This window comes from Desmodus rotundus, chromosome 7 (genome assembly GCF_022682495.2).
Source record: "Desmodus rotundus isolate HL8 chromosome 7, HLdesRot8A.1, whole genome shotgun sequence".
NCBI classification, from domain to species: Eukaryota; Metazoa; Chordata; class Mammalia; order Chiroptera; family Phyllostomidae; genus Desmodus; species Desmodus rotundus.
The window spans coordinates 49,000,481-49,072,569 of record NC_071393.1 but is presented as its reverse complement, the minus strand read 5'-3'; positions in this window follow the sequence as shown (position 1 = coordinate 49,072,569).

Here is a 72,089-nt window from a genome sequence, read left to right as displayed (position 1 = left end):
GGCAGACAGGGATGAACTTAAGGGTCTAGTATCACAGCTGCCAGCTGGAGGAGCTGGAGAACAGGGTTTTCCCTGACAGAAAGGTGGGCAGAGGCCATGGTCCCTTTTCTGAACCTACTCCCTACAGAGTTAAAGAGCCAGCAGGTGGGTACCATAACTGAGACTCCATCAACCAGGCTAACACTTTTTGCCCTGACCTGGAGATCCCCTGAGACTCTATCCTCCAACTTACAGACCCACCCAAACAATTAATCATGACTTTCCTATATGAATGGCTGGTCTTGGCTCATGTTTCACAACTTCCTAAATCCTATCAAACAAGCAACAGCCAGCCTTAGTAGGCCCCAAGCCCCCATACCTCATGCTAACTGGCCCCAGGACCAGCACTAGCAGCATCCAGCCTAGATTCACAGCTTGGCTTCATCTGGGAATCTCCAAGACTAGCACAAGGAGCAGCATCTCAAATTGCTTTATAACTCAGGTAGGGTGGCCCTAGGCAAAACACCAAATGGGGGCTGACCTTGGCCTGCACCACCCAGGAAAACCCAGAGCCTGCACACCCAGTGGAAGCTATAGACCACATTGGAGCACCACAGCCCTGCACCTGCACAACTTATTCTCCATGGAGGGTGGAGGGTGGTGGTCAGTGGTCACAGCCAATCCTTGCAGCTGACTGGCCTGGGTAAATCCCTCCCATTGACCTGCCAACAGCAACGAAGGCTCAACTGCAAGAGGAGGATGTGCTAAGATCACACAAAGGGTGCACCTCAACTACCTACATTGGGTGACAGGGCAGGTTATGTCACTGGGACCTACAGGACACCTACTGCATTAGGCCACACCAAACAAGACACTGAGTCATAGCAGCCCTACCTCATACATAGAAACAAACCCAGGGAGACTGCCAAAACAAGGAGACAAACATGGCCCAAAGGAAAGAACAGATCAAAACTCCAGAAGAAGAGATAAAATGGAGAGAAGCAATCTATCGGATGCAGAGTTCAAAACACTGGTTATAAGGATGCTCAAGAACTTAGTGAGGACCTCAACAGCATTAAAAAGATCCCATCAGAAATGAAGGATACACTAATTTAAAAAAGAACAACTTACAGGAAAACAACTATAGATTGGATAAAGCTGAGAATCAAATCAATGATATGGAACACAAGGAAGCAAAAAAACAACCCATCAGAAAAACAAGAACAAGAAAGAATCCAAAAAAATGAGGATAGTGTAAGCTACCCATGGGACCTCTTCAAGCATTCCAACATTCACATGATAGGGGTGCCAGAAGGAGAAGAAAAAGAACAAGAAATTAGATATCAATTTGAAAAAATAATGAAAGAAAACTCCCCTAATTGGGTGAAGAAAATAGACATGCAAGTCCAGGAAGCACAGAGAGTACCAAACAAGATGGGTGCAAAGAGAACCACTCCAAGACACATCATAATTAAAATGCCAAAGGTTAAAGATAAAGAGAGAATCTTAAAAGCAGCAAGAGAAAATAAGTTAGTTGCCTACAGGGGAGATCCCATAAGACTGTCAGCTGATTTTTCAAAAGACACTTTGCAGGCTAGATGGGATTAGCAGGAAATATTCAAAGTCATGAAAAACAGGAACCTACACCCAAAATTGCTCTACCCAGTAAAGGTATCATTTAGAATCAAAGGTCAGATACAGACCTTCCCAGGCAAGAAAAAACTAAAGGAGTCCATTATCACCAATCCATTATTATATGAAATGTTAAAGGGACTTAATTAAGAAAAAGATGATCAAAACTACGAACAATAAAATGGCAATAATACATATCGATCAACAACTGAATCTAAAAAACAAACTAAGCAAACAAGAAGAACAGAGACAGAATCATGGATACAAAGAATGTTTTGATGGTTGCCAGGTGGGAGGGGGTCGGGGAGAATGGGTGAAGAGGTGAGGGAATAAAGAAGTAGTAGTTACAGAATAACCATGAGGGTATGAAGTGCAGTACAGGAAATGGAGTAACCAAAGAACTTGCACACATGACCCATGAACATGAACAATGGTGTTGGGATTGCCTCAGGGATGAGGAGTGCTGGGTGGAGGGGAGCAAAGGGGGGAAAATTGAGACAACAGTAATAGCATAATCAAAAACATTACTTTAACAAAAGAACAGGCAGACATGTATACACTTCCCATGTGATGGTGAACAGAACACTGCAAAACCGAAGCAGAAGAGGAGTCAGAGCGATTTTCCCAAAGTAGGTGACAGTCGAGCCCAATCTCATCAGACAGACGGGAGCTTTCTAGGTGAGTGTGAGTGGAAAGTGCTTTCAAACCAATGAGACAGCACATTGCATTTGGAGAACTAGGTGTGGCTAGAACAAAGATGTGGCAGCAGGTCAGGCTGAAAAGGTAAGCAGAGGTCAGATCACAAAGAGCTTTGTATTCATTACTAAAGATAAATTTGAGTTTTCGTCTGCAGAATCGCATAATCAATTTGAGTATGGAGCCAGAGTATAAAATCAGGAGTCTTTGATTTATGGGTTGAATTTGAAAATGGAAGACACTCTATAGACAGAGCTGTGAGTCAGAAGAGAAGCTGAGACGCTAACCCTTTGCAGTGCCATCATTTAAGAAGCAGGGAGGGAAATGGGTTCACAGAGGAGTTTTTACATCAGGATTCAGAGGTAAGAGGAAAACTTAAAATGAGGAAGAACGCACAAAAAAGGAATTTTGAGAAGCACATGTCTAACAATGCAGCAAAGAGGTTAAGTAATATAGAGTAAGTCACATAGAGAATGAGAGTTCAGTGGATTCAGCAGTCAGATCATTGGTAGAATAAGAGGGAAGTCTGATTGTAGGAGGCTGAGGAATAGATAAGAGATGAGGGCATGGAGACAATCCACCATGTGTCGTGAAGACCATGTGGCTAGAGGGGAACAGAGGGTCATGAGGTTTGTTTTAAGATGAACAAACCTTAAGCACAGCATTTGAAGAGAGGGAGAGGTTCAAAATGCAGGACACTTACAAGAGATCACTGCAGGGCTAGAGTGTTGAAGGCAATGAGAACAGACAGGATCCACAATGTCAGCAGAGGAATTCACTTGGATTCTGAGGAAGAAAAGGTAGAAGAGAAATATAGGTGCAGATGAAGACTATTCTGAAAAATCAGTGGTAGAAGTTAAGGATGTTCGCAAGTCCAACTCTGGTAAGGAGAAAGGTCTAGAGTGGGAGGTGTGAGGAAAGTCACAAAAATTGGGACAACTTGGTATAGAGATCAGGAAAGGGGGCTGAATTCAGGTACCTAAAAGGGTCACCTGGTGATAAGTATTGGAGATTCTATATTTTTATATTGTGGATTCTACTCACAATACTCTGAGTTTCTTTGACCAACAAACCAAGAATAAACCCAGAAAATACTCTCTGTTGGGTTGGTCCAGGATTGTATATTGCATGGCAGATGAGCAAGAAAGTTGAAGGTGCTGGCCAGAGAAGTGTTAAAAAATGCAGGTGGAAGAGAGAAGAAAAGTAATCCAGCAGAGGTACGTGACTCTGAAGTCACAGGGAAATGTGGGAGAACTGGAAGTCTTCGCAAATTCAAGAACTAAAGATGACGGAACTTAGAAAGTGAGACAGCTAAATAGGCAAAAGGCAGTGGTCCAAAAGCAGGTGAGTTCCTAGTGGTGACCTGATCCGCTAGAGTGAGTGGACCGAAGAGTGAGTTCCAGAAGCAGCACAGTACATACAATGAAACTGAGGTAAAGGAACTCTAAGCTGGGGTACTGACTGTAAGTTTCCCAGGGCTTTATTTATTACATGCCAGGCAAAAGAACTCTCTGTGGGAGGAACTATTATTAACACAATCCTCATTTTGCAGCAGAGGAAATTGAGATACAGAAATGTTAAGCAACTTTCCACAGTCACACAGCTATTCTAGCAGGAGCAGGAATTCAAACCTAGGCCGTCTGGCTCCAGGGTCCTTGCTCCCAACATTATACTGCCCTGTTTTCCCTAGAACAGCAGCAGCTGTCTGGTAGCCATGGATAGCATGGCCCAAACCAGGAGATGTATTTTGAAGAAATGGTGAAAGGTGAGTGGTCATCTAAAATTCCAAATGTTCAGCCTAATATCAGCAGCATCACTTACTGCGTTTATTGAGCTTCCGCCCTGTGCCAGTTTGTGCTATTTTAAAACAATCAATCCTAGTACAGCAGCTATAGAACCAGGATTTCATTTCCCCCATATTCCTGAAATTTGCACAAAAGTTTTCTGTTATAAAAAAGCAAAGCTAAAATCACACCTTGGTAGTCAGCCTGCTGGGTAGGAGAATCTTAAGTTAATTGATTCTATAAAAATCTACTGCTTAGGAGCCAAATATATTCATCTGAGAAATAACTGAAAAATTCACAACAGAATCACACACGGGAATAACCAGCTGGTAACCATTTACTTCTCAGCCTACCTATGACAAGACTGAGAAGTTTCACCCAACACTAGTCACCCTGGCCGGCATAGGCTATTTACACTGCAGTATCTTAGAACATGCTATGGAGAATATCTGAAGAGGTCAGACCCATTTTCAAACCAAATGTTAAACACCTTCTAGAGGAATGAGGCAACATGGAAGACCTCCTCCTTGTTCAAATATTCAACTACATCATGTTGCCTTTGTTTATCCATTTTTCAACATTTGCTGAGAATCCTGCCAAGAATGATGGCTTGACTTGCAGCACTGAATAAATTTTCTTGGTGAAGCAGTGTGTCAGTGTTGTGTCATGACACACTTTATGCGATATTTGTGGCAATAAACTTCAGAATAAACTATGACATGCCATAATTTTTCTGTGTTAGTAGAGGATAGAATTACCTGTGTTTAAATTTTATAATCTCCTTTTAATAAGTTACAATTTTATCAGTATTCCCCCCAAAATCTTTATACTCTCCACTAAGTAATAACAAAATCGAAAGGTAGCCGCAGTAGGCTAAGCAATTAGAGGTAAGAATAAAATCCTCCACAATGGGAATTAGCAAGACTTATTGATCAACCATAAGAAAATGTAACAGTGGTATTACAATAGAGACCTTTGGGAGGAAGGGTAGCCTAGAGACTAGAGACTTTGGTTTCAACTCCTGCTATCACTAACTGGATGTTTGTCCTTGGTATACTACGTAATTTCTCTAAGCTTGTTATCTCACTTATAAAGTAACGTCTTATGATTTTTGTAAGTGCTGTAGGTATTACAGCATTTAGCGTACCACCTCATTTAGCACAGAGCCAAATATTTCCTTCTTTTTTGATATACCCTCTCTTCCCCGTGCTCTCATTTTTGCCCTTTGTGTCCTGGTATCATAAAAGGCTTTGGCTCTTCCTCCTTCTACTGGTACCCAACTGCTAAATGTCAGATTCCTTTAGGGCTCACTAGTAAGCCCTCTTCCTTCTTTATCTCTAGACTCTCTCAACAGACAAACATCCTCTCCCAGGCCTCAAAGAGTATATCTACCTGCCAACTTCCCAGCCCAGTGCTTCCCTCCTCATTTTAGAATTATGTATCTTCTTTTCTACTTAATATCTCAACATGGAAGTCTCACAGATGTCTCAAATCAACATGTTCAAAAGTGGATTTTTAGCTTGACTCTAACTCCCATGCCATCCTGGCCTGCCTCTTCTCCAAACTTCCTCATCCCAGGAAATGCTCCACCACCTGTCTGCACAGCAGCTCCAGCCAGCAGCCTGAGCTTTTGCTGACTGGTCTTTCCCAGGTCTATCTGCCTAGTCTACCATGGAGCCCTGTTGATTCTCAATTAAAATGATCCTCATGTTTCCTTTTAATCCAGAGTCTTAACTTCTTAGATGATGTCCAACAGAGTCAGAAGATTTCAAAAAGCCTCTAATAAATGGTATTTTCAAGATTATTTTTAAATGAAAGTTTTGATCAGAACTAGAGAAAAAGTTTAAAGACGAACACAATTAGTTAGAACACTGATTCTACAGAATGTTAGTGGGTGTTAGAAAAGAGATACATGACCAAATGAACTTGGAAATTTCTAGATTAAACAAAATTAACAAAGTTTTCACTATTGTTGTCATTGTGTTTACTCTAGGACTTCTCAGAATTTTTAAACAGCCACTGTGAATTCATAAGAGGCACATGAATGAGGTGTTACAATTCACTTCCTCTGGTTTATTTGGTACATAGGCCTCAGTGCCATCCTTCACTCCTCACCTGGGTTGCCATCAGTTTCCCCGCAGCTGATTTGCACGTGGAACTCCAGGACTCCTGTTTCCCTTCATATAACATCCCTCTTCTTCATGGCATGAGCAGAGGAATGAATGTGAGGTTTGCCACACATTCTTAATTGTACTTCATTTCCCACAAGAGCACCAAGCAAGGCTCCATAGAAATATCAAGCTTTCCTAGAGTGACATCAGCAACAGAAATGTAAGATGGCCCTCAACAACAGCAATTTCACACCAACCCACAAACAAAACTGCCTTGGTGGGAGCTGTGAGATTCAGCACCGTACACCAATGGACCAGGGAAAAGTATGGCCTACCCATGCACTGGGTCATAGGCCTGCAGGCCTCAGTCCTGGCTGTGGACCCTGTAGTGGCCTGTGAGCTGTAGTGGCCCTGGGCCCTTTTGGCTGTGGCCCAGGAGGCCATGGAGAAGGCTGTCTCAGACAATTATCCATGGACAAGAAAGATGGAAGTCCAGGTTTCCAACCAAAAAGTTTCAGCATGCAGTTGGAATCCAAAATACAGGCTTAAATGAACTGGAGAGAGATTAGACACCAAAAGATAAGCAACAAAAGTAAAATAAATAAGTAGAGCTACATCAAACTAAAAAACCTCTGCACACAAAAGAAACAGTTGGCAAAATAAAAAGAAACCACTTACAAAATGAGAGAAAATATTTGCAAATATCTATCTAATAAAAGATTAATGTCCAAAATATATTAAGAACTCATACATGTCTCTGGTTCTATTTTGCTTGCTTGTTTGTTTTGTTGATTAGGTTCCACTTGTAGGTGAGATCATATGGTATTTGTCTTTCACTGCCTAGCTTGTTTCACTTAACATAATGCTCTGCTCTCCAGTTACATCCTGCTGTCATGAAGGGTAGGAGCTCCTTCTTTCTTTCTGCTGCATAGTATTCCGCAGTGTAAATGTACCATAGTTTTTTGATCCACTCATTTACTGATGGGCACTTAGGCTATTTCCAGCACTTACAATAGCTATGAACATTAGGGTGCATACAGAAATAAAGAACAAACTGACAATAATCAGAGGGGTAGGGGGTGGGGGATATGAAGGGGAAGGGTCATCAAGGAACATGTATAAAGGACCTATGAACAAAGACAGCAGGCGGGGATTGAATTTGGGAGGTGGGGGTGGGTAGGGCAGGGGAAAGTAATGGGGAAAAAAATGGGGACAACTGTAATTGAACAACAATAAATAAATAAATAAAACACAACTAAATAGCAAAAATATTGTTTTAATTATTTAAAAATAGGCAGAAGATTTGAATGGACATTTTTCCAAAGAAGACATACAAATGACCAACAGGTACCTGAAAAGATGCTCCACATCACAAATCATGAAGGAAATGAAGATCAAAACCACAATGAGATATCACCTCACACTTGTTAAAATGTCTGTCATCAAAAAGACAAACAAGTGTTGATGAGGCTGTGGAAAAAGGAAATCTTTGTGCACTGCTGGAGGGGATATAAATTAGTACAGTCACTATAGAAAATAGCATGGAAGTTGTTCAAAAAATTAAAAATAAAATACCATAGCAATTTCACCTCTTGGTATAAGTCCAAAGTAAACAAAATCACTATCTTGAAAAGCTATCTGCACTCCATGTTCACTGTAGCATTTTTCACAATAGCCAAGATTTAGGTAGAAACAACCTAAGTGCATCGACGGATAAATGGATAAAGATGAATGGATAAAGACAATGTTATACACACACACACCGTGGAATATTATTCAACCATGAAAAAGAAGAAAACCTTGCTGTTTGCAACAACATAGATGGACCTTGAGTGCATTATGCTCAGTGAAATAAATCAGACAAAGAGAGACAAAACTGTATGTCTCACAGATATGAGGAATCTAAAAAAGCCAAACTCAGAGAAAAAGAGAGTAGAATGGTGGGGAAGAAACCTAAGAAAGCGTGTGTGCACACTTCAGAAGACAGGGTATGGGACGGGGATGGGAGGAAATTCCGTAGGGAATTTTGAGCTATCAAACTCCTGATCTGACCACTGCTAGGACATCTCCTGTGTCTACAAGTGATGGGTAAGGGCACTGTGTGAGGTCCTGGGGCACATAAAAATCATGTAAGTAGATGGTTTACATTTCCTTACAAGTACTTTCCAACACTCACCTACCCTGATATGCCAGTTTGTCTTTTCTTCTTCTTTTTAAAATTTGTGATTCAAAAGAGTTCTACAAACACAAGTCCTGCAATATGTTCTGAAATAAGGCAAAGGGGTCCCCTAATCAAAGTTTTCTAAACAGGACTCTGCAGGAGGATGCTCAGTGGTGCCCTCAACTCCTGTGTTCCAACAGGGTGTTTGTGGTCTCAAAAGCACTCAGTTCTGTGCTTCCCACAGTGCATCGTGCTCAGCGTCATTGTGTCCTGAAATACACTGCTGAGGTCTCATTCAAGCCACTGCCTCCCATGATCGTCCCCCACCAGCCGTTGGCGCTGTCCTTAGCTGTGCTCTTACCTCTCCAAACCACCCACTCAACCTGAGCTAGCACTACATCTTCTGTTTCTTGCATTGCCTGGTTCCTCCCAGGTCTCGGCTTCTCCTAAAGTTCTGGTTTACCTCCCTCTTCTCCATGTGGCCTTCTTTTAGAGGAGTCCCTAAGCAGAGCTGCTTTTCCCACACTACTATGACCCTTTCGGGATTTCACGCTCCAAACGATCTCCTTCTCCAGAGAGCTCACATGCCACCAGAATGACTGACTAATCCCGCTGTCGTTGCTTCAGGGTTGCTGTAGATCAGGTACAGCCCATGGGCCAAATCCAGCCTGCCCCCGATTGTGTACGTGAAGTGTTACGGAAATACAGTCTCACAAATACATTTTCATATTGTCTATGGTTGCTTTTCACTACAATGCCAGAGTCGAGCAGTTTGATACACGGAGACCTGAGAGCCCACAAAGCCTGAAATATTTATTTATGGACATTTGCCATAAAAGCTGGTTAACCCCTGCTATAGATGAAAGAACGGAAGAGTGCCATTCTTCAGGCGAGTCAGCATAATTTAAGGTGGGCCCCCTCTGTGGACCCAGATCAGCAATCCCGTCTGCCACAATAACAAGAAAAAAGAATAAAAGAATAAAACACAATCCTAGCACATGCTTGGGACACTCCAGGCCCCTCTGATCATGAAACCTAAGTAGACAGAAGGGAAACCTGCATGGGACCCCAAAATTATTCAAAAGTTGTACAGATTTAGGGTAATTGTGGAATGTCCCCATTAAAAATCCCAAAGTCCCTTAAAACACCCACAAACACACAGAGTTCTTCCTTCCCCCCTTTTCCCAGTCAGGCCAGTCAGGGGTACCATATTTCAGGAAAAATAATATAAGTCTGTGGCTCAGCTAGCTCCCGGTCCGTCCTTCCCAGCTGGCAGGCCTCCCACAGTTCCCAGCACCATCAGCTGTGTTACTGGGATCTCCAGTTCTTAATCCAAACCCACATGGCACCTTCTCATAGCCCACCAGCGACAAGCTTTCACCCCTACCCTTCCCTGCAAGGTGTCTCCTGCCTTCTTCCAAACTGCTGAGAGAGCTCTGCATGGTTTCTACATCTCGCTTTCCTGTTTCCTAAGCTGTGTGGTTAAGAGAGCCCCAAAACCTTGGGGTTAAACCCCTCTCCACCCTGGAAACCACATGATTCCCACCCGCTGCCACACCTGGGTTTTTAAATCCTGGAGCGAATCTTCCTCTGCAACCCCATTTCTGACTCCTCCCACAGTCTGCTACCCCTGCCAGCACTCCCGTATTCTTCCAGTCTTTCTGGGCTGCCCTAGTGAGTCCGGGCAGGCGTGGCTCCAAGGCGGAGGGAAGGGGCTCCAAGCTCTCAGACAGGCACTGTAAGGGCAGCTGCCTTCCAGTTACTTCAGGGGTGGAAGCCACGCCCATCTCCCTGGCTCAGAGCATGGCCACAGCTACTTAACATATCTACGAAGCTAGCCAGCTGTTATAGATATGTAAAATAAACATTTTTGTATATCAGGTATGAACCTGGCCAACCACTGATATGCAAAATAACTCTCAATGGCCCTGCTCCACGTGTACTATCCTCCAGTCCAGACTTGTAGGGGTGAGGATATCCTATATTTATATTTCCTGGACATCCTGAGGTCTGGACCCCATTACAAATTTCTCTTTGTAGGGGGCCCTGGCTATACCCCATTACACTCAGAGAGCGTTAGAGAAGATTTCAACTGTATTTATAACAATGGTTTCTTAGGTTGAATGATAAGTACAAAAAGGTTCATTTTTTTGCATGGGATACATATGTTACATATCCACTCCCCTCTTCCCACCCCCGTCACCATGCCAGGAGAGGCTGACCTCTGTGGACCGCATCGAAGAGCTCCGCCTCCTGCATTCTGACTGGCTTGGCAAACAGGGAGCTCCAGCAGGACTCAGACAGGAAGTGAAGTCAGGGTATTTATTCTCCTAGCTTCCTGCAACCTGAATGTGACCCTTGCCTGAAAGCCATAGCTCCTAGCCGGAGATCTCCACACAGCCCTCTCTGTCTCCTGTAACTGCTCCCTCCCCTAAACCCTATCCCCAAAACTCAGCAGCTTAATAAAGCAAACATTTATTATCTCAGCGTCTGAGTGCCTCTGCCCCAACAGTGTCATAGGTTGCTGGCCTGAGGCTTCTCTCAGTTTCCTGTCAGGAGAGCCTCTGCACAGCTGCTCCAACCATGGCAGCTGACTCCCCTCAAAGGAAGCTAGTGACACAACAAGCAAGATAGAGCCACAGTCTTTTCATAATCTAATTTGAGAAGTGACATCCCATTGTTTTCAATATGTTCTATTCACTAGAAGCAAATGACTAAGGTCAGCCCACACTCCAGAGGAAAGAAACACACAGGGCATGCGTATCACATTTACTGGTGGTCAGGATCAGTGGGGGCCTCCTCAGAAACTGCTTATCACACCCCTCCAGGCCGAAAGACAGCAGCAAACTGTTACTAGCCCCAGGGTTATTGAAACATTCATCCAGGCTTCCCTAAACCTGGTAAATCGTCCCTTGTTAAACTCTCCTCAGATTATCTCACTCTTCCAGGACCCTGACTTATAAATTATACTTAAAGTTGTTTTGTATGTCTAAAATATTTCTACTAAAATATGTTTAAATATGTTACAAATGTAAAGGCTGTGGAGGAATGTGATCTTGGAAATAAAAGGAAAAACTAATAAATAAAATGAAGCAGTTTTTTTGAATATCATAACGAATGGGATTAGCTAAAAATATAAATGAATTCAGAAGGGTTTAGATTGATAACAATGTTTACTCAGTTTTTATTTCTGAAATCTCCCGATATTTTGGATACATTCTCTAGTCTTTTGAAATGATATTAAGTTCCTCCCACAAAAGTTCTTTAGTGCCACCACTATTACACAGGCTTAGCTTTTTTTGCAGGAGTTGGGGGTGGAGGGGTTGGGGGTGCTCTGGGGCTGGCTATTTGCTGTTTAGTATGTTCCTCTAGAATTTTCATCTTGTACTTAACCAGTTTTATAAAGCACGTTCTTTACAGAAAATCGCTTTCAATAGTCCTATAAATTAGGAAGATCAGGGTAGTCTAATCTCTCAATATTCTACTCAAAATCCTAATTTCATGTGAAATCACTTCAAAAATGCCATTTTGTACATTATTAACATCCTCAATAATGTACAAAAGGAAAGCAGCTGCAAATTAAGATTGAAAATAAGGGACTCAAAGACTAATGTTCAGAAGGTTTGAGAGCCACAGGAGTATGTATGCCAGGGTTGAGACTTCATTTTTCCCAAACGGCTCAGTGTAAAAGACAGTAGTGTAAGCAGCCCGAACAGGGCTCTGAACGCACAGAAAATGGAGGCACGCAGCTGAAAAGAGGAGAGAAAATGAGATGCAAATCAAACTTTTCAATTATGAGTAATGCTTCCAATCCTTCTTTGGTCCTTACATGAGAAATAGAATTTGTCCTGATAAAATAAGGAAAAATAAGAAAAAATAAACTGGGAAGCTAGAAAGATAAACTAAAAGCAATAATAAAAATCCTAACATTTGGAAATATTTAGACAACCCTTACAGGAGCAGAGACACAAATTCCACTGAGACTAATTATCGTATTTTCAACTTTGACTTTACATGAAATATGACTTTAGAGAGTAAAATAAATGTTTATCTTTAATGAAGTGACATTTAGGTAATAATGTATTGCTGTCTCAGAGAGGTTGAAAAAATTCTATCACTAACATTTTGCCGGTACTCAAAATTTTCATCAATCACTGCCATACTTATTAATCTGAAATTTCATACTAAAGCTAAAGTAATTTACATTTTTATTAAAAGTGTATACTTTCCCAGAGAATTACTTTTATTCCAGTATTATCTATCATGTTCTAAAAGAAAAATGGGAAGCAAGACTTTAGCTCAATACTTACAGATTCAGGGTTCCTGCCCTTCCCTCTTTCTCTTTTACACTTACATGTAATTCTCCAAGCTAGGGTGGAGGCAATTCATTTCTGGGATGTCTAGTCATTACATTAGAGATACAAACATAATAACCAAAGAATAAATCAAAAGTGGATGGCAGTTTTTAATCTTTAGTCATTGAATGGGTTATGAATTGCCAAATTTTCTACTGAGCCTTAAGACAAAACTGACTAGTCACTTTACAAAAATGTTGAGGTTTATGAAATATACACTTTGATGACATGAAGAGAAAAGTACATTTTTAAATCAAGGAAATTTTTATCTTAATTTCATCATTTTTATAGTATTTTTCCATTACCTTTTAGTTCCCTTATGCCCCCCACCCTCCATAATCACCTTGTCCATGTCCATGAGTCCTTTTCCCTTTTGCTCAAACCCTCCATCCCCTAACATCCACCCCTACTTAGCTGTTATCCTGCTGTCTATGAATCTATCTCTTGAAACAATCTATTTTGCTTGTTTGTTCAATTTGTTCATTAGATTCCACATATGAGTGAAATCATATAGTATTTGCCTTTCTCTGACTGGCTTATTTCACTTAGCATAATGTTCTCTAGGCCCATCCATACTGTCACAAAGGGTTAAACTTTCTTCTTTGTGACAATTGAGTAGTATTCCATTATAAATGTCCCATAGTTGTTTTATCCACTCATCTACTGATGGACACTTAGGCTGCTTCCGTATCTTGGCGATTATAAATAATGCTGCAGTGAACATAGGGGTGCTTATGTTCTTTTGAATTAGTGTTTTGGGTTCCTTTGGATATATTCCCAGAAGTAGGATCACTGGGTCAGAAGACAAATCCATTTTTAATTTTTTGAGGTGTCTCCATACTGCTTTCCACAGTGGCTGCACCAGTCTGCATTTCCACCAACAGTGCAAAAGGATTTCCCTTTCTCCACATCCTCACCAGCACTTGTTGTTTGTTGATTTATTGATGATAGCCATTCTTAGAGGTATGAGATTATATCTCATTGTGGTTTTAATTTGTATTTCTCTGATGATTAGTGGCATTGAGCATCTTTTCTTCTGTCTATTCGCCATCTGTATGTCCTCCTTGGAGAAGTGCATATTCAGATTTTTTGCCCATTTTTAAATTGGGTTGTTTGGTGTTGAGTTTTGTAAGTAAAGTACTTTATAAATTGTGGATATTAACCCCTTACAGATATATCTATGAATATGTTCTCCCATTCTGCGTGTTGTGTTTTTATTTTGTTGATGATTTCCTTTGCTGTGCAAAAATGTTTTACTTTGATGTAGTCCCATTTGTTTATTTTTTTCTTTTGTTTCCCTTGCCTGGGGGGTCATATCTGATAAAATATTGCTATGAGCTATGTCCAAGACTTTCCTGTTTTCTTTGATGATTTTTATGGTTTTTGGTCTAATATTTAAGTGTTTAATCCATTTTAAATTTATTCTTGTGTGTGGTGTAAGAAGGTGATCTAGCTTCATTTTTCTGTATGTATCTGTCCAATTTTCCTAACGCCATTTATTGAATAAACTACCTTTAGACCATTATATGTGCTTACTTGCTCTGTCAAATATTAATTGACTATAAAGATGTGGGTTTATTTCTGGTCTCTCTATTCTGTTCTATTAATTTATGTGTCTGTTTTTATGCCAATATCATGCTGTTTTGATTACTATAGTCTCAGAGTATAGTTTGATATTAGCATAACTCCTCCAACTTTGTTCTTTCTCAGGATCTCTGTTGCTATGTGGGGCCTTTTTTGGTTCCATATAAACTTTTGAAATATTTGTTCTAGTTCTGGGAATCATCATTGGAATCTTGATAGGAATTGCACTGAATCTATAGATTGCTTTGGGTTCTATGGATATTTTAATAATGTTAAGTCTTCCTATCCATGAACATGGTATGTGCTTCCACTTACTTATATCTTCTTCAATTTCTTTCTTCAGCGTGTTATAATTTTCCAAGTACAGATCTTTTATATTCTTGGTTAGGTGTATTCCTAGGTATTTTATTCTTTTTGAAGCAATTGTAAATGGGATTGTTTTTTAATTTCCCTGTTAGTTCATTATTGGCATATAAAAACACAACTGATGTCTGGATATTAATCTTGTATTCTGCTACTTTGCTTAATTCATTTATCAGTTCTAGTAGTTTCTTGGTGGAATCTTTGGGATTCTGTATGTATAGTATCATATAATTGGCAAATAAAGACAGTTTTACTTCTTCCTTTCCAATTTGGATGCCTTGTATTTCTTCTTCTTGTCTGATTTCTGTGGCTAGGACTTCAAGTACTATGTTGAACAAGAGAGGTGCAAGCAGACATCTCTGTCTTGTTCCCAATCTTAAGAGTAGTGTTTGTAGTTTTTTACCATTCAGTATGATGCTGGCAGTGGGTTTGTCATATGTAACCTTTATTATGTTTAGGTATGTTCCCACTATTCCCACTTTGCTGAGAGGTGTTTTTTTTTTTTTTTAATCATGAATGGGTGCTGGATTTTTTCAAAGGCTTTTTCTGTATCTGTTGATATAATCATGTGTTTTTATCCTTCATTTTGTTTATGTGGTGAATCGCATTTATTGATTTGTGAATGTTGTACCAACCTTACATTCCCAGAATAAATAGCACTTGATCGTGATGTTTGATCTTTTTCATGTATTATCCGTTTGGTAATATTTTGTTGAGGATTTTAGCATCTATGTTCATCAGGGATATTGGCCTACAGTTTCTTGTTTCTTTGTCATGTCTTCATCTGGTTTTGGAAACAAGATGATGCTGGCCTTATAAAATGAGCTTGGGATCCTCCCCTCCTCTTGAATTTCTTGATATAGTTTGAGAAGCAGAGGTGTTAGTTCTTCTTGCAATGTTTGGTGAAATTTGCCTGTGAGGCCATCAAGTCCAGGGCTTTTGTTTTGGGGAAGTTTATGACTACTGGTTCAATTTCACTAGGTGTAATCTGTTTATTCAGATTCTCTGATTCTTCCTGATTTACTTCTGGAAGATTTTACACTTCTAGGAATTTATCCATTTCATCCAGGTTGTCCAGTTTTTTAGCATATAGTTGTTCATAATATTTTCTTACAATCCTTTGTATTTCTTTGGTGTCAGTTGTTATTTATCCTCTTTCATTTATGACTTTCATTTCAGTCCTCTCTCTTTTTATCTTAAGCCTGGTTAGAGGGTTGTCAATCTTGTTTATCTTTTCAAAGAATCAGCTCTTGGATTCACTTATCTTTTATATTGTTTTTTAGACTCTATTTCACTTATTTCTGCTCTGATATTTATTATTTCCTTATTTCTGCTCACTTTGGGCTTTGCTTGCTGTTTGTTTTTAAGCTCCCTTAAGTGTAAACTCAGGTTTTTTATTTGAGCTTTTTTTTGGTTTTTGAGATAGGCCTCTAATGCTATGAATTTGCCTCTTAGGATTGCTCTCCCCATGTCCCACAGATTTTGGACTGTTGTGTTTCTCATTTTCATTTGTTTCGAAGTCTCTTTTGATTTCTTCCTTGACCTCATTGTTAACCTGTTCATTGTTTAATAACATGTTATTTAGCTTCCATATATTTGCATGTTTTTCAGTGTTCTCCTCGTGATTGATTTCTCATTTCATACCACTGTGGTTAGAGAAGATGCTTGATGTGATTTCAATCTTCTTAAACTACTGAGACTTGTTTTGTGTCCTAACATGTGTTCTATCCTAAAAAATGTTCCATGTGCACTTGAAAAGTATATATATTCTGCTGCTTTGGGGTGAAATGCTCTGAAGATATCAATTAAATCCATTCGATCTAATTTGTCACTTAAGTCTGCTACCTTCTTGTTGATTTTCTGTCTGGAAGATCTGTCCATTAAAGTCAATGGGGTGTTAAAATACCTGACTATGACTGTATCTCTGTTAATCTCTCCTTTTATGTCCATTAGGATTTGCTTCATATATTTAGGTGCTCCTATGTTGGGTGTATAAATGTTTTCTAGGGTTATATGCTCTTTTTGAATTGTTCCCTTAATCATTATGTATATTCTTCTTTGTCTCTTACTAGAGCCTTGGTTTTAAAGTCTGTTTTTCTCAAATATAGGTATTGCTACCCCAGCTTTTTTTTTTTCCTTTCCTGTTGCATGAAATATCTTTTTTCCATCCTTTTACGTTTAGTCTATGTGTACCTTTCCATCTGAGGTGGGTTTCTTGGAGGCAGCATATAAACAGGCCTTGTTTTCTTAGCCATTCAGCTGACCTATGTCTTTTAGTTGGAACAGTTAAGCCTTTTATATTTAAGGTGATTATTGATAAATACATATTTAGTGCCATTTGATTGTTAGACTATTTTCCTGTGTGTTTTTTCTTCCTCTTTCTTCTTTTTCTCCTTCTCCTTCTCCATCTTCCTCTTCTTCTTCCTCTTCTCCTTCTTCTTCTTCTCCTCCTCCTCCTTTCCTTCTTCTCCCTCTTCAAGCAAGCCCTTTAACATTTGTTGCAGTACTGGTTTGGTGTTAAGAAACTCTTTTAGTTTTTTCCTGTCTGGAAAACTTATTTCTCCTTCAATTTTAAATGATAGCCTTGCTCAGTAAAGTAGCCTTCCTTGTAGGTCCTTGATTTTCATTACTTTGAATATTTCACACCACTCCCTTCTGGCCTGAAATGTTTCTGCTGAGAAATCAGATGCCAGTCTAATTGGTGCTCCCTTTTATGTAACTCTCTACTTTTCTCTTGCAGCTTTTAGGATTCTTTCTTGTCTTTAAGACTTGACATTTTAACGATGATATGTCTCGATTCAGGCCTCTTTGGGTCCAACCTATTTGGGACACTCTGAGCTTCCTGGACTTGTGTGTCTTTTTCATTCACCAAATTAGGGAAGTTTGGGGTCATTATTTCTTCAAATAGGTTCTCAATCCCTTCCTCACTCTCTTCTCCTTCAGGTATTGCCATGATGCAGATGTTGTTATGTTTCATTTTGTCCAAAATGTTTCTTAAGCTCTCCTCATTTAAGGAAATTTTTCAAAATCAGTATCATTTTATAACTTGGGGACCAACTTTTAAACCTAATAATTGCTTACATAGAAAATTAATCTATGACACAAATACCAAGTATCTAATTCAATTAACTCGATTTACCCATTGCAATCACCTGAAAAAGTTTATTATTTTACAATTTTCAGCAAATTCTTCCAAATAGTATGAGCAACCTTCTCTAAATATAGTAAACATCTGTTGCCATTTAAATAAAATTCTCTAAGGAAGCTCACACCTTGGTAGTGATGACTCACCACTCTATGTTTATTAGCAGGCTACAGGCGAGTAATATCATCAACACTAATAAATCACCTCAGATCATTATGTTGAAAGGGATTTTGATGATAATATTACTATCATAACTACATTACTTACTCCACCTGTATTAACTTGTTTCTTGTATGCTTCATTACATCCTTTCCCCCAATTACTCATTGAGAAGGGGCATCATCTTTATGTTATAAAAAAAACTAGGTCACAAATAAGTGAAAGTCAAAGGCATGTAATGGGAACAAAAACTCTCCTGTGAATGTAGTGTTAACTTTCACTTGATAAACAAAATGCAGTATAATTTTCACCTGAAAAGAAACTTTTCCTTGAGAATACTACCTCTTAATTATGTGGCACTCTGTCCCTTAGAGTTCAAAGCTCCTCATTACCCAGAGAGAGACAACTCAACTACAAGAATGATAAGATGATATGTTTCAAAGGAAAGGCTAGAACATCTGATTTAATCAACAGAAGATAAAATGACGTTATAAGATCTTTCAGACAAGAATTAACTTGTTTTAAATTAGGTATCAAACAAAAATTATGTAATGGAATTCCATTATGGCAACATAATTTTTTAAAATATCCACTCCTTTGCTCAACAAATATTGGCCCACCAAGTTGTTATTGAGACCCACCATGTGCTACATGTATCAGGAGCTGGTAATATGTACATAAATAGGACATAGTCTCTGACCTCATGATGCTTAGAGTCTATAGAGAAAAGGGTGAGTGATAGATTCTGCAAAACTGAGAAAGAAGGACTTTAATAAAGGCATATGTTCTAGAATATTATTTAATTACTTTTATAATAGACATGTTATTTTAGTCCATTCAGGCTTCTATAACAAGCCATCTTAAATACAAACAAGAGAAATTTATTGCTCACAGTTCTGGAGTTTGGAAACCTGAGATCAAGATGCCAGCCAGCACAGTCAGCTCAGGGCCTTCTTTGGGGAATACAGACTTCTAGTTGCATCCTCACATGGTGAAAGGGTCAAGGGTGCTCTCTGGGTCCCTTTTATAAAAGCATTAATTTGCCCTAGCTGGTGTGGCTCAATGGATTGAGTGCTGGCCTGCAAATCAAAGGGTCGCCGGTTCGATTCCCAATCTATGGCACATGCCTGGGTTGCTGGCCACATCCCCAGTGGAGGGCACTTGAGAGGCAACCACACATTGATGTTTATCTCCCTCTCCTTTCCCCTCTCTAAAGAATAAAGTAAATAAAATCTTTTTTAAAAAATTTTTAAATAGGTAAATAAAAGCACTAAACTCATTCAAGAGGCTTCTAACCTCATGACATAATCACCTCTTAAAGGCACCACCTACTAATAATATCACCTCTGGAGGTTAGAATTTCCACATTTAAATTGGGGGAAGAACACAAACATTAAGACCATAGGAGGTGTGCTTCAGTCTCTTCTCTTAAAAGTGCTACTGAATAATGATCTCATGTAGGAGGTGAGGAAGGGAAAGCAAAATGTCAGTCTATGTTTTGGAAATTTTATCACCATATACTATTAATATCACTTGTTTTGAGAAAGAAATAAAAGATGTTGATGTTTTGTGAATCTTGATAACATTGAAATGATGAAAAGAACTGACAAAACACAAAGTTTTGATAACCAAACTCTTTCTTGAGCAATTAGACTCCTTCTTCTGTGCCTTAAAGAGAAACAAATGGTTAGAAGGTAAGCCTACCCCATTCTATCCCACAGGTGAGATATAATGACCTTGAGGTTAGAAGAACCAGTTAGGAGTTAACATGAGCGTATGATTTCAAGAAGGGAATGGGGAGCTCAATAAAGAAGTCCAAGCCCTGATTACGGAGACAATAAACCTCTTCTGTTCAAATTATTTCTAATCCTCTCTCCTATAATATCCTCTAAATTGGATTTGGTCAGCACCACAGGAGGGAGTTATTAGTTTTTGCAGCTGGTCTTGATGTTGGCCATGGCATTACTCTGTCTGATTTTGCTGCTGTTCTGGGCCTGGAGCTGAAACACAGCTGAGACCTAGATGTCATCTCCAGAGGTTAATGCTTATGGGAGTGGTCATGCAAGGGTTTATAGCTTTGCCTGTTGCTAGGTACCTGGGGCTCTCCACCCCGGGGAACCCTCTGCACCTCCCTGGTGACACTCTGCACTAGGCCCATTATTCCTGTACTGATCATGCCTATCCAACTGCCTACTACAGTGAGACCCGCTCCACATCTACCAGGTTGCAGATCTCATAGACGTCACCAACTGTTTCCATAAGGTTTAGTCCAAAAGGAGAGAAGAACTGATTATCTCTCTTTGCTACTGATGTGGTATAGTATATGGATAAGCTCATACACATTGTTCTAAATTATGGCTTCTGGGAGTATTCTGATTGACTGATACAAAGTCAATAGGACTATAGCTAGAATGTGGCCAACATGGAAAATAATAAACTCCAACTAAAATTGTCTCAAATTTTTCACTTTTCCCCTAAGAACAATGGCAAGCTATAAAATTCCAGGATTCCCACATGACTATGTAAATGGATTCTGATTGGGGTGGCATTCATCTCCATATCTCCTCCCCAATCTTCTCACTCCAATTCCATCCTCAGACCTAGGACAGTTTCCAGGACACAGTAAATCTCATAAAAGTTTGTCAGATGAATGGCATTTCTTTACAGCTAAATAAGTGATGGGGGAAAATATATATATATATATTCTTAGAAATCCTCATACTTTTTATTAATTTCAGAGAAAGACCGGGGGCAGAGAGAGAGAGAGAAAGAGAGAAAGAGAGAAAGATTGGTTTGTTGTCCCACTTACTGATGTTTTAATTTGTTGATTCCTGTACGTGCCCTCATCAGGGATTGAACTCACAGTCTTGGCATATGGGAATGATGCTTTAACCAACTGAGCTACCCAGCCAGGGAGAAATCCTTATACTTTTGAAAACATCAAGAGGCCACGGAATGAGAACTCAGATGAATTCCACACTGTAAAACTTCAGTAAAGAAAACAAATCATCTTATTATCCAATAATTGCTCAAGTAACTGCTTGAGTCTGTTGCAAACATATTTTTATTATTTTATAGGATTTCCTTATAATTATACCCCATGATACTTATAACTGAGGAGACAGCTAATTAAATCATCAAAATTCAACTGCCCATTTGCTCAAAGAAGATATTTATGTAGTTGTTGATTTGTTTCACCAATAAGGAATAACTATTCACTGCATGTGAATTGAATTCATTTGATGGTATTTTGATTCCTAAGTATATCTAAAGGGTAGAATTATCTGACATTTCATTGGAATTTTATTGAATTCCTTGATTCTATCTATGCACATTATGGGTATCAAGTTTTTCTTGCTACACTATAGATATCATTCATATTCACACAGATAAGAAATTGGGTTAACCACAGTTCACTTTTTTTTCAAAAGTCATGTCTTTTAAACATTGGAACGAGAAATCCATATTTTAGTTTATTACTCAGCATATCTTCTAGTTATTTCTCTTTTGAATTCTACATTACAAGTAAATCAATTCTAATTTTCTCAAAACTAAAATTACTCAAGAAAAATTTCAGTGATAGCAAATATTGATCCAGCATGAAGACTGAAATAATTTAAAATTCATTACTTGATCTGTTTTCTCAACCATTCAATATTAGAAATAAAATAACTCTTCATATACCCCAAATTCTATGCCAGTAAAATTGAGTTGCTTTATCATTTTTTACACTAAAACTACATTTTTCAAACACCATTATGCAAGGCAGGAATATCTTCTCAAAAATATAATTATGTTAAATAATTATTCAATAACTGTAATTCAAACTCTCTCGACTTTTAGTTAGTATTAATTACTTGGTGAAACACAATTTTTTTATGTTAAGTGAGATAATTTAAAACTCTCGACATAGCTTAAGCTTCTTTTATAGATGCTACTTTGAGCCCATCTGTTATAATTAGATTGGCTGGGAAAGTCTTTAAAACACGTTAAATTTTTTCTTCTGTTGAAGAAAAAAGCAAACAAAGTATAACCAGAGACATTGAAGTTAAGAACAATCTAACAATAACCAGAGGGGAGTGGGGAGGGGACAGTGAGGAGAGGGGATTACAGGAACTTCTATAAAGGATACATGGACAAAATCAAGGGGGAGGGTGGAGGTTGGGGAAGGAGGTGGGTTCGGCTGGGGTCGGGTGGAGGGATGGGGAGAAAAGGCATACAATTGTAATTGAATAACAATAAAAATTTTTAAAAAACACATTAAATTTAGCATAATCTTTTGTTCCAATTTTTTTAACTCTAATGTCTTGAAGAGGTTATCTAATGTGTATGCTCATGTAGATATTAAATATCTCTGACCTAGACAGAGGGATCGATTGTAATCCCATGTTATTGATGGAAAAAGTAAAAAACTAATGAATTGTAAAAATTAGTGTGAACTACAAGAAATAGGACCTGCTTTCCCAATTCCCAGTGAAGTGCACCTCTTCTGATTATTAACTTTTAAAGATTCGTATCATGAACCAGTTCACTATGACGGAAGTCACTTTGGACACAAAAGCAAATTTGAGTAGCAAGTAGGTGTTGGAATCTGTCAGGGTCCAGTTAGGGAATAGAAACTCCATTAGTTATTTTTAATAGAGAGAATTTAATATAGATCATTGTTAACTCTATATTGAATAGCTGAAAAGATGAGCAAATTCCAAGGAATCACGTAAGTAATAACTGTAGAAAGCCACTCCTGGCCTCAGAGTTGGGGAAAAAAAGGGAAGAGGGTGGATTATTAAAATTTGGAAGCTTGGAGGAGAGCCCAGGTGTGCCTGGAATCCAGACTTCAGAGGAGTGGGTGCTTCTTGCTTCATGCTGGTGTGTCCAGCGGTTAGACAAGGCTGTTCCTGCCAGTTTAGAGAAACTTCGAACTGGATTTGACTGTTTCTGTCAGATTCAATCGCCTCTGCTAAGGTAAAGTGAGACAACGGTGACCCTGACAAAATTAGGAAGTCTACATGAACCTTACTGAAAGATCCAAGTCCCTTCTCCCTTCATCAGCTGCCCAGGTTCCCTGGTGTACCCTGTTGACAGAGCCCCACCTGGAGACTGCTGACCAAGCAGGAATGTGGTTTAGATTCCTGGCTTCAGCATCCCGGAGTAGGGTATAGAACACTGAGAGGGCTGATGGTGTGATAATAGCTTAATAACTGACACACAATGGTTTACTCCAACTGGGAGGAAGAAGAGCATTTTGACAGATGAAATTAAATTGAGTCATAGGTGCTACCATTTATCAAATAATTACAATGTGTCAAGCATGTTATTAAGTACTTTACATCCATTAGCTCATTTAACGTAATCCTCACAACAACCATTTGAAATAGATACTATTATCCTCAGTTTACAGATAAGTGAACTGAGGTTCAGGAAAAATAAGTGAATTGACCAAACCTATATACTTAGTAATTCCAGAGGTCTGAATATTCATTTTCCTTTATAACTCGTAGTAGTTTTCAAACTGTGGTCTGTGGACCCTCAGGCTCCAACAGACCCCTGAGGGGCCACCGTGGGCATGACAGCCAAGAGAGGCTAGGCTCCCATCTCTGCTTCATACTGTGGCTGCTCCGCTCTCACCTACTTCATAAATGAAGGGGAAGCAGAGGGAATGTGAGATGCTATGGCGGATTTCACTTGGAAAAGCAGTTTGGTGTTAAAAAGCTTGAAAACGTCTTCCTTAAAAGCAGATTAGTATTTTTTTTTTTTTAGCCTACAGAGTTGTTCCTAAGAATCCCTAACTGCTTAGTCTGCCATCTCTTTTCTCCTGTTCTAGTTTGACTCAGATAAAAGGCAAGAATTGCTTTCTTCATATCTTACTGGTACCATTTAAATGCTCCTTTCCTAAATTAATGGTTCCTACTAAGAAAAGATGTTTTTATCTTAGAGTTTGACAGACTCAATAGTTCTCTCTTGGCCGTCTGCATTCTATCTCCCTAGTCAGGACTGAGGCCCAGAAGAAACCTTTCTTCCCAGCCAGCTACAAAATCACCTGCTCACTACCTCTCCCAGGTGGCCTTTGACTTCTCCACTTTATAACCAAGCCTCCTTTAAAGTCTCTGTAGCTCCTTAAAGAAGGGAAATTATTTTGTTTCTCTAGACTATCTAAAATTATAATGCATATGTAACAATTTTAAAATGAAGTCCCGCAACAAAGTCTACTAAAACCCTGATCTGCCAGTTCATCTCCCTTAAATCCCAGAGAGTCAGAGACCGCAGCACCAAGGGAGCCGTGCATCAGGTGGTGTGTCTTCAACTCACAAGAGAACTTCGGGTTAAGTCAAATCCGGCATTAAATGAAGAGTTACTAAGGAGTAGTTGTCCTTGACCTGGATTTTATAAACATTTTCATTTATAAAAAAATTAATTTCATTTCAATTCAGTCTAGTGTTTTAGCTATTATGTGAAAGCTATAAATGATTATCCTTTGGGGATGAGGTGAGGTATAAAGATTATAAAGTTTGGATCATACTGGTAATCAGTTATTAACATGCACATAGAGAAAATCTTTGTGCATGATAAGCTTTGTAAAACAATTTTTGCAAGTTATCAAAGAGCCACAATATGACATTGGGTAAGTATGAAAATTAATTTTAAGCCATGTGGAGCCATTAAGAATGAAAATGAACATGCCATGGAGAATTAAGAGCAATTAAAAACACTTAATGGCTTTTTAATCTGTATAAAGCAAACTATAACATTTTATCTTCATAAAGCAACTAGTCTTCATAATATTTAAATGCTCACATAAGAATTAGAATACCTTAAGCCAAAGGAAAGTAATTCCTTAGAGTTAATGTGTGTAGCTTTATCACTTCCAAAATACTTTTTCTGATCCCTCATTTACGCTAGAGAACACTCCTTTACCCAGGAGAGGGATATGTCCTCCACTGACAATGCCTAGAGAGATTTGGTAATAAGCCCAATATCACACAGAAAGGTAAAGAGAGAGAAGGACATCTAGATCTTTACATTTTAAAACCAATACTAAAGAATCACTGTAGCTTATGTACCTTATGAAACTATACCCAGTATTTCTCAAACGTTCACCTCAATAAAAAGTTTGGCTGTGTGTTTTTAAGTAATAAACTAGCAAAAAGATTAAAGAACTAACATAATATCAATAATTGAATCCTTCTCAAAAGCCAGTTTGAACAAACGCACACATTACACCCTTATCAATAGTATGTCATGGACAGTTTTGGAACCATCCAAGATCTTCTCAGACATTGGCTCAAGCCATTTGAACTGCAGTGTATAATTGCATATTCTCTGCTGTACTGCCACGGTGTTCACTTTGTCTCAAGTTACATAATGTGTTTTGGAAGAACCACAGTTTTCAGATATTTTCCTACCAAGCACAGCACATTACAATAAACTAAATATGCCTTGGCTGGGTGGTTCAGTTGGTTGGAATGTCATTCCATAAACCAAAAGATTGAGGGTTCAATCCCCAGTCCAGGCCCATGTCTGGGTTGTGAGTTCAGTCCCCAGTCGGAGTGTGTACAAGAGGCAACCAATTGATGTTTCTCTCTTTTTTCTTTCCTCCTCCTCCTCTTCCTCCTTCTTCTACTTATCTTCTTCATCATCTTCTTCTCTCTCTCTCTCTCTCTCTTGTTCTTTCTCTCTCTAAAATCAATAAGGATGTCCTCTGGTGCAGATTAAGATAGATGACAGGTAGGTAGATAGATGATAGATAGATGATTGATAGACAGATAAAAATAAACTGAATGCAAGGAAGAATGAATGCAAGTAATTTTAAAATTTGGTAGAAAACCACAGCTAAGTAATATAATTTCAGTGGTCTCCTGAGCATTTATAGGAGAGCACTGGATGCTGACTGAGAGAACCTTAATGCTGGGTTTATCTGTGTTACACTTAATAAAAGCTAATTTGCTAACAAAAATATATAATCCTACACTCCCCCACAAAGACTCCTTTTCCTTTTCTCCCAAAGGAAACTTTGAAGTAAAGGACAGAGAAGTATGACTATTAGTTAATGTAACAGATGGCAGAGTGACATTCCAAACAAGCATAGCTGTGATTAATGTACATGAAAACATCCATTCAATAGAAAAATCTCTACAGCACCAAATCAAAATTCTGAATAAATCATGGGGTTTGATAACAACTCCTCGTTATTTTTATAACCCCAGAGACTGGTATCCAGTTGGAATCTAAAGGCTCAGCCACACCTAGTGGAGAGGTCCCCCTAAACAAAATATTTACACTATTATTGCAGGTCTTCTCTGAAAATGGCCTCTCAGGGCCCTGCAGCTCTATTTCTACTGTGTAAATCATAACCGGTTGGGTGAAGACTAAGTGCTCAACACAATTAGCACAATCAGATGTCTTCGACTGGAAAATTTGGAAGTGGAATCAAGTAGCTAGTCAGCAACCTGCCTATCTGGGTGCTCTGGAGCACAGCAGAAAGGGAGTCTGTGCTGGGGCCGGGCTGCTGGGAGGGACACAGAAGGGAGGTGCTGGCTTTCCAGTCTTCCTAGCTCCTCATCAGTGCCTGCTGCTTTCCTGCTGCTGTGATATGCTCCTGTCTCCTTTTACTAAGTTCCCTCAGCTCGTTCAATTCTCCTTGCATTGACTTGTTATCTAAAACCCAGAGCCTTCAGTAATACTTTATCTTTACATTAAATTAGTTACTCTCCTAGTTTTATTTATCTACACCTTATCTCCTCACCCAAAGCATAAGCTCCCTGAGAGCACAAACTAATGTTTATACTCCTTGCATGTACATACGACACACATAACACACTAATATATTGAATATATAAATTTACATTCAATGTATTACATGAAGTTGTAATATATTACTTAAATGTAGTAATATATTAAATATAAGCAGACTTTAAATGCTTGATCATTAATTATGATTCCATGTTGACATTTTCTTTCTATTCAAAAATGTTATTGTTTATAGTTATGATCCATTGCATGACCTACATACAAATACATATGTTGTTTCTGAAGTGTTTCCTCAGTATTTGCAAACACCAGAAATTAACCTCCTGGCTCTGTTTTTCAACATTTTAGATGACAGATTGTGTTATGTGCAGTCCCTTATATTATTACGGCAACTAGTCTGTGCTAAAATGCAAACTAAGAAGACCAAAGAGCACCTCTTGGGAGAATAGAAACACTGCTCAGAGGGGCAGGGAGACCCCCTCTCTCTGGGAAAAAGCTTGTAACACGATGTCACAAAGAGCTCAGCTCAGTGAGCCCTGTGCCGGTGGTGGGACGGACAGGGGCTAGCTTTAGTGACCTTCCACCTTTTTTGCTTAACGTTTCTTTCCAGCCTATGACCATCATTTCTTCTCTTAAAATTACCTCTCTCAGCTATTTGGGATGGACCCCTGACAGATCCATTTGTATTATCTAATCCCAGCAAAAACAGGACCAGGTCTTTGCTTATTTCTGTGAGGTCCTCATATATATACCTTTCTAGTCCTGGTAAGAGTCCTGTTGTCATTACTTCATCCTTAGATCAAGCAACAATCTCCTAGCAGTCCTCCTTAGTTTATGTCCTCTATTTTCAATTTGTGTTCCCTGATGCTACAAGTTCTAAAGTCATGTATTTCTGCATCACTCCTGTTCTAAAAAGTCAATATGGTTTGCAGAGGCCAAAAGAGTTTTCATTTACCCATTTAACCTAACTTCATACTATGCTCATTCATCCATCCAACAACGTGCACCAGTCACCCGCAAGGGCAGGCATTTGCTAAGCACTAGGAACACAGTGTAGAATACAGACAAGTGAACAGGATGCAGTACTGTAGTGATGACTGGTATAGTAGAGATATGCATTTGGTGCTAAGAAAGCATGCAAAAGGAATACCAAACCCAGCCTGAATTGGTTTACCAGAAAAGTTTTCCTAGAAAAAAATGATACCCAAAAATGAAATCTCAGGAGCAAGTAGTTATTAGGTCATTATGAGCAAGAAAGTAGTCTTGGGAATGTAAGCTGTAGGAATATGGAGAAAGGAAAGTATTGCAGGCGGAAGTATGTGCATGGGCCAGTAAGCGGGTGGTGGCAGTGGATATGAAGGAAAGTGGATAAAGATAGGTAGAATCAACGGGACTTGAGAACAGATTGAGTGTGGGAGGCGAGGGAGAGGGAGGCACGAAAATGACTACCAGATCTCTAGCATGAGCAATTGTGTGCCCGGGCGTACCCTATTGTGAGATTAAAATAAGCATTTGATAAGAAGGTCATAAAGTCTAAAAACTTTTCTTTAATATAGCATCTTGGGTACAGGTGAGAATATTTTAAAAGAAGCTCTTGCAAAGGATTCACCAACATATTTATAGGAAGATATGCACCAAACAGTGAACATTTTCTAAGTCAGCGTGGTGACCTATTTCCTGTTCTATATATTCTAAAGGTTTGGGGGTAAGTGTATATTATTTTATAACATGAAAAATAGGGCTATTTTCAACAAAGTGTTATTAAAAATTTTTTATATACATATGTTGTTAACAAGGCTTATGTGAGATAACAGATTGAGGCAAGACTGCAGCAAAATAAAATAATTTTTACATTTTCCTGGAACCAAAATGATCCCTATTTCTTCTTTGAAAAAATAAAAGAATTTTATATTTGTAAAAATACACATGCGGTAGCACCATCTGGTATTCAGAACTCATCTGGTGAAATCCGGCAAAGTAATATTTCAAGGCTCACAACATCTACTTAAATATTCCCTCTGGTGTTAACTTCCTCTACACTGGAGAAACCAGCAAGCAGGGCTGATGCTTATGGCTCAGCGTAGATCATCGGAGGCACTGAAATATTAAGGCAAAATTATTTTTCATGAAGATCATGAACTTAATTATTTAAATCTGTTCACTTCCACCCCAGGCTTTCTGGCTCACATCAGTCAAGCTATTTTACCACTAGAGGCATGAATGTATTTATTATCATTTATTCATTATTTCTTGCCTTCATCTCAAAGTGCTCGAGGTCATCACTCTGTCTACCACAGGAAGTATTTATTTTGAACTTCACATGAATGAGAGAAAAACTAGCATTGTGTTAACCCACTAACTTCAGGGGCGTTGTTTCTTGTGAGCTGATATTTAACTAACGCTCTCTCAAAATCTAAAAGTGAACATCTATACCTAACTAAATTGTATTAGGACTGTAACCATACCTTCCTCAATTTTGTTACTAAAAGATTGCTCTGCACAATAACATGTAATAATATTCTAAAAATGTTTACTAGTGATAATAAGGGCATCATGTTAATGATAGAAGAATAGATGAGAAGTATGTCACAATTTTATTTCAGCTAATAGCCTCAAAATTTACCCACCTTAAACCTTGAACCAGAACTTTTCTTTTTTTCTTTTTTTATACATTTTATGGATTAGGTTACTAGAGTTGTCCCATTTCAGCCCCATTTATTTCCCTCTGCCCTGCATCCCCCTTCCACCCATCCCCCTTACTTCATATCCATAGGGTGCACATATAAGGTCTTGGGCTTCCCCATTCCCTATACTATTTTTAACCTCCCCCTGTCTGTTTTGTACCTACCAATCCTGCTTCTTATTCCCTGTCATTTTCTCCCATTCTCCCTCCTCCTCCTCCCCACTGATAACCCTCCATGTGATCTCCATTTCTGTAATTCTGTTCCTCTTCCAGCTGTTTGCTTAGTTTGTTTTTGTTTTGGTTTTAGGTTCAGTTATTGATAGTTGTGAGTTTGTTTTCATTTTACTGTTCATATTTTTATCATCTTCTCTTTCTTAGATAAGTCCCTTTAACACTTCATGTAATAAGGGCTTGATGATGATGAACTTCTTTAACTTTACCTTCTCTGTGAAGCACTTTATCTGCCCTTCCATTCTAAATGATAGCTTTGCTGCATGGAATAACCTTGGATGTAAGTCCTTGCCTTTCATGACTTTGAATACTTCTTTCCAGCCCCTTCATGCCTGGAAGGGTCCATTTGAGAAATCAGCTCATAGTCTTATGGGAACTCCTTTGTAGTCAACTGTCTCCTTTTCTCTTGCTGCTTTTAAGATTCTCTCTTCCTCTTTAATCTTGGCTAGTTTAATTATGATGTGCCTTGGTGTGTGCTTCCTTGGGTCCAACTTCTTGGGACTCTCTGAGCTTCCTGGAACTTCCTGGAAGTCTATTTCCTTCACCAGACTGGGGGAGTTTCCCTTCATTATTTTTTCAAATAAGTTTTCAATTTCTTGCTCTTCCTCTTCTCCTTCTGGCACTCCTATGATTTGGATGTTGCCATGTTTAAAGTTGTTCCAGAGGTCCCTAAGCCTCTCCTCATTTTTTGGAATTCTTGTTTCTTCATTCTGTTCTAACAGAATGCTTATTTCTTCCTTCTGGTCCAAACTGTTGATGTGAGTCCTGGTTGCCTTCCTGTCACTGTTGGTTCCCTGTCCATTTTCCTTTATTTCACTTTGCACAGCCTCCCTTTTCCCTCCATCTTGCCACCATACTCAACCATTTCTGTGAGCATTCTGATTATCAGGGTTTTGAACTGTGCATCTGATAGGCTGACTATCTCTTCATTGCTTAGTTCTATTTTTGTCGTTTTGATCTATTCTTTCATTTGGGCCATCCTTTTTTCTTTTTTTCTCGGCACAGCTGTTACACAGTAAGGGGCGGAGCCTTAGGCATTCACCAGGGTGGGGCAATCCATGTGGCTGTGTTGTGGTGCTGTATGTGGGGGAGGGGTCCAAGAGGGAACAATGCCACTTGCTTGGCTCTCCACTGGCTTTCAGTAACTAACCCCCCCCCCCCCACTACACACAATCAAATTGGGCCCTTTGTTGCTAATTCCTGGGTGGGTGAATTTTTGTACATTCTAGGACCCTGTGGGTATCTCCAGCAAACTCTCCTGTGAGGCTGGGGGTTTATTCCACCACCACAACCCTTGCAGGTTTTTACCACCAGAGATTTTGAGGCTTTATGTCCCCATGCTGGAACCCTAGGTTGTGCGGACTCTTTCACTTCCCAGTTGTTCTTCCCCATTATCCGCACATAAATGTGGGACTGCCCAGTCTACCAGCTGCTGCCTTGCCTGTTCTGTGAACCAGAACTTTTAAAACCTAAAAAGTCTTACATTTTGGCTAAAACTTTTTCTAAAAGTTTTTAAAAATTGGCTAATTTACATGTTGCTTTTCTTTGCCTAAATAATTTCTGGTAAGGTGATGCCAAGAAATAAAATCAAACAAAAAGAGACAAAGACATGCAAACATGCAGGGGAACCCAGTAACTCACGGACAGGCTAAGTAATCATATACTTAAAAGTTTTTTCTCCCTTTCATGAAATGTAGGACTGTGGAGTTATTGCTTTGAGGCCAAGTCAACTTCGGTGTCCATGGATTTGACTTTCTATAAACTGTCTGTTGCAAGCATGACCAAGTTATTACCAAAAGTTGTTTTTATCAAAAAAAGAAAAAAACTCAAAAAAAAAATGAGATACAGTCATGTTTCCTTCAGACATTTATTACCAGGACATTTCTTATTACTCTAATCACTGGAAAAAAATTAATGTGCTGTCATGTTTTCCAATTTAGAAAAAGAATAAGACTTTAATATAGAGGCTTTTTTAACTTCTTTTGTGCTGTAGGGAAGCTGCTTTCAAAAGGGAAATATAATGAATGTTTTTAATCATATTAAAATGGTGTACCCAGAGTCCATGGTTTAATTTAACTTTTCAGTGGCAACAAAATAGAAAAGATTTACAGTACATTACCAGCTAGAGCTTCTCCTTTCTCAACATGACTTCTCCTCTCTCATCTGTTCAAATATATAGGAAAGATAAAACTCACTTAGGGCAATAGGAACAAATAAGCCTTCCTGGTTAATTCTTACAATCTGTTTTCACTCCACGTAGATCTAGATGGATCATTGCCACTCTTCTGGGAACTCCTGACCCCACCCCTTTAAGCTGTTCCCATCTTCCAAATATACCGTATCCTCTCCTACACATAGATTCCCTTCCCCTTTTTCCTAGGTTTATTTTTATGTGCCATCAGGTTTATCAATAAATTCTTAATGTCATCGATGAAAATGTCACTGCTGAGAAGATTTAAGTTCCACTGTTTTACTCAGGCCTTTAACTGCAAAGTAAGCAACCTGCTTTCAATAAGTGTGTCCTCAGATTTAAGCTAAACAGAAATCAAAGAACAGTTTCTGTCACATTTCTTCCTTCATTCGAATCACATTCTCAGAGATTTCATCTAAATATCTCCCTGAGGATGCTCCAAGCACCTCACCATCTCCACATCTCACTGCTTTCTGAAGTGCTGCAAGCAAACCTCAATGATATTCTAATATCGCCTTATCTTTTCAGTCTAAAAGATATCAGGTAACAAGGGGAGACAGAGTTGAAGACTATAAAAAGGAAAGTAGTAAGGGCTTCTACACTCCATAAAGAATTAATCTGTAAATATTACTGGTTCTTCAGAAGGGAAGAGTGAATACAGAAAATAAATCATCTAAAAAATAATAATAAATAAGTAATTAATTTTAAGAAAAAGAAAATAAATCATCTGAGAGAAGGGTTTTCCCCCCACATACATCTATCACCACCGTAAGATATCTGTGCAACTTCACAACTGATACCCATAACTGTAATGAAATTTCCAGGAAATAAAATATTTAATCATTATCATATTCTACCATTAAACATGCTTCAGAATATATGAGAAGCCATACAATATCATGTCTGTTTTCAGTTTTATTTTTTTAACTAAAAAATATTTTAATGTAGGAATTAACATATGAACATACACTTAGGTGGTAAAATTCAGTGACAAATATAGGATAAATATTAAATAGCATCATACTTCTGGTTTAATAGAAAACATAACAGTGTGACAGTCATGCTTAACACCTTGGTTAAGTAAAGGGAGAAATGGGCAGGGGTGCCGAAGGGGCATGCCAAGGTTTAAACGTTCACATAATCCTTAGTCCTTCTGAGAAATTATGCTTGGGAAATATGCGACAAATGTTCTGTAATATGCTGGTTTCAATCGATCAGTGATCATTCAGTTCATTGTTTTCAGCACTGAAAGTGACATTCAAAGTGTGTTTGATAAGTTAATAATACTACAAATTCCTTATATTCAAAAATATAATTTAAATTTAGAAAGTTCAAGATAAAGCACACTTGTTTTCAAAATTACTTTTAAATAAAATTGAGATTACACTACTATAATCAGGTATACTGTTATGCATAGTTAGTTCTAGTTACCATATTTTACATTTATTGGTTATCAACTGCACAAATGTTGCCCCAAAAGAAATCATATCAACCCCGCAAAATGGTTACATTTATTTCTTTTAAAGAGAAATAAACTAAGCATAAGGAAGAATAGGTTTTTCTTGATATCTCACTTTTAAATGATTGATACAAACTTACCAAAAGAAATAATTATATATTTTGCCCAGCATCAAATAATCTGCAGGAAGTTTGCAAGATAGCCACATTTCTTGTTAAATTTCCAAAAATAAATAAAGGCTTCACAAAGTACAAAAAATAACTTCTCAGTTTCTGAATAGCCCACTTAGTTATATAAAGTATTTTCTCTCCCAACACTTTCTCAAATTCAAAAAATATTTACTTCCTAAAAGCATGGCAAAAGACTTCCAATCAAGATGGCAACATAGGTAAACATGGTACTCATCTCCTCACACAATCACATCAAAATTACATCTAAACTACAGAACAACCGTCATTCAGAACCACCTGAAATCTGGCTGAACAGAAATCCTACAACTAGGAAATTAAAAAAGAAGCCAAACCAAGACTGGTAGGAAGTGTGGAGACATAGAAAAGGATGGTCCCACACCCACGCATGGCAGATAAATATGGGAAAAAATTTCTTAGCTGTAGAGGTCCCCACTGATGAGCAAGGGTTCCCAACCCCATACCAGGTCTTCCAGCTCAGGATTCCAGTACCAGGAAGAGAAGTCTCCATAGCTTCTGGCTGTAAAATCCAGTGGGGATTGAGGCTAATGGAGACATAAGGCTACTGGAGTCCTAGGCAGTTCCTTTTAAAGGGCCCATGCAGAGGCTTACTTGACTCACTCCCTCTGAGATCCAGTGCTGGAGCACACACTTGAAAGGCACCAGAGACATATGGGGAGGAAATGAATTGTCTGGCATCAGAAAGAGCTGGGGAGGGCAACATTATCCCAGACAAAAGTGTTGGCAGAGGACATTGTTCCTTTGTCGAGCCCTCCCCCACACAGAGCTGGCCTGCAAGTGCCATATCTGAGACTCCATCCACCTGGCCCACCCTGTTGGCCCCACCCTGCTGATTCCCTGAGGCCCTGTCCCACCCAACTTTCAGGCTTATAGAAGGCGTTTCCAGTGGCTTTTCCATACAAATGGCCTGTCCAGGCTCAAGCTTCAGATTTTCCTAAAATCTCTCAGAGAACTTCTGGCCAAGATGGAGGTATAGGTAGATACATGTTGTCTCCTCATACAACCAAAAGAAGGACAACAACCAATTTGAAAACAAAAAAATAATTAGAACTGTCAGAAAATAGAACTGTGTAGAAGTCTGACAACCAAGGAGTTAAAGAAGAGACGGGCAGTGGGGGCAGGGAGGACATGCAGCATGGGAGCTTCTGGAGGACCAGGCAGGTGAGGCGGCGGCTGGTGGAACAGAATGGGCAAAGCAGAGACCTGAGGACTGAGCAATCCCACATTTGTGTGCAGATAACTGGGAAGTACAAATGAGGAGCAAGACAGACCTCTTAACTCAAGGTTCCAGCACTGGGACATAAAGCTTCAAAACCTCTGGTGGTAAAATCTGTGGGGGTTGTGGCAGTCAGAGAAACTCCCAGCCTCACAGGAGAGTTTGATGGAGAGACCCACAGGGTCCTACAACATACACAAACCCACCTACCCAGGAATCAGCTCCAGAAGGGCCCAAGTTGATTGTGGGTAACAGGGGAAGTTACTGAAAGCTGGCCGAGAGCCAAACAAGTGGCATTATTCCAGCACCCCTTACTATGTAACAGCTGTGCCGAGACAAATATATATATATATTTGCATATATATATATATATATATATATATATATATATATATCCATCCCAAATGAAAGAACAGATCAAAGCGACAAAAAATAGAACTAAGCAATGAAGAGATAGCCAGCTGATCAGATGCAGAGTTCAAAATCCTGATAATCAGGATGCTCACAGAAATGGTTGAGTATGGTGACAAAATGGAGGAAAAAGTGAAGGCTATGCAAAGTGAAATAAAGGAAAATGTACAGGGAACCAACAGTGACAGGAAGGAAACCAGGACTCAAATCAACAGTTTGGACCAGAAGGAAGAAATAAACATTCTGTCAGAACAGAATGAAGAAACAAGAATTCCAAAAAATGAGGAGAGGCTTAGGGACCTCCGGAACAACTCTAAACATTGTGACATCTGAATCATACGGGTGCTAGAAGGAGAAGAGGAAGAGCAAGAAATTGAAAACTTATTTGAAAAAATAATGAAAGAAAACTTCCCCAGTCTGGTGAAGGAAATAGACTTCCAAGAAGTTCCAGGAAGCTCAGAGAGTCCCAAGAAGTTGGACCCAAGGAAGCACACACCAAGACACATCATAATTAAACTAGCCAAGATTAAAGAGGAAGAGAGAATCCTAAAAGCAGAGAGAGAAAAGGAGACAGTTGACTACAAAGGAGTTCCCATAAGACTATGAGCTGATTTCTCAAACGGACCCTTCCAGGCATGAAGGGGCTGGAAAGAAGTATTCAAAGTCATGAAATGATACAAGATCATTCTCCAGCAAAGCTATCATTTAGAATGGAAGGGCAGATACAGCGTTTCCCAGAGAAGGTGAAGTTAAAGGAGTTCATCATGATCAAGCCCTTTTTATATGAAGTGTTAAAGGGACTTATCTAAGAAAGAGAAAATGATGAGAATATGAACAGTAAAATGACAACAAACTCACAACTATCAATAACTGAACCTAAAAACCAAAACAAACTAAGCAAACAACTGGAAGAGGATCAGAGTTACAGAAATGGAGATCACGTGGTTATCAGTGAGGAGAGGGAATGGGGAGGATGGGGGGAATGTACAGGGAATAAGAGGCATAAATGGCAGGTACAAAATAGACAGGGGGAGGTTAAGAATAGTATAGGAAATGGAGAAGTCAAAGACCTTATATTTGCAACCCATGGACATAAACTAAGGGGATAGGGGTACAGAGCAGTGGGAGTAAAGTGGGGAAAATGGGACAGCTGTGATAACATAATCATAACATATATTTAAAAAATAAATAATAAAAATAAATAAAATAACACTAAAAAAATTAAATCTCTCAGATAAACATCATCTGGCCTGGGAATGTCTTGCATGCCTTGTTAAGAGGCCCCAGGCCTGGAACTAGCTGCAGGAAGCCTTGGTTCACAGGTTGACCTCTCCTGGGCACCTCCATGCCCAGCAAGAAGCAGTCATCCACAGATTGCTTTGTGGTCCATTCCATGTGGTGCTGGGAGGAACACAGTTGGTATCTGACCTTGGTCTGCACTTCCAGGGAGGCCCCAGAGCCAGCACATCCAGTGGAGAGCTTCAGACCATGTTGGAGCACTACAGAACATCGTCCACAAGAGACACAGTCAAGAAGCAAACTCAGTGGTCACCTGTGCCCTGCAGAAGTAAGTCCTGCTCTATGGGATGGGCCCCTGTACAGCTGATCATGCATGGTGGCTGGAGATCAGTGATGGGTGGTCACAGCCAGCCCTTACACCTGATTGGCCTAGAGGTAAATCTCTCCCATTCATGTGCCAATGATCAAGGCTCAACTACAAAAGAGGGTATACACAACCACATTGGGGAAGGGCTCACTTTGAATGCCCAGCTTGGGTGATCAGGGAGGCTGTGCCCCTGGACCCTATAGAACACCTACTACATAAAGGGCATGCTATCAAACCTGGGAAATGCAGCAGCTTCTCTTAATACATAAACAAACACATGGAGGCTGCCAAAATGAGGAAACAAAGAAACATGTCCCAAATGAGGGAACAGAATGAAACTCCAGAAAAGGAACTAACAAAATGGAGACAAGCAATCTACTAGATGCAGAGTTCAAAACACCGGTTATAAAGATGCTCAGTGAGCTTAGTGAGAACCTCAATAGCATGAAACAAGATCAGCCAGAGGGAAGGATACACAAACTAAAATGAAGAATGATTTGCAGGGAGTCAACAGTGGAGTAGATGGAGCTGAGAATCAAATCAGTGATTTGGAATATAAAGAAGCAAAAAACACCAAATCAGAAGAGCACAAAAAAAATGAATAAAAAGAATGAGGATAGTGTAAGAAGCCTCTGGGAGAACTTCGAGTGTAACAATTGTATAATAGGGGTGCCAGAAGGAGAAGACAGAGAACAAGAAACTGGAAACCCATTTGAAACAATGACAGAAAACATCCCTAACCTAGTGAAGGAAATTAGACATACAAGTCCAGGATGCACAAAGAGTTGCAAACTAGATGAACTCACAGAGGCCCACTCTAAGACACACCACAATTAAAATGCCAAAGGTTAAAGACAAAGACAGAATCATAAAAGCAACAATGGGAAAGAAGTTAGTTACCTACAGGGGAGTTCCCATGGAAATCAGTTCAATGGATTTCTCAGCGGAAAGTTTGCAGGACAGAAGGGATTAGTATGAAATATTCAGTGATGAAAAACAAGGACCTTAAGAAGAAGAAAGGGAAAAAAGATAGAAAATTTGAACAATAAAACTGCAGTAAATACATGTCCCTATCAACGATTGAATCTAAACATCAAAATAAATGAGCAAGCAGAACAGAAACGGACTCATAGATGGCAGAAAACATGTTGGAAGTTGCCAGATGGGAGAGGGGTTGAAGGAATGGGTGAAAAAGGTGAAGGGAATCAGAAGTATAAATTGGTAGTTACCAGATGGTCATGGGGATGTAAAATGTATCATAGGGTATACAGTCAATAATATCCTAAAAACTTTGTATGGTGTCAGATGAGTGCAGCACTTATCAGGGTGGTCACTTAGTAAGGTACGTAGTGTCTAATGACTGGGATGTACACCTGCAACTACTATAATAATGTATGTCAACTGTAATTGTACAATAAAAGTGATATTTAAGAAAAAGGACACGGCAAGCATCTTCACTTCAAACCCAGTCGGTATGTTTCCATAGTAACACTGCAGGATTCCTTGGCTACCAAAAGTTACATCAGTTGAGCATGGAATTTCTCAATCTTCTTTACATCTTGAGCCTTGTCTGGTCTATACACCAAACAAACTAAATCATCTGTTACTTTAATACCAAACCCCCATGAGAATGCCTATATTTGAGAACCACACTCACTTTCATAAAGGTTGGTGAGGTAGAGCTTCTTGGCTCAGAGACTGAACTCGCAGGTCTGCAACTATGCGTTGGTGGGCCCCTCCCCTAGCAGAACAGAAGTGGGAGGCAAGGCGGACCTGAGGTGGCGGGACCTGGCTCACCTACCTCCCTACCTCCCACTACCACCCTAACCTTTTGATTTTAAAAAGCTCACAAATTAGATTCTGAAAAATTAAATGGAAGCCGATGCAATCAACTGGGTAATTTGTGCAAAATCCACCTGCCTCAATACTGGCAATTTCGAGTAGCCCTCTCCTCTCTTCACCACTCCTTTTGGTTCTGTTCTCTAGCGTCAGTTTCCTGGCCCATTTCATGGAAAGAAAAGAGGCGTCATGCAAATATGTCCTAGACAGTAGTTGGAGGCACCCTGAATGCAGTTCAGGGGATCCTGGTAGTTGTGCCATCCAGTTCTGCCTGGTTCATGCCTCTTTGGGTCCCCTCTGGGCAGTGTTCCCTCGTGTTTCTGCACCCTGGAATAATGTGACAAGGTAGAAAACCTGGTACACATCTAAACGTAGCAGTTACAAAGTAGCTCCAATACCTCTCCAACAATTTAAAAAAAACTTTACAGATCATCTCTTTTGTCATTGCATTTGTTAACTTCCCCCTCTCAAAAACTACCCCCAAAGATATTGGACACTAGACTTTATTCTAAGAATTTCAGAATTCTTGACTAAAAGGTATGATTAAGTACAAAAAAATAATATGATCCAAACTAATTAGAGGGAGTTATGGTCTAATTTAGTTCTGTGATGTAAAGCTGTTCTCAGTCGGTTTAATTGGAAACACAAATTCCATTATATTCTAAATTCAATTGCACAATTCCACAGCAAAGAATTGGGTAATCCATATAGTTCTTCAATTTTCTTGCTAAGATTCAAAGTTTTGCTTATTCTGGAACATGAAATATGAATTATTTCAGTGAATCAACCTCTAATTTCAAGGAGATTTGAGGAACAACTCTTTAATTAGTCTTTATCATGCTTCCTTAAACCTTGCCAGCCATCTCTCTCCGAAAGTAAATTAAAGTAAGAGGAGAAAGAATCTGAATGGCCTGCCGTAACACAGCTGGCTACTTGACAGATAAGTCTTCATAAGACCCATCATTTGAAGAATGACATAATTTTAGTTCCAAGTACTAAGCGTGCTCAGAAAAAGTTATAAGGCAGTGCAAAGAGAAGTGAGAGTAATAATTGTGTGTGTGAATAGACTGTCTAGGTAAATAGTCACATCTGAGAAGTAATGCATACTCATTATTTATCATTTATTTTAATAGGTTTCTGCCCTGAAAATGATTTTTTACCCAAGCAAATATTCAGTTTCTCTATATCTTTAATTATTACCAATACAAGGCATAGTAACTTTTACTACTATGATATGTATTTTTTTAATATATAAAAATTATTATAAGTTTTCAGCCACAATCCACAAAACAAACACCTAAAAACCAGTCCTTACCAGTTCCGGAGTGTTGGTTTTAAAAGTAATGTTTAGTTTTTTTAGCCGTGAGAAAACATTAGGAACAGAAAAAGACAAAGTAAATATGCTGACAAGTACTTGTATTCTGTGACCCTGGTAGCTAACACGATGTGCTCTCAGACACTGTGCAAAGTACTGCACATGGACAATCTGAACTAATCCTCATAAAAACAGGATGCTCTGTATTTTCTGCATCTGATCAATGACAAAACAGAGGCTCAGAGAGGTAAAGTAAACTTCTCAGGCCTCATAGCTAATTAGTAAATGACCTACAGTTTAAGTATAGATTTATCAGGACAATATGCTCAATTACCATGTTACTTCTGTGCAGACATAGGTCCACTGGCGAACTGGCATGTTATACCTGCTCATGTGCTGTGGCTGAAATGGTCGCCAACATTCAATGCAAAATATCGATATTGGTAATTTTCTATGCAAGGACTCCATTTTTAAGCCCCCTTACATCTAAGTGTGGCTATAATACAGACAGGTTGTTACTAAGGGAATATGGGAGAACTGATGTCCTTCTGCCATAGAAGGACATCCCCAGATACCTACCCTGCTCAGCTGCCATCCAGTCTTCCATTTGATGTCAACTGGGGTTGCCAGATAAAATGCAGGACATTGAGTTAAACTTGAATTTCAGAAAAACAACAAATAATTTTTAGTGTACATATCCCATTCAATATTTGGGACATACTTGTACATATCATGGGCGGTGACACTCAGGATGCCAGATTCAGTGAATTAAAATACATCAAAAATATGAAAGTCCCAAATATTCCTATTGCATGGGCCATGTTTATATTGAGAAGTTTTTCTCAAATACTTTTTTTCATTTTTAAAAATTTATTGATAGAAAAATGATTACATCTTTCAGATATAAGAGATTTTTTCTTTTTCTTTTTTTAATTGTTCAAGTACAGTTGTCTCCATATTTTCACTCCCCCCACCCCACCCATCCTCAACTCCCACCCTCGATCCTACCCCGCTTTGGCTTTGTCCATGTGTCCTTTATACTTGTTCCCTGATGACCCTCCCCCTACCCCCCCATTATCCCTTCCTTCCTCCCCTCTGGTTTCTGTAAGTTCGTTCTTTATTTCAATGTCTCTGGTTATATTTTGTTTACTTCTTTGTTTTGTTGATTAGGTTCCACTTATAGGTGATATCATATAGTCTTTGTTTTTTTACCACCTGGCTTATTTCACTTAGCATAATGCTGTCCACATCCACCCATGCTGTAGCAAAGGGCAGGAGCTCCTTCGTTCTTTCTGCTACGTAGAATTCCATTGTGTGAAATGTACCATAGTTTTTTGATCCACTCATTTGCTGGTGGGCACTTGGGTTGCTTCCAACACTTGGCTATTGTAAATTGTGCTGCTATGAACATTGGGGTGCATAGGTTCTTTTGAATTGGTGTTTCAGGATACTTAGGGTATAATCCCAGCAGTGGAATTGCCAGGTCAAAAGGCAGTTCCATTTTTACATTCTGAGGAAATTCCATACTATTTTCCACGGTGGCTACACCAGTCTGCATTCCCACCAACAGTGCAGTAGGGTCCCCTTTTTCTCCACAACCTCGCCAGCACTTGTTGTTTGTTTACTTAGTTCTGATGGCCATTCTAATCAGTGTAAAGTGGTATCTCATTGTTGTTTGAATTTGCATCTCTATGATGGCTAGTGATGCTGAGCATCCTTTCATATGTCTCTGGGTCCTCTGTATTTCCTTCTTAGAGAAGTGTCTGGTCAAGTCCTTTGCCCATTTTTTAATTGGGTTATTTGTCTTCCTGGAGTGGAGTTGTGTGAGTTCTTTATATATTTTGGAGATCAAACCCTTATCATTTGCAAATATATTTTCCCTTACAGTTGGTTCCCTATTCATTTTGCTAATGTTTTCTTTACCCGTGCAGAAGCTTTTTATTTCAATGAGATCCCATTTGCTTATTCTTTCCTTTATGTTCCTTGCTCTAGGGGACATATCAGTGAAAATATTGCCGCATGAAATATCTGAGATTTTCCTGCCTATGTTCTCCTCTAGGACTTCTATGGTGCCATGGCTTATATTTAGATCTTTTATCCATCTTGAGTTAATTTTTGTATGTGGTGTAAGTTGGTGCTCAAGTTTCATTTTTTTCCATGTAGCTGTCCTGGTCTCCCAATAGCATTTGTTGAACAGGCTACTTTTACTCCATTTTATGCTGCTGCCCCCTTAGTTGAATATTAATTGACCATAGAGACTTGGGTTTATTTCTGGGCTCTCTATTTTGTTCTTTTGATCTATGTGTCTGTTCTTATGCCAGTACCAGGCTGTTTTGATTACTGTGGCCTTGTAATACTGTTTGATGTCAGGTATTGTGACCCCTCCTACTTTGTTCTTCTTTCTCAAAATTGCTGAGGCTAGTCAGGGTCATTTATGGTTCCATATAAATTTTTGAAATGTTTGTTCTATATCTGTGAAATATGTCATGGATACTCTAATAGGGATTGCACTAAATCTATAAGTTGCTTTGGGAAGTATGGACATTTTGATGATGTTAATTCTTCCAATCCATGAACATGGTATATGCTTCCATATATTTGTGTCTTCCTTAGTTTCTATATTCAGTGTTGTGTAGTTGTCTTAGTACAATCTTTTACCTCCTTGGTTAGGTTTATTCCTTAGGTTTATTTTTCTTGTTGCTATAGCAAATGGGATTTTTTTCCCTGATTTCTGTTTCTGATATTTCATTGTTGGTGTATAAAAATGCCTTCAATTTCTGAATATTCATGTCAAACATTTTCTCAGACCACAAGGGACTGAAACTAGAAACCAACCTCAAGGGAAAAACTCAAAATGCTCAAACTTGTGGAAATTGAATAGCATGCTATTAAACAATGAATGGGTTAACAATGAGATCAGGAAGATATCAAAAAGTTTCTGGATACAAATAAAAATGAACTCACAACAGTCCAAAACTTATGGAACACAGTAAATGCAGTCCTGAGAGGGAAGTTCATAGTGATACACACCTACCTAAAAAATATACAAACATTTCATATAAATAACCTAACTTTATATCTACAGGAACTGGAGGAACAACAACAAACAAAGCCCTGAGTGAGTAAAAAGAAGGAAATAACCAAGATGAGGGCAGAATTAAATGACATAGAGACTAAAAGAGCAAGTTTAAGGATCAATAAATCCTGGAGCTGGTTCTTTGAAAAGATAAACAGAATCAACAAGCCTTTAAGCAGTCTCATCAAGAAGAAATAGAGAGTACCTGATGGGAATCCCAGCCAGCAGGATCCTGTGTTTTGGCAGCAATAGACAAATTCACATGGACTACAGAAATCCTGTGGAGAAAAAGGGATGGCAGGGACACTCTCTAAGTGAGAGAGGGTGTGAGGGCCAGAGAGGGCCCCCAAGAGACAGCCGACCACTGCCTGGACAGGCTTTTATTGCTTTTCTGGGCACATTACATCGAGGATGGTCCTCATTTACTATGCACAGGTTCACTGTAGGTGATTACATTTTACAGACAACAAAGGACAGAATGTTGCTAATTACTTCAAAGAGAAGGATGTTACAGATCCAGGGGGAAAGTGGTTGAACTGGTTACACTCCATACTTGGGTGGTTTAGCACAGACTTTAGGAAGTTAAAGATACTCAGTAAACATTTGCTGCCTCAATTCAGGGTGAGGGAGTTTTAGCAAAAGCAAGTCTCATAGCAGCCTAGGTACAATGCAGGCCTGATTCCCCATGGGAGAACCTGACCATGGGTATAGGTCCTGCCTGCTGAACCTCACACCCACTGGCTTTTCTGAGTGGGAGCTGGGCTACATTTCCCATGCGTGGAACAGTTCCCTGTAAGTACCCAAGTAAATAAAATCAGAAATGAAAGAGGCGATATTACAACTAATACCACAAAGGATTGTAAGAAACTACTACAAACAACTATATGCCAAGAAATTTGAAAATGTAGGTGAAGTGGACAAACTTCCAGAAAAATATCATCTTCCAAAACTGAATGAAGAAGAAGCAGAAAGCCTGAACATACTGATAACAGCTGGTGAAATAAAAGCACTAATCAAAAAACTCCCTGCACACAAAAGCCCTGGACCAGATGGTTTCACAGGAGAACTTTATAAGACATTTAAGGAAGAGTTAACCCTTATCTTTCTCAGACTATTCCAAAAAATCTAAGAAGAGGGAAGACTCCTAAACTCTTTTTATGAAGCCAGGTTCATCCTAATTCCAAAACCAGATAAAGACACAACAAAGAAAGAAAACTATAGGCCAATATCACTGATGAATATAGATGCTAAAATCCTCAACAAAATATTGGCAACCCCCATCCAGCAATACATTAAAAAGATCATACACCATGATCAAGTGGGATTCATCCCAGGGAAGTAAAGATGGCATATTTGCAAATCAATGAATGTAATGCATCACATAAACAAAAGAAAGACAAAAATCACATGCTCATATCAATAGATGTGGAAAAAGCATTTGATAAGGTACAGCACCCATTTATGATAAAAAACCACTCAGCTAAGGGGGTGTACAGGGAGCATACCTCAGAATAATAAGGGCCATATACGAGAAACCTACAGCCAACATTATACTCAATAGGCAAAAATTAAAAGCTCTCCCATTAAGATCAGGAACAAGACAAGGATTTCTGCTTTCACCAGTTCTATTCAACTTAGCACTGGAAGTCCTAGACACAGTGATCAGACAAGAAAAAGAAATAAAAGGCACCCAAATTGGAAAGGAGGAAGCAAAACTCTCATTGTTTGCAGATGACATGATAGTGTACATAGAAAATCCTATAGACTCCACCAAAAAACTACTCACCCTAGTAAATGAGTTTGGCAAAACAGCAGAATATAAAGTCAAATTCTAATTTAACTTCTGTGTACTGGTTCACAAATTGGCCCCTGTACACTGAGAGCAAGGAAAGACTGAAGATACAGAACACTCCAGATTGGTAGTGGTAGCTTTAATAAGCTAGGCAACTTACCAGGCTTGCCTTTAGCATTCCGCAAGACAAGCAGATGTCTGCACCTGCCCACCAGAATCTTGAAGTTGATCAAGAGGCTTTAACTGGGTTCATTCATGTATGTTGTCCAGATATTCTCAACAACACACTGCTCTCTCAAGGCAGCATCCTCAGAAACAGTTTCCACTGTGAGAAAAGTGGGCAGAACAGTACCTTCCAAGAACAGGGGAGGGGTTGAGGAGCCCTCTATGCCCAGGTCCAGCTCAATGGTCAACTAGCGATTATGTCCTCTCAATGACCTCCTCCAACAGTGCGCAGTATTTTTATTTCTTAAATCTGGCAGCCCAAATGTCAGCACCTCCAGTAACATTAGAACCAGCCACATGTTGAAGGTGGCAGCGCTACCATCAGCACAGTTCTGAAGACTGCAACCTAAGACCTTCTCCTTTGAGATTTACATGAATGAGAAATAAAGCTCTACTGTGTTGTTAAGCCACTAAGATTTGTAAGCTAACAAATACAATGCAAACAATATTAATATGACTAATTCTAATACAAGTGCCATGAATTTACCATTCAGGCCCTACAGAGAAGCAGCATAGAGAGTAAAAAATATTCTCTTTGGATTTGGAGTCACACCAGCACATCCCGGGTTCAGATTTCTGCTGCCTCACCTCATAGCTATGTGGTTTTAATTATTAGCCTCAGTTTCTTCATCTATAAAATGGTAAAGCCAATGATTTCCTGAGAAGACATAAAAATTAAATAAGATATATGCAAAAAATCTAGAATAACATTTGACACATAATAGATTTAGTACTGGTTTTAATTATTTAATAATAAGCTAATTTTATATTTTAAATACTTGTTGAGGTACAAAATAATTAATTATATGCCTTTTTTAATTAACGTTTATTTTCAGCAGCCCAAATATCCATCAGTAGATGAGTGGATAAAAACTAGTACATTTACACAATGGAGTTCTATTCAGCTGTAAAACAGAAGAAAAATTTACCCTTTGCAACACCATGGATGGACCTGGAGAACATTATGCTAAGTGAAATAAGCCAGTCAGAGAATGACAAGTGCCATATGATTTTATCATATGTGGACTCTAATGAACAAACTGAACTAACAAGCAAAATAGAGACAGACTGAAAAATAGAGAACAAGATGACAGCTCTGGGAGGGTTGGGAGGATGGAGGAATTGAACAAAAAAGGAAAGAAAAGAGAAAGAACTCATGGACATAAGCAAAAGTGTGGTGATTGTGGGAGGAGGAAGGAGGGTGGAGGTGGAAGAAGTCATGGCGAGATAAATGGTGATAAAAAATAAATAAATATTTTTTAAAGTTTATTTTATTCTTCATAATTAATTATTAAATCTGTAAGATTTGATTTACAATTAACTAATTATTATCTCACTTTCTTTGAACTCAGTAATTGGCTTTGCTGATTTTGCCGAGATCCGTCTCTTTTGTGAGGTTTCCAATTGGACCAGCACAACTAAATGGAACCAGCTTCTGCTCCCAGCAGAAGCCCACCAGGCGCTCTGGACAAAATCTGAAATCTGACTCTACTCTTATTGCTGAGCACATCTCAAATTGATCAGCTCAATTTGAAAGTCACTTTCGTATAAAATCGGAGAATCATCAAACACCCTATTAAAAAGCCAGGATGTCTCATATCCCAGGACTGAGGCAAGTGCTCAGTCCACTCAGCACCTGGCTGCACCTAAAGCCCAAAATTTTGTGCCTCTTTCAGACTTAGACAGCTTGCTGTCTAACGGACAAATTGAAGCCCAATTTGAAATCACTTTTTAAAAATAGTACTTGTTGAAACATTTTAATCAAATTTTTTACAGCTTGAAGGTGATCAGAATTAAGCTAAGTTTTCAGAAGTAAATCTGTTCCCATGAATCCCTTCTCCTAGAGAGAACTGAAAATGAAAGTGGATCTTTGATCTCTCACTGGTGTGCAATGTAATCATTTTGTGCCAGTTTCTAACTTCAGATACAAACCATAGAAACTAACCCTCTTCAGTTTAAGGAGGGGGCATAACCAGAAGTGTATGAAGTTCCTAAAGTTGTAGGCAAAGCTCTGTGTTGGTTCGCACTTATGCTTTTCTCAGATTCCAAACGGGATTCCTAGGGTTTATTTCATTGAAAGCAATAATGGCATGTTCCAATTTCTACTTTTTAAAAAAAATCAATAAATAAAATAATTAGCAGCATTTTGAGATCCTCCAGGTATGGAGTAATCCATAGGTGAGTAATCATGGGTAACAGTGGTGGAGACGAAAGAGCACACCCATAATCCAGTTTCCCGCACAGCAGACTACGGCCAGCTGCCAGGGTGCATGTAGTCACAAAGCAGTTGTAGAGTTACTGTGGGTTTAGTATTCAACTGCTTAGTTCACACCCACAGTGGACTGGTGATTGTACTCAGGAAGCTAAAGGAACATCAACATTAACACCGAATTTAAGAAAGAGCATAAAATTGATAATTCTCAAATTTTACCTCAAACATGATCTTTTCCAGAATTCTAAGTTGCGTTCACCCGATAAGATTTTTATAGCACCTCAAGATGTCCCCAATGCTTTAAAAATAAAGAAGATGAAATAAAGTAACAAATACATTAAATGTGGCTTTTTAATTAATTGGAAATAGAGGTTACCCACAGCTGTAAAGCCTTACAAGAGAAGGGCTCATAAAATAGCAGGCAGGAAATTTTTGTATCTAATCACATGGAAACAAAACACACAAAAAGATACAAAATAAAGGAATTCCTTTTCATTTAAAGCACAAAATGCAAGGACTGCAAACATCAGCTTTTTTTAAACACACGAGCACACATCCATTTTCTTGTATTTAGGTTTTAGATGTCTCCAAAGAATGTGACAGGGCATCATGTCTGCCGCTTGCTCTTTGGACGGTCAGAGTGGGGAGAGTTCCCATTTTTACAATAATTGGGAAAGTTCAAAACTTACTCAAAATTTGAAAAATTAACCTACATTTAAGTATCTATTTTATTCTAAAAATCAACACAATATCATTTTTCACTTATTTCTTGAAAAACCTTACTCGAACTTATCCATTTAAGTAAACAGTGTATATTTCTTACTAAATACATCTAAATACTTTTAGATCATTTCATTTAGATGTACTACATTTAAAATGCATTAAAGATACTGCAAGTTTTAATATTCCCATCTAAAATAAGATTTGTTAAAACTTCACGTTACTGCTCTATCATATAACTTTCAAAAATAATGGAATGAAAGGATGAGAGTTTGTATGACCCTAAAAGAAGTTGGAGCATCGCAAAGGTTCACAGATGCCCAAGCCCCACTGTTCATTAGGGGTGAACTACAGGATGGAGAAAACACAGTTTGCAGTGTCTCAGCTCCAGCAGAGAAACTTGTATCTCTCAGAGCAAAGTATACAAAGGTGGATTTAAAGCCAAGAGATTATCTTCACAACTGGTATAATTGGAATCCATAATTTGGAGTTTCCCAATGGGCACAATTGTTCAATTTTCTCCAATAAATGAGTTTAGCAGGCAGATGGTTATATTGGTCCAGGGTTGCAAGTTTCATAAGCAGGTGCAGTAGAGAATAGGGGGCAAGGGAGTTGAAATTTCTGGTGAGAGAGAAATTCACCAGTGGTGATGGACGGTGACTTGATTTGGGGAAGAAAAAAAAATAGCAAGCCTTCAGTTCCAGGTTCTTCCACTTACTATCTGAGCTCGGACAAATTGCTTACTTCTTGGGTAGCTTTCCCTTACCTGTAAAATGTCATGAATAATATAATTTTATAGGGTTTTTGTGATGGTTAAAGAAATATTTAAAGATCCTTGCACGGAGTGTGAATAGAGAAATCTGAGTTTCTCTTCTAGGCCCCTTCACGTCTGCTTGCACTCCTGAGCTCGTTTCTTTCTCGTGATGCTTTGACAAGTGCACCACGTAGTTGTCAACACACTCTACTACCATTCTGCTTTCTCCCTATCCCCGTGGAGTAGCAAGCTCGTTGGACACATATCTGCCTTCTAAGTTAGTGCAGGCACCTACCTTACCAAGTATGTTACCAAACGTATCAGATGGGTCTGCGGTTTCCAGCCTCCAGTCTCAGTTCTCACTTCCCACTGATCAACCTTAAACCAATATACCTACATGTTTCAGGTGTTTTTATGGCACACTCTGCTTCTGGATGCAAAATCATCTTATGGTTAGGATATTTAAAGCTCCCGCCAGCATTTAATGTTCTGAGCATGGTGGAAAGTGTTGGGAGAGGAGAAGGAGGAAAGAAAGAGCAGACCTGAAGAACAAGCAGAGAGGGGACACAATGGGCTTACATTCTGGGCAGGGACCGAGATATCAGGAGTGTAATTAATTAGCCTCAAGTTCCACTTGGAGTCTGAGGACAAATGAACTTGGGTGTTGAAACTGGGTGGGGCTTTAGACGTTGTTTGCTTCGATGGCTGAGATGTTTCACATATCAGAATTCTGGTTCTATTTCCTCTCTGCGTCCTTCAGTTTTGAACTTCAAAGTCAGGGCAATTGCTGCATTTCTGAGCCCTACCCAAGTCTGGATGCCCAAGGCCTTTTGACAAGGGTACAAGGTTTACAGAAAGGAGGGTGAAACTGATCTCTACCAGATAAAACCTAGAATTGAGCTTTATCCGAAATAATTTACTGCTTGAAAGGAAACTTCTTGAAGCATAATCTGTTCCAGAATTATGCTTTTCAGCAAAGTTTCCTAATTCTACCATAAAATATAAAAATGTATTCCTTAACTTTTCAAAAATAAGAGGATTATTACCATCCCTATCATATAATGATCACCTCCACCCATTGTTTTCATGGCCTTCATAATCACCATTCTCTTTCTACTCCCTTTCATCATTGAATATTTTTGAGTATTTACTGTCTTTAGGACATTGGGCTAGGTGGTGGGCTTGCCTAAGCACATAGGTGCAGTCTGAGCCAGAAATCTTTCTTTAGTTCCCCTAGTACATACTGCTAATGAAAAATGTTGGTAAATCGTCTTTTTTATTTTAAAGCCTTGTGTGCTCAAGAAGTGCTGACAGCAGATTACCCCATCCAACCCCAGGGCAGACACACTGCTCTACTGTTGCAGGTAACATTTCTGCATTAGTTTCAGGAGTCAGGCAACACTTCTGCCAGTTACGTTAGTTTCAGGGTCACTAGAGTCACTATTAAGTTGAGTTCTCCCAAGCCCTGACCAGTGTGGCTCGCTTGGAATGTCATCCTGGAAACCAGAGGGTCACAGGTTCATTCCCAGTCGTGGGGGCACACGCCTGGACTGCAAGTTTAGTCCCCAGTCAGGGCACAAGTGAGAGGCAGTCGATCGATGTTTCTCCCTCACATCCTGCCCTTTCTTCCCCTCTCTCTAAAATCAATAAGCATGTCCTCAGGTAAAGATTTAAAAAAATAATGAAGCAAGGGAGGGAGGGAGTGGGGAGGGAAGGAAGGAAGGAAGGAAGGAAGGAAGGAAGGAAGGAAGGAAGGAAGGAAGGAAGGAAGGAAGGAAGGGAGGGAGAAAAGAATCTCCCAACATCCCCTAAAGCCATGATCAGGAGGAAGGGAGGGAAAGAGGGAAAGGATCTGATTTGATGTGTGTTCAGGAAAATAAGAGGTTGCATTCAAGTGAGAAAAGTGACTCTCTTTCAAATTATGAATAAACAGGCCCATAATTTACCAACCCACAGATTCCTTAGAACCCAGGTCTATTACCTCTTTAGAAGAATAAATATTAAATATGCACACACATCACAATTTGTGTGGCTTTGCTCAAAGAATATATAAAGCCATTTACATTATTCATGCTAATTTAGCTTTCTTTACCAAATCCGCCTCTGTCACTTCTATCTATTTACCTGGCTTCTACCTAAAGAGATAAGGCAAGTCTCATCCTTCAGCTCTTCTAAGTCAATTATTGTGACTCCCATAAACCTGTTCTCAGAGATGAACAACCCAAGTTCCTTCTACTCTTCCTTGACTGATAGGACTTAGTTCTCTTGTCTGCTTTTCTCCGAAACATTCCATTTTGTGCACGTCTCAGACAACACTCCCGATAACAGAGCACTCGTGCATAGTGGGCTGGCATCTCAAAACCAGATACCACACTGCCAGCATTACAGCCAAGGGTGGTACTATTCTTTGCTTCTTTTTGAACTTTTCAGCAAGAGATGTAGTTTTGCATTTGCTATGAAAATTGTGACCCCACCCACTCAAAGTTCTGTGCCTGACGAGTCTGCCAGTGGCTATCTCTCGGCAGTTTTCAGCTGCCCCCTGTTGTTCGAAGATGCGCTGCAGTACGTTTAGAGGGGCGGGTTAGACCATAGAGTTTGTAGTTACGCTCTGCAAACACAGTGCTGTTGTGGCCGTTTGAACCTTCACAAAGGAAATGCTCTCCAGCTGCTCTTCTTTGCCTGAATTAACTAGCTTTGTTTGCTAAGGAGGTTTAATCTCAGGAGCTCATTCTCCGAGGTATGCAGGATTGGTCTCTACAGTGTCGTTTCGTCTCATACGTTAGGTCAGAATTTTATTGTTTGGGGCTGTTGCAAGATTTAGAAAATAAGATAGATACAGAGTATGATTTTGGGGGGAAGATGATAAAGATCAAATAGAAAAATCTTTGTCTACAACTGGATTAGGAGGCATCAATACACAAACCAGCAAGATGACAATGTCTGCCCAACGTCTCACCACACCACTTTAACTATGTAAAAAATAAACGGCTGATGTTTATTTACTGCCTTTTAGTGCCAGAGACTATTTTAAGTGCATTTATATCTATCACCTCATTTAATTATTGGAATGACACTAGTGGATGAGTATTATTATCTGCAATTCTCAGGTAAGGAAATGGAAGCCCAGAGAACTTGAAAACGTGGCCTGTGAAAACGTGGCTAGTGAGTGACAGAATTAAAATTTGAGCCAAGCAGTGCTTCACCCACACCACTATCATCTCCTGGTTCCCATTAGTTCTAATCAAAGGCACCCTGCGTGAAAAACCCATTGATAGGAAGCATGGGAGGTGTGTGAAAACAGACTTCAAAGATGGCCAGCAGGAGTGTGAGCTGGTACAAGCTTTCCCAGAGTAATTCAGCACTCTCTGTCAAAAGTGTTGACGCATACCTGTTCAGCGAGTTCAACTGAGGCAATGTCAATAACAGCAAAAAAATAAAAATTGCCCGCTGTTCAACATAAGGGATTTGGCATATAAATGATGGTACATCATATAGTGAGATTATTGTACAGTCATTAAGAATTATGATTTAGAGGGAGCTGGGATGGGGGGTGGAGGGATGGGGAGAAAATGCAGACAACTGTAATTGAATAACAATAAAAAAATAAAAATAAAATAAAATAAAAAGAATTATGATTTAGATGTCCTTTGACATAAAAAGTATAGATACCATCTACTGAAAATGTATATGCATTACAAAACAGAATCTAGGATATGATATTACTTATAAACATGTACACATACTTTTACATATATACACATTCATTTTTAAAAGGTCAGAACGATACAGACTAAAATGATATCAAAACATCTCTCTATGGTTATATCGACAGCTGTTTTGTCATTAGAATCACTTGTATTTTTTTTACTTTTCTACTCAATATGTATTTTTATTAAGGAAATAATAAAAGTTTTAATTCCTATATTTAATGATAGTTTTAAAAATAATGACTAATTAGCACTGGCTGGTGTGGCTCAGTAGATTGAGTGCCAGCCAGCAAACCAAAGGGTCACCAGTTCAACTCCTAGTCAGGGCACATTCCTGGGTTGCCGGCCAGGTCCCCAGTGGGGGACACGTGAGAGGCAACCACACACTGATGTTTCTCTCCCTCTCTTCCTCCCTCCCTTCCCCTCTTTCTAAAAATAAATAAATAAAAACTTTAAAAAAATAATGACTAGTTAGATGTATACTATCTCAAATAAGAAGAATCCAAAACAGGATAATGTGATCTCATGTTTGTAAAAATCTGAATCATTTATAGTAATATTATATTACATATAAGAATATACAATAAATTTGCCATTATCTCTGAGTGGCAGGATTAAGGATGATTTTTGTTTTCTTCATTTTGCTTGTCTGTATTTTTAATTGTATGCTGCTTATATAATTAAAATAGTTATTTAAAGGGTCTATTATTAATGATAAATATTAGTGAGTTGTATGAAAATAAAGTTCAAAAGTTGCATAAACACAGCATTAAAAAAGTACCAGTGTTCAAAATGAGTTAAACAACTATAAATTGTTAATTCTCTCCTAGCACTCAGAGACTTGCCTACCGTGATGTCCAATGAAGAAGATTAAAACTATAGAATTAACACAACTTCTAATGATGCAGATTTTAACAGCAACCCTGAAATGTCCTTAATGCACAAGACCCAAGGAAAACCATCAATTTGTTTGTTTCTGAGACAGTTTCAAAATGGCAAATATACAACATTGTAGCTTTGTTATCATGTGAAAGAGATACACTCAATAATAGCCTTAATATTTACTAAATGCAGCTTCCTTGAGATTTTTATGACATAAAAATTAAGCTTTTCAAATATTTAAAAACTGCATATTTACATTTGTGTCATGATAATTCCATGTTGCACATGTAAGAAACTCATCAAAATACGGAGTTATAACATATTAAAATACAGACTCTAATTAAATTCCAGTATGGCTCATCATGTTTTTTCCAATAGTTTTACACTAAACTGATGAACAGAAGGCAGAAACGACAAGATCTAAATGTAAGCTGAACAAAACTTATAAAGGGGGAAAAACTTGCTGTCAGAGAATAAGAAAGAATACACTTTAAGGTTAAATAACAAACAAGAAACACTAATACAGAATCAGTAGTTTTGACAAATTATGGCAATTACTCTAGGAAGAAAAATATCATATGAGATAATTTAAAATATTTAACAATAATAATTAGAAATTCAGTGTTACTTGAGTCTCATTTTATTCTAATAAAATATATAGCAAAACTGTGTACTTTAAGAATGAGAAATATAATAGCAACCAATGAAAACACTGAAAATGCAGAGTAGAGGACAATTCTAAGAGAATGGACTTCTAATTTTCTCCAGGCTAGAAGGTGCAATCAATACTCGCTCCAATCATTTGGATAAATGATTAAAGAGTTACTGTAAATATGCCCAGATACTAAAAGCTTCCCTTGCCTATGATCAGTGTGCATCCTTGCCAGAAAATAGACTGTTTCCAAAAATAATGAGTAAACGGGGCCAACAGAGGCTGAACTGAGCAAAATTTTGTTGTCTTATAAACAAAGAAGAGAAAGACTTTGGTAATATGTGTTTTCAAGGCAAAGCTTTCATTTCCCCCCAAAGAAGCACAGTTATGGTTCTTCAGTCCAGGATACAAGCCACAGAGAACACAACAGTGCCTCTGGAGCAAAATGCTGACCTGACACTAGGTGATACAAAGAAAAAGCTGATAAAACAGATCCACGGGCATAAAATAAATGCCAAAAAAGGGAACGCTCAAGTTTAATGTCCTTAACTACAAAGGATTGAACTTTTTACAGACCAAGTTAAATATCTCGATGAAAATCTTTATTTAAATACACAGGAGGATTATTTTTGTGTGAAAAGGTGTATTGTGTTTTTTGTCATATAGGGTCCAGCACAAATAATTCCCCTTTCTTATTACAAAATCTTTTATTACAAAATCATAAGTGTGTAATTCTATAACATAACAATATCACACTCAAGCACACCATATGACATTTTAGTGAAATGTTCAAATTAAAACTATCAGTTATTACACGCATATTATTACCCTACCAACCACACTCAAGCAGGCATTACCTTTCCCGGACCCTGTATAATTTAACTGATTATCTGTTTCATTAGCTAGCTTCAGCATAGAAATGTAACTACTACATTAAGAGGCAATCACAGGGTCAATTCAGACAGATGGTCTGTTCTATCCTTTGACAGCCATACATGAAGGTTGAAGGACACCAAGCCCCCCAAAGTTTCTCTTCAATATGTCCACCATAGAAGTGCCCCATAGAATTAAGTCATTATACCTGTCAAATGCCCTTATGAAGTGGAACTGGGAGACAGCTGAGGCATTTATCAGTTAAGGTTGTATTCAGCTGCAAGTACCAGATGCCTAACTCACCTGACAGGATTTTACTTATTTCATGCCACAAGTCTTGGAGGTATGAGCTTACATGTCACTGAGACTCACGTCCTTCTATATTTTTGCTTTGTCTTGGCATTTGACTTTCCTCCTCAAGTTCACAGGATGGCCACTTCAAGTTCTATCAAGGGTTAAAAAGCTGAAAAACAACAACAAAAAGCCTAGTAACTCCAGAAACCAAACTTTTAAAAAGTCACTCTCACCCTGGCTGGTGTGGGTCAATGGATTGAGTGCTGGTCTGTGAACTGAAAGGTTGCTGGTTCGATTCTCAGGGCACATTCCCAGGTTGCACGTAAGAGGAAACTGAGTGATATTTCTCTTGCATGTTAATGTTGGCATCCCTCTCTTCCCCTCTCTCTAAAAATAAATTAAAAAAATTTTAAAGGCCCCTCTCCCATTCTTCCCAGACAAGAGTAAGTCTAACTTCTGGTGTGTATGATTACTGCCTATATTAGTTTCAGTTGCAAACCTAGAATAAATTTTCCCTTTTGGTTAGCAATGACAATGACATTATAAATGAGAAATTTAGGAATTCAGTTACCAATGGCTCACCTTTCAACACTCTTTGATTTGGAAATTGGGACAGACCTCTAGGTAAGTGCCAAATGTCTCGCAGCCAAGGGTAAAATGCTCACATCTCTTACCAATTAGGAAAGGGCCAACAGGGTGGGCCTGGAATACTCTCCTGCTTTCTGGGCAGGCTAATAATAATAATATCAGATCCTGAGTTAAGCACTTCATATTTGCATCATGAAATCTGAGGAATATCACTGTTTCAGGTACTTCTATTAACTCCATTTTAAACCTGGAGTGCCTAAGGATTAGGCTTGAGTAACTTGTCAAAGACTTGGGAAGTGAACACACAATGCAGAGATGGATGATGTATTATAGAACTGTACACTTAAAACTTATATAATCTTTTAGCCAGTGTCATCCCAGTACATTTTTAAAATTTAAAAATAATAATTATTATTATTATTAATAATGCAAAAAAATCACACAACCAAGAGACAGAGCTGGGTTTACATCTGGATTATTGAGTTGAGTAGGAGGTTGAGACTCAAATATTCATAGCCCCTTTCTCAGATGGACTGTGGCCAAAGGCTTTAGTAAAACATCTGTTTCTCTTTCGGAAGCTGAGAATTCTTTAAGCTGAACTGGAAGGAACTGGGCAATAAATTGTAAATTCAACACAGACCTTTAGGTGACAAAGACCATTAGTCTGTATAACACCTTTCTGTGGGCCCAGGGATCCTGAGCCACAGGGCTTTCGAAGGTTTTTTAAATGTTAGTCGCTAAAGCTTTTGCATGGACTATTGTATCTACCCATAGATTTAATATAAGCCAATACAGATCACCACCATCGAGTTAGCTTAGATATTGCCGTCACTCACAATTTCCCTACTGCTGTAGGAAAAGTCCCTGTTTGACCACCACACCAAAAGGACGCGTGCCATTGATACTACATTTCATCTTCCACTTTAAACAAGTACACATCCATAACGTGACAACTGGAAAAAGCAATAGTAAACCAAAGAATACAAATAGTGAAAGTTAGTAAAGCCATGTCACCACAAACCAAGGTTAAGAGAACATAGTAATACGATCAAATCTATCCTCATAAAGATACAAAATATTTAAGTCTTTTATCCACCTTGAATTTATTTTTGTGTATGGTGTAAGTTGGTGATCGAGTTTCACTTTTTTGCACGTGGCTGTCCAGGTCTCCCAACACCATTTGTTGAAGAGGCTGTTTTTGCTCCATTTTATGGTCCTACCTCCTTTGTCAAATATTAATTGACCATAGAGACTTGGGTTTATTTCTGGGCTCTCTGTTCTGTTCCATTGTTCTATGTGCCTGTTTTTATGCCAGTACCAGGCTGTTTTGATTACAGTGGCCTTGTAATACAGTTTGATATCAGGTATTATGATCCGTCCTGCTTTGTTCTTCTTTCTCGAAATTGCTGCAGCTATTTGGGATTGTTTATGGTTCCATATAAATTTCTGAACTGTTTGTTCTATATCTGAGAAATATGTCATTGGTACCTATGCACCTCAATGTTCATAGCAGTACAATTTATTATAGCTAAGTGCTGGAAGAAACCTAAGTGCCCATCAGCAAATGAGTGGATCAAAAACCAATGATACATTTACACAATGGAATTCTATGCAGCAGAGAGAAGAAAGGAGCTTATACATTTTGAGATGGCTTGGATGGAACTGGAGAGCATTATGCTAAGTGAAATAAGCCAGGTGGTGAGAGACAAATACCATATGATCTCACCTTTAACTGGAACATAATCAACAGAAGAAAAAAGCAAACAAAATATAACCAGAGACATTGAAGTTAAGAACAATCTAACAATAGCAAGAGGGGATGGGGGAAGGGATAGTGGGGAGAAGGGCTTTCAGGAACTACTATAAAGGACACATGGACAAAATGAAGGGGGAGGGTGGAGGCGGGGAAGGGAGGTGGGGTTGGCTGAGGTGGGGTAGAGGGATGGGGAGAAAATGTAGACAACTGCAATTGAATAACAATAAAATATTTTTTTAAATAAAAAATATTATTTATTGAGTTCTAACAACATACTGGTACATAAACACCATACAGGCACCATAAGAGAACAGGATTGTTGATACTCCTTTAAGTCAGCAAAAACTGGACAAGAAGTCTCACAGGTGGCAAAGTCATCTTTTCAAAGTACTAAACAAGGCTAATAATTTTAAATGTTAAAAAAGAACAAGGTTATTCTTCATTTTTGTTTTTGTTTTGCTTTGTTTATAAGCAAATGGCCTACCTTTCTGTAAGGTCATAGCTTTGGAAAAGTGGGACTTGAAGGTTTTTCTTGTGTTTGTTTTGTTTTGGATTTTTACCCAATTTCACCTATTGAGATAAAATTCACACATCATAAAATTGGTCACTTTATAATGAACAACTCAGTAGCATTTAGTACATTTACAATGTATGCAACATCACCTCTACTAGTTTCAAAACATCTTCAGCTCTGGCCTGTGTGACTCCGTTGGAATGTTGTCCCATAAACCAAAAGGTTACACATTCAATGCCTGGTCAGGGCACATACCTAGGTTGCAGGTTCGATCCCGAGTCAGGGCACATACAGGAGGCAAACAGTGGATGTTTTTCTCTCACACTGATGTTGCACTGGCTCTTGCTCTCTCTCCCCCTGCCCGCTTCCTTCCTCCTTCTCTAAAAAAAGCAATGAAAAACATGTTCTCATGTGAGGATAAAAAACAAACAAACAAAGAAAACATCTTCATAACCCAAAATAAAACCCTGTACCTATTCAGCAGTTACTCCTCACTGCGTGCTCCCCCCTTCGCCCACCCCCAGCCTTTGCAACCACCAAACTGCTTTCTGTTTCAACAAAGAACTCATGAAATGTTTGTTTGATAAGTTTACCCAGATGTTCTAAATATTTTTACAACTCTTTATTACATAATCACTAAATAAAATGGACAGACTTACTAAATCAGGGAAATGGTATAATTAGATGCAACTTGTTTTCTTTTAGCATTTTTACCCACAAAAGAAACCCAGAGTGCCATATACTCTGGATGTAAGTAACTGCTCATGCTCAGTGAGAAAGGTGGAAAGGCTACCCATGTCATAAAAGTACAAAGACGAGTTTCTGTCTTTCCATGCTGATGCCAGTGGTCCAGAATTTTGTTTGGCAGATTCTGACAAGGACACTTTGTGGGCTCATGAATTGTAGTCCTGTACTTCACTTTACAAATGTCAAACCATCCACCAAAACAACTGGAAGCTAAATTGTTTACAATAGTCTCTTACAGAAACTATCAAAATAAAAGCTGGGGGAAAGGGATAATAGGGGATAAAAGGGGAAGGGTTGTCAAGGAACATGTATAAAGGACACGTGGACAAAGCCAAAGGGGGTGGGTTCGAGGGTGGGAGGTGGGGATGAGTGGATCTGGGGGGCATACTGGGGTGAAGATGGAAACAACTGTACCTGTACAATAAAAAATTTCAAAAAAGAAATAAATTAATTAAATAAAAGCTGTTACCTTCTAGGCTCAATTCTCTCCAAAGGGTATAGCAAATAGTCATAATATAACAATTTCCTTTGTTGCCACCCCGATGTACAGATCATATGGTCACACATGCCTGAAAGATACTTAATCATTAAACAGGAGCTTATGCTCCACGGGCTGAGAGCACAGCCTGGTGGAAGGTATTCGATACCAGAAAATAATCCCAAATACTTAAACAGTGCTTACTCTGCTCCTGGTACTGCTCTGAACATTATTTACTTGTTTGTTTATTGTATATTTAATTAACTAATTTAATGAGCATGCATATATTGATTTAATTTTTACAACAATCACTCAAGAGAACTACTCTTGTCATCATCCCCACTTTACAGAGAACAAAACTGCAACAGAGAGGTTGTATAACTTATCCAAAGTCACACAGCTCCTACAGCTGAGAGTTGGTCCAGGCCCCTTGGCTCTGAGGTCTATGCCGTTAACCTCAAGGTTATTTTAATGCTCCAATCGAGTAAAGACTCTTAAAGAAGCCTGCTATTCAGTGCTGATCTACTAACAGCATCACTGTTCATATCTTACAGAATTAAAAAAAGAGAGAGTCCCATTTTATTTGTACTTTGAACTATACAAAAATTATCATGAGGAACATTCCATGAAATGCAATAGATACAATCTTCCAAAGTACATGGTATAGGAAGTTAGCTGAGCTGTGGATGGGTCCTAATTTTATAAGTAATTTAGAAAAAGTATGTTTTTCACCCATAAACAAAAAACATGGAATAATAAATTTGCTAAGCACTCACCAAAAATAATGACTTACAGAAGCATTCAATTTTTAAGTAAATCTGAATTCTCCACGGAGTATTGTGAGATAATAGGAATACACACACACGTATACATACATATGTATATTGTTTTCTGCCCCAGTTCCTGGCACAAAGCTTTTAAAACCCTTAAAATTTCCTGAGTGATAATATTGCCAGAAGCATCTCTTGTTTTAATATTTGTCTTTGACCCTGCCCCGACACAGGCTCCTGAAACCCTTGTGAACACCTACGTTGCAAGAGCACTAGGAGCACCTTGTGTTCTAACGAGGTGACTCCGGGTGGGGGCTGGTCTCCAGAAAGACTAAGCTATGATAAGAAGCTTGGAATTTTTAGCTCTCCACCCCCACTTCTCCAGACAGGGAAGAGGGACTAGAAATGAATTTAAAAACTGGTCATGCCTATGTGAAGAAGCCTCCATAAAAACCCCAACAGTATGTGTTTTGGGGTGCTTGCAGGCTAATGAACACATCCACAGGAAGGTGATACACTCCAACTCCACAGAAGCTCCTGGAAGAGCTCACTTTGTGTATCTCTTCATCTGGCTGTTCACTTGGATCCTTTATCATAACCTGTAATAAACTAGTAAACACGTTTCCCTGAGTTCCAGGAGCCATGCCAGCAAATTAATCAAACTCAAGGAGGTTGTCATGGCAACCTCTGTTTTATAGCCAATCAGTCAGAAGCACAGGTGACCACCTGGACTTCTTCTGACTGTTGTCTGAAGTGGGGGCCATCTTGTGGAACTGAGCCCTTAACCTGTGGGATTTGACTCTGTCTCCAGGTAGATGGTGTCAGGATTGAGTTAAATTCTAGGATACCCAGCTGCTGTCACAGAATTGCTTGATGAGGGACAACCCCCCACATATCTGGTGTCGTTAGAGTTGTGGGTGTGGTAGGAGCATGAGAGGAAAGGAGACACAGGACCGAAAGACAGGAGGTAGAGAACAGGGTTTTTCCCTACTCAGGAGGGAAAGATTGGGTGCTTTTCCTAATACAAGTATATATTCGTTTCCTGAATTTTCCAGATCCTCTAATTTCTACTCTGTCCTTCTTTGCTCTAACTTGGCCATAGGATTCTAAATATTCTACCATACATGCATTCCTGCTTCAAGCAGTTTTGAAAGCTTTTGAGTAAATCACAGGTAAAAGCAAAAGTTGACATCTGCAATTTACAAACCATGTTGTCTGGGCACATAGCAGTTATAGTAGTTTTTGTTGCTGCTGTTGTTCTTTTGTTTCTTACTAGATGGAAGAATTTAAGAAAAGCCTGGGAAGATAGTTAGTACTCCAGCATTTGATAAATGCAGCTGAAAAAAAATAGTCACATTATTTTAAGGATATTCCAGGCATGTATTTTCATGTTCCAATTGATGGTTTGAGCATCACGTCATCTGGATTCCCAAGATCACCATCAATACCCAGAATTCCTTTCTACCCTTTTCCAATACACTTCTTCATGTTCCCTACGTTCAAGGGCAACCCTGTCCAAAGAATTTGCAGTGATGAAGTAAATGTGTTGTGTCTGCATCACACAATACAGTAGCCATTAGCCACTTGTGCCTACCGATTACTTGAAATATTGTTGGTTAAGCTGAGGATTTAAATTCTGAGTTTTATATAATTAATTGAAATTTAATCAGCCACATGTAGCTAGAGGCTGCTACATGGGACAGAGAAGCTATAGACAAAGATGCCCACTTGTCCTTTCCCACCCTTTACTCACTTACTCCGTAAATATTTTTTGCCCATCTCCTCTGAGCCAGGAATTATGCTAGGCTCTGGGCATATAGTGGTGAACAAGATACTTCTGCCTTCATGAACGCTGAAAGAGACAACTACCTAGTTATTCAAGTTAAGTTCTTAATTCCAAGTCACAGTACTATATCTTACCAATTCTAAGATGTTCAGTTTTTTCAAATATTAACATTTTTAAAATCAACACATGTGCTTTACATCGATGGCATCTATAATCACTGTCAGGCAGGACAGTCACGACAAAGTGTCATCGCCTGAGCATCAGGAACTCAGTCATTGCTCCTAGTGGTGCGACCAGGCAACGTGCAATCCTTTGACGTTTCAGCCAAGAAATTATAGAAGGACCATTTTAAGAAAGAATATGAGTCCTGGTCATTATCAGAATATATTCAGTTAACACCTTTCAGTAAGATTAAGAAAGCCCCTGTGTTGATAGCTCATAGCAAAGTCAAGATGACACCAGAATGAAAACGGGTAGATTAGACGTCAGTGGCTTGGAATAAAATTCCAAAGACAAAAGCGAGCACTCTGTTAAGAGCTGCTGCTGCATCACAGATGCCCTTTAAGGTACAAGAGTAACACAGTGTAGGAGAACGTGGACAACATCATCTCTACACGCAATAGGGATTCAGATTCTGCATTTCCAAACCTATTAGGAATATCTTACCCAACTTATTTTGTTTATATTTTCCTTTTAACACATGCACAAGAATAAAATATGATAAAACTCATGTCTACATAAATCAAAAAGAGTTCTCTCAATAAGCATGAAATAAAATTCATGAAGAAAAAACGTATCATGGATTAATTCGGAGTGGGGGTTTCCTTTCCTAATAACACATAAAACTGTTGAGTATTTTTCAACAGAATGCATCTTAAAAATCAGTGGAATTCAGTAAATGCAATACTCAAGTGTTCAAGCTTCCAATCCTTTCTCTCTTTTTTTTAAAACATTTTCCCTTTTATCTGGAATGCCCTTCTTATTCATCTTTCTGTTGCAGGTCAGATCTCTCTCTGATCTGATCTCCGATCATCATCTCTTTTCCATCACAATTAATCCCCCATCCACCTCACTGACGAATTCTCAGAGTACCTTCTCAGGACCCACTACAGAGCACCTAGCATTTTTGTACACATTCTTAGCTCCCTCCATTAGAGTACCTAGGTAACAGACTCCTTAAATCCCAATAGCTTGTCTTATTCAAATCAGATATTCCACCAAGGATACTATTTTGCCTATTGGAGTATTTAGCAAATGTACCAAGGACGCTATAGTATATAATACACAAAGATCCACCCCCCACAGAGTGATAAAATGGACTGTAGACTTGGAATATGGCAGATGCTATTTAATAATAAGCTTCTGAGATATGTGAAGATCCATTCTGACCAACACATGCAGTGGTCCGGGGGCAATGCCAGGAAGACGTCAGATAGAGTGTTTAACCTCCCAAGAGGTTCAACATAGGTAATAGCACACATTTGGGGACAATGTCTCCTTCATCCCAAAAGCCCAAAAAATAAAAATAAAGAAATTAACCCTAATAAACCCCAAATACTAAGCAGCCTGGTAAAGGAAACAGCAACATACAATGCTCACAAATTTTGGAAGCTGATAGTATATGGACAAGAAATGTTCAGGAATGAGAAACAAAGACAGCGTTATAGGTGGCACAAGGCTAACAATAGAAGGCTTCATTGAAATTCTACTGGAGTCCCAGGTCCGTGCCCTCCAGGCAAAGGGTAGCATGAGGTGTAAATAAAGCAGAGAAAGAGAGTGGAGCTCCGTATACTGAACAGTAGGACCCTCAGTCTTTTTCTCTCACTCAGCTTGGAGAAAACAGACTTATGTCTCTGCAGAAGGAGATTGGTTAAGTTCCTCTCTAGGGAAAGTAATCAGCCTCTTAAGAATAATTCTGGTACTAGCTATTTTAAAAGATAATATTTTTGCTAGTCTATAACCACGCATGCACATGCATGCATACATGTACATGCAGATGCTATGGAGACTCAATCTGAAATTTGAAAACTTTATATAAAAATATCCAAATAGACAAGGTCTGTCCAGAAAGTAGCCAGCCATGGAATATGAAAATAGAGACATTTATTGAAGAAGATACAAGGTACAAGAAACATGGTGCATAAGACACAATGACACCTCAGTCCCCTTTGAAGTAGGCACCTTGGGACCTCACACAGTTCTCCCAGTCACCATCAGCTGCCCATTGTATTTTCCTGAATCTTATCAGCAGTCTGAAATCTCTTCCCTTTCAAAGATGATTTTAGTTTGGGGAAAATCCAAAGTCACAGGGCACCATGTCTGGGCTGTAGGGATGGAAGTGAGTCACCTGGGTGATTTGATGTTTCACCAAAAACTTCTGCACGAGATGTGACATGAGTGGGCACAATGTCATGATGAAGCTGCCAATCACCAGTTTCCCATTGCTGCAGCTTTCTGAGTTATCTGAATAGTTTCCACAGAGTAATGTTCAAGCTTAATGAAAAATTTGATGCAGATTCATTGCTCTACTTGCTCAGTGATTTTGAATGCAATAGCCACACAGTACACATGCTCACTCAGTAGCATTTACCACTCCCACTGAGTAGGACAGTGGAGTCATCATTGTTCAAGTATGCGCATTCCAGTCCACTCTCCTTGGCTGCCAAGTTACATCAATGTTGCACAAACTGTTCTCATTATATTAACAATGGTTGGACTTTTTCCAGACAGACCTCATGTATCCACTAAATGCTAAACTCCTTGATGGCTAGATTTATATTCTATCCATATCTCTAGCCCATAATGCAGAGTTTTGCCTGTAATAACTGCTCGGTAAATATATTTTTAATTTAACATGACACTTCTAAGAATACAATATTTACTGCTATATATCCGTGGAGTTTGATTCTTAACAACCAAAAGCTGTTGGACCAAAACTTCCTAACTCCAAATAAAACCCCAAAACAAAGTGGCTGCGAGTACTTAGAGTGCTCACCATGAACACATAACACAAGCCCTCCCCTCAGCTCCCTCTAGGGTGGTGATCGGAAGCACACTGTGCATACGCTGATGGGTCTGCAGTGTTGGTCCTCAGACTCAAGGGTGGAGGGGTGATGGTGCGCACACAATCCAAATAATCTTTCATATTCTCTGCAGCCCATTTAGCAACATTATGGCCACCTTATAAGACACATTTATAAGTAAACTTTGAAGTTTGAAAATTTGTTAAATTTTTTGAAATTTTTCTAATATGTTTTCTATTCCTCAGTGTTCAACCAATTGCATTAGCTGCTATTATTATTGTTCAACAGATAGGCACAGTAATTGAGTACTCAAAAATATCGAAAAAATTTACAAGATAAAAGCTGGAAAATATGCTGCTTTCCTTCCACAATTTTTTAACTTTCCCTAACAAGAAAGTGGTCCTCACCAGATTGATTTTATGCTGTCAGCTTCCAGGAAGACATCTGTGGTTTTTGTCATGTCCATTAATATTAATTGTTGATAAGCATCACTAAGTGATTTTAGGATTTTACAAAGCAACTGGGGCCTTGAGAGTTCTCCACAATGCTGTGGATATACCAAAGGTTGGCAACAGTTCAGGAATGGGTGGCAAAGCTGCTGACCCCTTTTCTTTAAGCAAACAGAAAAGAGCAGCAATAAAAGGAAAAGGCAGAAGCCAAGAATCATTTTCCCCCCAAAGATGAGATCAGCTTCACTGAGAGAATAAACCTTTCCATTATGAGGCACAGCTGGAAAACAACAATTTTGGAACACAGATATGTCCAAGGAAGACAAGTGTAGGTGATCTTCACAACAGCCTCACTGGTTACTCATTTTCACCTCCAGCGATGCCCAGAGAGTGTGAGTGAGAGCCCAGATACCGGTGAATGCCTTGAAAACCCTTTTCTTTCACCCTAACATCCAGTGTGCTGAGCCCCAGCTGAGACTTCCTTCCTTGAGGAGTCATGTGGAAATAGCCTCTCTGAACACTGCTTTCATCTCCTGTCTCCCCACTAAGGACTCCATTTCCCTCAAAGTCGAGAATGGGGCTGGAGACCCCCTCACTGCATGCACCTCTTCTAGATCAATACTCTTCCCCTTACAATCCACCCTTACAGAAAAGCCACTGCCCCTGTGAGGCACATGCCACCTGGTACAATCTCCCTGGCTCTGTGACTCTATCACCTACCTACCTCCCAGTCAAACCCATCAAAGAAGACTTTGGAATGAGGATCACTAAATTCCATTCCGACTGCTGGAGGAATGATGCAGAAGAGAAAGTGAGTGGGAACCAAAGCCAACTTCTACTTTGCCATTTTCAATTTGTCTGTGACTCTTGTTCAACTATCACCAGCTCAGACTTGGAGTGTTATAAGCTTTGGCACATGTACCAGTTTGCTAATGACTAAGCTGCACAGTAAAGTATCTAAAATGAATTATACTTCACTAACAAGTTATAGAAACTCAAGTTTCTAATACTCAGCAATATTAAGAGAAGTTAAATTTTTCAATGTTATCAGTAATCTTGATATAAAAATGATATGGCTAGTTTCAAACTGTAATCCCCCATCCAATATGTTGCCATTTCAAGACCCAGGGAGAAAGCTGAACAGGGACTGTAAGAGAATGACCGGCTGAAAGTAACCAGGCAGCAGCACAACTGTAGCAACCCCTCTCTCCCCTCACATATTTTCCCTTTGGGACCCTCTACCTCTGAGATATTATCAATTGCTAATAACATAAAATATCTTTCTCTAGCCACTATTTCTTGAAAAATGTTTATTTCTGCTTTTCATAAACATCCTAATGACCATATTCCTTATAAATCTGCAAGTTCTGATCTTCAATTCTTAACACAAAACTTTCAAAATAATTCCCTACTTGAAACAAGTCAAATCATATATATAGGATGGTCTCATGGTGGGGATAGAGAATAACATACAATAAATGATGTTGTTGGTTTCCTACACACAGCTGTTCCTCCTTCCTCACAATCTCAACATATCGGGTTGGCCAAAAAGTTCATGTAAAAGTCACATTTTTCACCTTTACCAATAACTTTATTGATTTGGATATTTTGAGTATGTTGGCTATCTCCTACATGCTATACATTGATTGTTCTCAATTAATGTCTGGATTTGATTGCTATCAACTTCAACTGGTCTACCCGAACATGGAGCATTGTCCAGCGAGAAATCTCCAGCACGACACTTCACAAACTAATTTTGGCACATTCTATCAGTGACAGAACCTTCTCTGTACACAGCACAAATCTTCGTCTGTGTTTCAGTGGCATTTTTACCTCTCTTGAAATAATAAAGCATAATATGCCAAAAATGTTGTATATTTTCTTCCACCTTCAATATTAAAATGGCTACACAAAAATTCACTAATTTTGATAAGTTTTTTTTTAATGCACACTGATGTGGCTGTAATACAATCTAACAAAATTGTTTCAAATAAAGTTGAAGACAACTAAACCCTATTAGAGCCATATTACAAAAATAAATGAACGAACTTTTTGACCAATCCAATATATTCATATCTTCCACATAGATGATGTCAGCCAGCAGAAATTGACCCTATTCCAACTCCAGAAGTAGATTCTGATTCGTGTAAACTGGTCACAGCAATCAAACACCTTCATAAGTGATTGGTCAGGAATCCGGGCTCAAACCAATCAGCATGTGGCAGTACCCCATAACTGCTATGGACACAGAGGTAAGCACAAGATTTAAATTGATCTAAATTGTTCTATGATTAAAGTAGTTTTCTCCCTGTCTGGCCATGAACAAGGAAGCATGTTGATGCTGTTGAGATCCATCTGGCCACCATCAGGGAAGCCAACTGAAGACTAGCTAACACGTATAGGAGGTAAAACAAAAAAAAACAATCAAATGAATCCGACCCAGAGCCTTGATTGTAACCTACCTGGAGATATCCTTCCTTTGGACTTCCTGCTACTAAGGTAATAAATATCCTCAGGAATTAAACTAGTTTGAACTAAGTCTTCCCTCACTTGTAGCTAAAAGCATCCTGATTAGCACTATGTATAGGCTACAGTTATTTTACAAATAAAGATAGTTATATACTAAAGAAAATATCTAAAGGCTACCCACAAACTGAATATTTAACTTCTAGTGAACGGCATTGGGGTGATAATGTGGGGACTGATATTGGCAATGGGAGACTTTGTAATATTTTATGATTTATTCTAGAGAGAGGGGAAGGGAGGGAGAAAGAGAAGGAGAGAAACATCAGTGTGCGCTTGTCTCTCACACACCCCCTAATGGGGACCTGGCCTGCAACCCAGGCATGTGCCCTGACTGGGAATCAAACCAGCAACCCTTTGATTAACAGACCAGCACTCAATCCACTGACTCACACCAGACAAGGCTACAATGGGAGATTTTTATGTTTTACATTATATATTGCTGCTTTTTATTTTCACGATCAATATATATACAATTTTTTAACCCTCACCTGAGGATATGTTTATTGATTTTAGAGAGAGAAGAAGGGGAGAGAGAGAGAAAAACATTGATGTAAGAGAGAATTTTCAATCCCTCGCCTCCCATACACTCCCCTACTGGAGCTTGAACACGCAACCTAGGTATGTGCCCTGACCAGGGATCAAACACACAACATTTTGGTGTATGGGATGATACAACCAACCAAGCTACCCAGCTGGTGCAATAAATATAACTTTTAGTAAGAACATTTGTAATCAAAGTAAGGTGAGGAGATTGACTTGTGTATTTTTCAAGAACAATTCCACACTCTAATATTATGACTTTCTTATTATGCAAAGTTGCTTGAAACCACAAATTATAAGAGGTAAAGCCATAATAAATAAAGTTTATGGTATCTGCCCAGCCCAAGCCTCTGTTCACTGATAAATATCTCACTTTAATATCTGTGTCTGGGAAACTCCTTTGGAGATCCAAAATGGTTGCAGAGTAGCTGGAAGCTCCATCCACTTGCTGCAAATCCTGGACCAACCTTACAGCTAAATCACAAGCAATCGACTTGAAAATCCACCTGTGAGAGATGAGAGGGAATCCTTCCTGAAAAATTTCAGCTTGTCTTGACTGACCTCCATTTCCCCTTCTCAGTAAAAAGCACACTGCTGCCCTAGCACTGGGCAGAAGGAGGTGGAGGCCAAATAGGTGGAAGCTGAGTCCACTTGCTCTAACCCCCAACTGGGATTCTCAGCTGATCTTCCAACAAATAACTTTAACAATCAACAGATTCTTAGCTGATATGAAGTTTTGGGCCAAGGAGTAGAGAAGACACTTCACAACAGCTGCATACAAGATGTGGCAGGGCTTATGACTATCAGTCAGCCAGCTAGAGGGAAGAGCACACCAACAAACAATCCATCAATAATCAAAGCCCGAGTACAACAAGAGAATCCACATAAACTGAATAAAGGCAATCCCTAGAGCAGCCAGATCAGGAGGTCAAAGAGAGAGCACCACTGAGTCCCACAGAACTCCTACCAGAGAAGGCCACCCCATGAAGACAGGCAGTCAAAGCAGAGCAATCTGAGATACAGAAATTAAAAAAAAAGAATCACCTAAAATGGGGAGAAGAAGAAACAACCCCCAAACAAAAGGAGGAATCCCCCCACAAAAGAAATAAATCAAATTGAAGCAAGCACTCTCTCAGACATAGATTTCAAAATCATGGTTATAAGGATCCAGAAGGAACTCATGAGGAATACAAGGAACTTACTGGGAACAACAGCAGCATGAAAAAGGACATAGAAACTATGAATAAGAACCAGGAAAAATGCAGAATACACTAAAAGGAATCAAAAGCAGGCTAAGTGAAGTAGAGAACCGAATCAGTGAGCTGGAAGAAAAGGTAGGAAATATACCCCGTCAGAGCAACAAAGCAAAGCATCAATAAGGATAGTTTAAGGGAGTTTCAGGACAACACAAAATGTAACAACATTCACATCATAGGAATATCAGAAGGAGAAGAAAAGGAGCAAGGGATAGAAACCTGTTTGAAAAAATAATGACAGAAATTTTCCTTAAACTGGTGAGGGGAAAACTCATATAAGTGCAGGAAGCACAGAGGGTCCCAATAAAAATGAGCCCAAAGAGGCCCACTCTAAGACACATCATAATTAAAATGGCAAAATTTAAAGACACAAAGAAAGAATACAAAAGGCGATAAGAGAGAAAGAGCTAGTACCATACAATGAGGCTCTGATAAGACATTTAGCTGATTTCTCAACAGAAACATTACAAGCCCGAAGGGATTGGCATGATATATTCCAAGTAGTAAAAAGCAAGGACCTGCAACCAAGACTCCTCTATCCGGCAAGGCTCTCATTTAAAATGGAAGGCAAAATAAAAAGCTTCCCAGATAAAAGAAGGCTAAAAGAGTACAACTCCACCAAGCCAGCACTGCAAGAGATGCTAAGGGACTGGTATAAGACAGAGAAGAAAGAGAGAGAGAGGAACACTGGTATGGAATAAATGGCAATGAATATGTGCTTACCAATAATATCATTAAAAGTGAATGGATTAAATGCTCCAATCAAAAGACATAGGGTAGCTGAATGGATTAAAAAAATGACCTGCATATATGCTGTCTACAAGAGACTCACTGCAGAACAGAAGATATACACAGACTGAAAGTGAAAGGATGGAAAAAATATTCCAAGGAAACAGACATTTAAAAGGATGGAGTAGCAGTACTTATATCAGAACAAAGGCAATAACAAGGGACAGCAAGGTAACCACATAATACTTCAGGGCGTAGTCCAACAAGAGGACATAACCCTTGTAAAAAAATATGAACCCAACATGGGAGTGCCTAAATATACAAGGAAAATCTTGGAGGAGTTCAAAAAAGATATCAACAGCAAAACACTCATTGTAGGGGATTTTTAACATCCAACTGTCAACAATCTATATTATCTTACAAACAAAGAATCAGCAAGGATATTGTGGCACTGAACAACGCACTAGATCGAATAGACTTAATTGGTATATGCAGAACCTTTCACACCAAAGAAGCAAAATATACATTCTTTTCAAATACAGATGGAACATTTTCAAAGATAGACCACATGGTAGGACACTAAACAAGCCTCAACAAATTCAAGAAAATTGAAATTATACCAAGCATGTGATCAGATCACAAAGGCTTGAAACTAGTAACCAACCTCAAAGAAAAAACTCAAAAACATTCAAATACATGGAGACTGAATAACATGCTATTAAATAACGAATTGGTTAACAATGAGCTCAAGGAGGAAATCAAATGTTTCTGGAAACAAATGAAAATGAACACACAATATCCCAAACCTATGGGACACATTGAAGGCAGTCCTAAGAGGGAAGTTCATAGCAATACAGGCCTACCTAAAAAAGATAGAAAAATCTCAAATGAGCAATCTAACTCAACATCTACAAGAATTAGAGGAAAAACAACAAACAAAGCTCAGAGTGAGTAGAAGGAAGGAAATAATAAATATCAGAGCACAATTAAATGGCACAGAGACTGAGAAAACAATTCAAAGGATCAATCAATCAGGAGGCAGTTCTGTGAAAAGACAAACAAAAATCACAAACATTTAACCAAACTCACCAAGAAAAAAAAGAGAAAGGACCCAAATAAATAAAATCAGAAATGAAAGAGAAGTTACAACTGATACAACAGAAATAGAGAGGGTTGTAAGAAATTACTATGAACAACTGTGTAACAAGAAATTGGACAACCTGGGTGAAATGGAAAATTTTCTAGAAACATATAATCTTTCAAAACTGAATCAAGAAGAAGCAGAAAGCCTGAACAGATTGATAACCGCTAGTGAAATTGAAGCAGTAATCAAAACCTCCTATAACACAAAGGCCCTGGACCAGGTGGCTTCACAGGTGAATTTTGCCAAACATTGAAAGAACAACTAACTCCTATCCTCAATCTATTAAAAAATTCAAGAAGACTCCCAGGCTCTTTTTACAAAGCCAGTATCATCCTAATTCTAAAACTAGGTAACAACAGAAGAAAGAAAGACAACTACAAGCCAATATCAATGATTAATATAGATGTTAAGATCCTCAACAAAATATTGGCAAACTGCATCCAGCAACACATTGTATATGTACGTGTATATGTTGCTGGCTGGATACATGTATGCAGCAAATGTATTGATAGTTTATAATGACATGGACATGGAAAGAATCACCTAGGGAGTGAGTGTACACAGAGAAGAGGTTTACAACCGAGCACTGCTGAGATCATGCCACCACTGAGAATCAAGAAAAGAGAGAAGTGTCTAGCAGAGAACATGGAGAAGGACTGGCCAGTGAGGCAAGAGCATGAGATGTGATGGAAGTCAAGTGAAGAATAAATAACACATACAGC